The sequence below is a fragment of the Macaca thibetana genome, chromosome X (assembly GCF_024542745.1).
Source record: "Macaca thibetana thibetana isolate TM-01 chromosome X, ASM2454274v1, whole genome shotgun sequence".
In the NCBI taxonomy this organism is placed as follows: Eukaryota; Metazoa; Chordata; class Mammalia; order Primates; family Cercopithecidae; genus Macaca; species Macaca thibetana.
This window is the reverse complement of record NC_065598.1, coordinates 136,063,741-136,135,829: the sequence shown is the minus strand read 5'-3', so window position 1 is coordinate 136,135,829 and position 72,089 is coordinate 136,063,741. Positions and strand designations below refer to the sequence as shown.

At 37.1% G+C, this 72,089-nt stretch overlaps 1 pseudogene; it reads left to right on the top strand.

Annotated features, from left to right (window-relative positions):
- Positions 1–48,160: 48,160 nt before the first annotated feature.
- On the top strand, positions 48,161–52,716 carry LOC126945912 (NADH dehydrogenase [ubiquinone] 1 beta subcomplex subunit 3-like; annotated as a pseudogene).
- Positions 52,717–72,089: the final 19,373 nt, after the last annotated feature.

The following is a 72,089-nucleotide window of genomic DNA, read 5'->3' as shown; positions in this document are numbered from 1 at the left end:
TATGTGAAATAGAGAAAGCAAGCCTACCTTTATAATTGTTATGAGGATAAAATGGATGTCATTTTACTTTCTAACCTGGGGAGCTATAAAGGTTTTATTAGTAATAGCAGGTCCTCATAAAGAAGGTGGCCATTGAATAAGAAACTGAAAGATGGGCCAAGTGGGCAAGGGCTAAGGTGAGGGGAAAACATCCAGATACCATTCACACAATGCCAACTATTTGCCAGGCACCATGCCATGCACTTTCCCATGTTACTTTCTCAAAGATGATGAGTGAAGGACTAGAGGTAAGAATTTACAAAGTGTCACTGAGTGAAGAAGATTAAAAGAATGAGGCTAGGAAGATAGGTTGGAGCCAACCAGCTGTGTTCACAAATACCAAGCTCAGCTTTTAGTGAGAATTGCCGTTGATTAAGGTGAATTTTCTCTCCAAGTGATGAGAAGAGACAAGGGAAACAGTGGTATATATAGAATGCTCTTGCATTAGCACGGGGTTAAAGGAACCTGGAAATTCTTTAAAAAAAAAAAAAAAAAAAAACCTTGAATGTAAGATGAAATTAGTTTTAATTAGAAGTAAAACTTTGTGTGTGTATGTGTGTGTGTGTGTGTGTTGCACGGATTGCTTCTTAAAATTCATGTGGAAAAGTCATCATGTGTAGTTTACTTAGACCAGCAAAGAGTTGGGCCTGACTACGAACTTCACATCTATGCCAAGAGGATCCAGGCTGCACACCTAACCCAGCATTTTCCACTGCTCCTCATCTCTTTATGTCTAGTCCCCTGGTCTTGTTACATCAGTGATGAGAAAATGGTTGTTCCTAAAAGGGACAATCTCTGAATAGCATTTAGGGAAGGAAATGAGGTCTCTAAGTCTTCATAGCCAAGGTTTATTCATTTTTCAATCCTCCCACATAAAGCTGTGTTTATGGAGTGGAGAGTCGTCACCGTTGCAGGTATGCCATATTTGAAAAGCTCATCTGGAAATCCAAAGTCTTTGTACAGTCCTCAAATGAGCTTCTTGACAGGCTATGGGGATGCAGCAGAGCAAGGAGTCATATCTCAGTTGCAGACTTGGCCTAGCATGATTGAGATTCTTTCAGGTACAGTCAAATAGCAGAAGCACAGCATTCCAGTCAGCAAGATGATCAGCCGTCACATAGCTGCTTCCTCACACTACCTCCAAAAATGTACCTAATAGATGGCTGGTTGCACGATAGAGATTGGCACATCTGCCTCCATGAGCGCATATAGAAACACATGCCACTGAATGTGCAGAACCTCTAAGAGCCAGCTCCAGAGCCCAGTAGTTGTTTGTTTCATGTTAACTTGAAAGGGAGTTTCCAAGAATGAAATCCTGCATCCCATTAGTGCAAAGATGCTCCCTGGTGCTTCTCTTTATTAGCTTTGCATCCCAGACCCTCAGCCAGATGTAGAGATATTGGCACCAAGAGTAGATAAATGCTCATGTACAAAGCAATGTACTATTGGCAGCCCAGATACCTCTCTGGAACCTGCTTTGCCTTGACCTTGCCAAAGTGAAATTGATTAGTTGCTTTTACATTATGAAGCTTTGATACATGTTTGCCACAGTTTTTCAAAAAGGTGGCAGTTGGTTTTTGCTTTATTGAAAGAACTGGAAAGTCTTTGCATGGGAAGCATCAGCCTTTATATTTTGGTCACCTTGAAACTAGGAAATTGTCTCCCTAAAATTCTGTGTCCTGCCATTCAAGGCATTGGCAAGGGTAGGCATGAGGCAGAGAGGGAAAATGGGAAAAACTCCTCCAAATATTCCCTGCAACGATGAATGTAGGCCTTCCCTTTTGAAGGCTTAATATTGCCAGCTAAAATCCTAGCCCAAGGAAGCAAAAGGTCACGTTGATTTTTCAGATCATAAAACCAGCTAGAAAACCAAATTTAACAAAACATGCAGCATTTTCCATATAAGAACACAAGTAACCATAGTGTCATGCTTTTTTCCCCCATTAAAGGAAATAGGAGAGCTATTTAGATGCTTCAATGAAGTGATAAAATGGATGAGTGAAGAAAAACATAAGACACATTCCACAAATACACAATCTTCTCAAATCAATTTGTAGGTACTACATATAACCACCTTCCTCTCTGCATCACCCACTAATGATAACACGTGAAAACCAGGCCTCTCATATCACTGCACGTGCCCCTCAAAGATAAACATGAAATATCTTCCTAGAATATTACATTCGCTTGAAGGTTTGAAGTGGAAAGACATTTTATGTGGAATGAAAATGAATATATTGTAGGGTAAATTTTTTAAATCATATATTTTTTTAAGATAATGAGAAGTCTTCAAAAATGTCAGGGCTTGCAGCTGCTGCTGCGTGCCGTACCTAACTCCGTCAGGAGTATACATTCACTTTCCTCTGCCATTGGAAACTTTTACTTGGAAGAATTTTCAAATCACTGTGATGAACATAATTCCCTAGCTCCAAGAATTTTTCTGGGTTTTAAGCCATAATATTTTACAGTGTTTCAACTTATATCAGAATACTTTTGTAAAAAAGCCTTCTCTAAAATGTGATTCAAAAAACTAAAGAATTTGGAGGCTAGAAACGAAACCCACTGTAAGCGGGGAGGGCAGTTATTTAGTCATTATCCTAATTTGACAGATGATAAAACAGGCTCAGAGATAGAAAATGGCTTGCCCAAGAGCACAAAGCTAGGTAGCATAAGAACTATGACTCAAACCTAGATTATTTCAGGAAAAGTTTTGCCCCACGGCATGCTAATTCACAGGAAATGGCACATGCTAAGTGTGCCGTCTCATGGCAAGACCACAGCTAATTAGGAACCATTCAAATACCTCACTTTCATCTTCAAATGATACATCATGATACTGTTTATGAGAATACACTGACCTGACAGTCACAAAGTATGTCTCTGAGAGAAAAATTTCCTCAAGGTTTCATGTTGTTGTTGGAGAGTCAATAGCAAGGTAGGATAAGCCATGGAATACTATGCAGCCATAAAAAGGGATGAGTTCATGTCCTTTGCAGGGACATGGATGAAGCTGGAAACCATCATTCTCAGCAAACTAACACAGGAACAGAAAACCAAATACTGCATGTTCTCACTCATAAGTGGGAGTTGAACAATGAGAACACATGGACACAGGGAGGGGAACATCACACACTGGGGCCCATCGGGGAGTGGGGGGCAAGGGAAGGGAGAGCATTAGGAGAAATACCTAATGTAGATGAAGGGTTGATGGGTGCAGCAAACCACCATGGCACATGTATACCTATGTAACAAACCTGCACGTTCTGCACATGTATCCCAAAACTTAAAATATAATAAAAAAAGAAAAAAGAAAGATAGGATAGCAAAGTAAATTCCTTAGCTAAGTAGTTACAGTTTAATCTTCAATTTACTCAGCTTTTGCCTGTAGTTTCTCATTAGAGAATAATAATTAAACAGATCTCCAAAATAATCACAACTCATACCATACCTGGATAAATAATAATAATACTTGCCTTTAATTCTTAATGTAAAACAAGTTTTGTGCTAAGTGCTGACCAAGCCTGAGAAATTCAGAAAGGGCTTCCTGGAGAAGGTGACGTTAGACTTATGTCTAAAAAGAAGTAAAAGGATTTTGACATATAAAAACGGAAAAAGAACATTCTAGGCCAAAGAAATAACATATGCAAAGGAATGGAAGAATAAACAAGCATGGTGTTCTGGGAGAAATTCAGTGTTGGAAAGGTAACCTGGGCCAGATTTTAAAAGGTCCTGCTCACTTGGTAAGACTTTTGGACTTCATCCTGAAGAAAACAGAATAATGGACCAATTTTATGCAGGATAGTGTCGTGTTCAGCTTGCTGATTCAGAAAAGCATTCCACAGGTGAGATGGAAGGTGAAGTGGAAGGGTAAGAGCATTTCAGGATAGGGGAGCAACTGGAGGCAGGAAACCAGGTTGAAGGTTACCCCAAGAAAATTAATGAGTAATGATTATACGAATACTTACTGTTTATTGAAGTCTAGTTATATGCCACATGCTGTTCTACGGAAATACCAGTGAATAAAGCATACCTACCTGAATCAAATCTCCAGGAATGGGTTCCTGATAACTGAGATTTTTGAAAGCTTCCTGGGTAATTCTTGATATACAGCTGGGTTTAGGAAGAACTGGGCCAGTATAGTGCCTCCTAAATCTTATCAGTGAGCAGCAAATACTTCCTCATTTATCAAATATTTATTGAGCATCTATTATATAGCATTTAACCGAAAACAAGAAAAAAATGTAAGAAAAACAGACAATCTTCTTACATTATTGGGAAGGGTTTCCTTGAAAGAAGAGAATATCCCATGGCATAGGACTGGCTAGGGGGAGAAGCAGAGGGAGTTACTCTAGATCAGGTGGCTCATAATGGCTTTTGAGAGAAGGTAATGACTCATCTACGAAGAGAAGCAAGGAAGGAAGGAATGATCAAATGGTGGTCATATATACAGTCATGCACTGCTTGACGGTGAGGATATGCTCTGAGAAATACATCACTAGGCAGTTTTTATCATGGTGTGAATTTTTTTTTTCTTTTTTTCTTTTTTTTTTTTTTTTTTTTTTTTTTTGAGACAGAGTCTTGCTCTGTCGCCCAGGCTGGTGTGTAATGGCGCAACCTTGGCTTACTGCAACCTCCGCCTCCCGGGTTCTCCTGCCTCAGCATCCCAAGTGTCTGGGACTACAGGCATGTGCCACCACGCCCAGCTAATTTTTTGTATTTTTAGTAGAGACTGGGTTTCACCATGTTAGCCAGGATGATCTCAATCTCCTGACCTTGTGATCTGCCCACCTTGGCCTCCCAAAGTACTGGGATTACAGGTGTGAGCCACTGCGCCCGGCCACGATGTGAATGTTATAGTGTACTTACACAAACCTATAGCCTAGTACACCCCTAAGCTATATGATATAGCCTATTGCTTCTAAGCTACAAGCCTGTACAGCATGTTGCTATACTGAATACTGTAAGCAACTGTCACATGATGGTATTTGTGTATCTAAAAATCTTTAAACATAGAAGAAGTATAGTAAGAATGCAGTTTTAAAGATAAACCATGGTACACCTGTATAGGGCACTTACAATGAATAAAGCTTGCAGAACTGAAAGTTTCTCTGGGTGAGTCAGTGAGTGAGTGGTGAGTGAATGTGAAGGCCTAAGACGTTGCTGTACATTCCTGTAGACTTTACAAACACCATACACTTAGGCTACATTAAATATATTAAAAATATTTTTCTTCCTTCAATAATAAATTAACCTTAGCTTCCTGTAACATCTTACTGTTGCATTTTCTTTAACTTTTGATTATTTTGTAATAACATTTAGCTTAAAACACAAACACATTGTATAGCTGTACAAAAACAATATTCTTTTTTATAGCCTTTTACTTTAAGCTTTTCATTCTATTTTTATTTTTTCTTTTTAAATATTTTGTTAAAAAATAAGACACAAACACGCACATTAGCCTAAGCCTACAGAGGGTCAGGATTATCAGTATCACTGTCTTCCACCTCCACATCTTGTTCACTGGAACGTCTTCAGGGGAAATAACATACACGGAGCTGTCATCTCCTACGATAACAATTCCTGCTTCTGGACTACCTCCTGAAGGATCTGCCTGAGGCTGTTTTACAGTTAACTTATCTTTTCTTTCTTTCTTTCTTTCTTTTTTTTTTTTTTTTTTTTGAGACAGTAGAACAAGAGTTCTACTCTTGTTACCCAGGCTGGAGTGCAATGGCACAATCTCGGCTCACCACAACCTCCGCCTCCCCGGTTCAAGTGATTCTCCTGCCTCAACCTCCCGAGTAGCTGGGATTACAGGCATGCGCCACCATGCCCGACTAATTTTGTATTTTTAGTAGAGAGGGGTATCTCCATGTTGGTCAGGCTGGTCTCGAACTTCCAACCTCAGGTGATCCGCCCACCTCAGCCTCCAAAGTGCTGGGATTATGGGCGTGAGCCACCGCACTCAGCCCAGTTAACTTTTCTTTATAAGTGGAAGTATACTCTAAAATAACAATAAAAGTATAGTATATTAAATACATAAACCAGTAATAAATTCATTTATTATCATCACCAGGTATTATGTACTATACATAATGGCATGTGATGTACTTTTATATGACTGACAGCTCAGTAGGTTTGCTTACACCAGCATTACAACAAACATGTGACTAATGTTTTGCACTACAATATTATGACAACTACGGCATTACTAAGTGATAGGAATTTTCAGTTCTGTTTATTACCTTATGGAACCACCATTGTATTTATGGTTTGTCATTGACTAAAATGTCGTTATGCAGTGCATAACTATATCAGTTGCATAAGCATGTCTTCATGAGTTGGGAATATATTATGTTTTATATACATGCTTATTTATTTGCAAAAGGATGCTTCTTCCGAACTCAGACTTTATGTGTGACTTTACATTCAGACATTCAGGAGCACATAAACAAACACACAAATGCACAAGTGCACATACACGTGTATGCACACACACACTCATCTCACAGCATCTATTTAAGGCAGCCAAAATCAACATACTTTCTAATAAAAATTGGCCTTCAAAATACTATTCAGCCTTCAAAAAGAAGGAAATTTTGTCATTAGTGACAAAATGTATGAACCCAGAGGACACTATGCCAAGTTAAATAAACCAGACACAGAAAGACAAATACCACATGATCTCATTTATGCATGGAATCTAAAACAATTTAAATCATAAAACTGGAGAGTAGAACGGTGATTACCAGAGCCAAGGGGCTGGGATGAATGGAAAGATGTGGATCAAAGGGTACAAAGTTTCAGTTAGACACGGGAATACATTTTTTTAGATCTATTGAACAGCTGTGGTAACTGCAGTTAATAGTTGTATATTGCAAAATTGCTAAGAAAGTACATTTCAGGCCGGGCGCGGTGGCTCAAGCCTGTAATCCCAGCACTTTGGGAGGCCGAGACGGGCGGATCACGAGGTCAGGAGATCGAGACCATCCTGGCGAACACGGTGAAACCCCGTCTCTACTAAAAAAATACAAAAAAAAAAAACTAGCCGGGCGAGGTGGCAGGCGCCTGTAGTCCCAGCTACTCGGGAGGCTGAGGCAGGAGAATGGCGTAAACCCGGGAGGCGGAGCTTGCAGTGAGCTGAGATCCGGCCACTGCACTCCAGCCTGGGCGACAGAGCCAGACTCCATCTCAAAAAAAAAAAAAAAAAGAAAGTACATTTCAAATGTTCTTACTACAAAAAATACTTCGATACTACAAAAATAGTATTTAAAGATGCTACAGGATGCAAATGTATTTTATATTTATTTTCAAAGGATAGTAAATAGAAATACTCTGGTGCCCAAATGCAGTTAATTACATTGTATCTAGACATCTCAATTTATAAAGTACTTTCTCTTTTTGTGTTTGCTCCATTTGTTAATCACCAGGAAAAAGCACATGAATGTTGCCTAGGTGATAAAGTTTTTTCAAATATGATAATTAATTATTACAGACATTCAGATTAATGATTGAACTTAATACTTGCATTGAAACAAAACTGATACACTGTAAGGCTTAGTTTTATTATGATAGAATACGAACCACCACTGGAGCCTCTAACAGTATTATTAATAATAGTCATTATGGTAATAATAGCTAAAATTTATGGAGTGCCTGTTATAGTAAAAGACACCATACTAAATGCTTCATATGCATGATCATATTTTTTCTTCACTCTAATCCTATGAGGCAGATATCATTACCTATCTCCATTTTTCCAAAGGAAGAAACTAAAGTTAAATATTTTATGCAAGATCATCTATCTACCAAGTGGGATTTGACCGCATGCTGCCTAATCCATGCACTAAATGCTTACCTAGCATACAGTACTGCCTCCTCTACAGAGAAAACTGAGGTGACACCTTATGTCTCTCCAAGAACTCTGGATTTGGTAGGTTTTGAGAAATCCTGGCATCAATATTTCTGGCTCAAAGCAGAATGCAATAATTTCCGGGAATTATTCCCCTTTCTACCCCTAACTGTTCTCCTGGAACAAGAATGGAGACACACACACACACACACACACACGCACACACAGTTTAACACCTTATTTCTGACTGGATAATACAGGAAGACTTACGGAGAAAGTGCTATTTGAGCTAGATTTTCAAGAATGGAAAGGACACCTACAGAAAAATATGATGGAGAAAGTTACAGAAAGAGGGAACAAGAAATAAGTCACGGAAGTGAGAGTATAGAAAAAAAAATTCAGGAAATGTATTAACTCATTCAACAGATACCTGTACTGAGAACTATACTGAGAATGTACCACATACCAGACATTCTTCTAGGCCTAGGGGAAAGACTTGCAAACAAAATCTCCAAAGATCTGACATGATCTGACATGGAACTTGTACATTTGAATCAGAGGAAATATTCACCAAAAAAAAAAAAAAAAGGAAAACAGCAATCATAAATAATATGCAGATAATTAAAATAATTATCTGAGATAATTGAGATAGAGATGGAGAGGGTGCTACTTAGATTAGGCAAGAACAGAAAGCTCTCTGAAGACACTTACCAAATTAGGGTGAAACGTTATTTCCTCTTCTACCCAGTATTTTTGTTTAATGAGGTCAAGTCTCATGCACTCCAAAGCAGAAGTAAAAGGGTAAATGTGTGGAAGTTGGTGATAAATTCCTCATCTTACACCCAGTGAGCTCCTGTTTTAGGTAATTGGTCCTGGGCTCCATTAAGCATACAGTAGATGAGATGGATCGATGTCCTTGGGGGGTCTTCTAAACCAGGTGTGTGGGGTTTTTCTAGGGAACAGTGCTGGCAGAGCCCATACAGTACCTTTAAGGAGCTCCCTTTATTATTCTGGCCATGTGATCCAAGTGCATGAGAACGCAATCATACCACATGGTTGTACCAGTGCTGGAGACTAGGTTTTCTCTCTGAACCAGGAGTCACATTCCCTACTTAGTTCTCTCTTTGTCCTTCCTTCTAATCTTCTACTTGTTCTTGTCCTGATATCTTTGCCTCACAATTTCAACTTTACACCCTTTTTGTTTCACAGGTGATCTAAGCATTCCTTGTGATAATACTCTGCTCTCCACTGTAGTTGAATAAAATATCTGGGCTGTGACCCTTCAGACTTGAGCCATCCTCAAGTGTCCTCTTTCCCCTATATGCTGACTTCATGGGGATAGCTTTTTACCTGGCCAGTTTCAGCCTTGACACTTTAATGATAATGGTAGCAGTGTAGCTATAACATTTGTTTACTGAGCACCTACTGTGTGCCAGTCTTCTCAACAGCCCTGTGAGGGAGGTATTATTATTCCAATTTCATAGCTGAGGAAATCAGGCACAAACATTTGAAGAACCTGCTCAAAGGTCACAGAACTTATAACTGAGGGAACTTGGCTTCAGATGGAAGTGGGCCTGAAGCCAAAGCCTGCGCTCCTAACCAATATTCAACATGAAAACCACTTCTATTGGGGAAGAATACATGTGAACAACCAAGGCTAACAATCCACTGGGTGCTGGTTCTCTTAAATACTCAGCACTTTACCATAAGAATTTCTAGTTACTTTTAAGAAATGCAGTTCAAATACAAAATCAACAACAAAATCACATATGCATACACATTACACACACACAGGTATGGACTGAATGTTTTTAGTGCCCCCCACCCCCCCAAAAAATGTTGACATTCTAATGCCCAATGTGACGGTATTAGAAGATGAGGGATTTGGGAGTTGATTAGGTTATGAGAACAGAGCCTTCAGGAATTGCACTAGTGCCCTTATAAAAGAGGCCCCAGAGAGCTCTCTTGCCCTTTCTACCGTGTGAAGACACAATGAGAAGACAGCTACTTATGAACAAGTAAAATGGCCCTCACTAAACACTGAATCTGTCTGGACCTTGATCTTGGGCTTCCCCACCTCCAGAACTTTAAGAAATACATTTCTCTCGTTTAGAAGCCACCTGGATTATGGTATTGTGTTACAGCTGCTGGAATGGACTAAGACACATACATACACACACAGACACACAGACACACACAATACACCCTTTCCTCTATTGTGAATAGGTAGTCTATCATTTTGGTGCTTTAAGAAAAAAAGACTTATGCTGGAATTAGAAGGAAACATCATACTACCTTTTTTTGGAGGTAGTGTGGCCTGGCCTCTAGAGACTGTGTATTACTTATAATAGTCTTCATTAATAGCCCGTCTGGCAGATAAGTAACCAAAGGTTATGAGGTCAACTCGATCATCATTGATAAGGTTAAGAAAAAAATGAAAAACTTTCAAATACACACTTATTTTTAAAATATACATTTCCTTTTTTTATTTAAAAAATGCTTTTATAGACCTGTTACTTCTAATTACAGAGTGATACATTGCACCCACATGCTGTGTATTCAGTATCGTTTCAGTGCACTTTATAAGAATGTAAAATTATATCAGATGCTAAATGCCTGAAGCATGAGGTTCCTCGGGTTTCTATTATTAATTTTTGTGCTGAATTTCATATTTGGGTCTGGATTTCATATGAATAAATTATTCTCCAAATACATAATTTTAAAAATTAATATTCGGTCTTTAATACAGACTCAAATCTAAGCCAAATTCACCTGTGAACAAGAATGTTTAGTAGTAATGCTATTTAAAACCCCAGAAGCTTCTAATCAGCAAACATGTAAGTTATTCTACTATGGCGTTATTTAGGATCGATGCCCCCAAAGCCAATTACTGCATTCTTTGCTGATGTCTTTCTTGGTATTATAGACAATGATGATAATACCTTCTGATTTAACTTTTTTCTTTACCCTTTGTTTCATGGAACTGATGATCACAAAATACCTTTAGGCCCTGACAATCATATCCCTTAGTCATTTCACATTGAGGCTGCTACAGATTTTACAGAATGATATTCTGCCTCTCTGCCCTATTCAATTACGTTCATGATTGTAGCCTTTCTCTACCTCCTAGTCCATCCTCAATTCCATTTTTTTGTTTATATTGGATTATAATTATCTCAAGAATAGGGAACACTTTTTAAAAATAATTTTATAGCATTTAGGAAAATAATCGTTTCCCAATAAATGCTGAATCAGTAGGTAAGGGATCTATTTTCTAATTAAGCGAAGTCCATCTAATTTAGATAGGGACTAAGTGGTGAAAAATTAAGGCCATTTAGGGTCACACTGAAGAAGGTCACACTGAAGAAGGTGTTATATACCAACTCAATAGGCAATATTGGAGTCAAAGTTTTTTCTTGTTGTATTTTTAAACTCATAGATGACTTGATCAATGTGGAGTTTCAAGATTAATCTCTCAGGATTGTAAGAAGAGACAAAAGATGGAATTACATTTTTTTTTCCTGCAGGTTATGCAAATAGAACAAAAATTCCAAAGCACAGATTTAAAACCATATCAGTGTATGTTTAGATAGTTTACTGTCTCACTATTTATAAATGAGTCACTTTAACATGACACAACAATCTTAAATGCATATGCACTTAATAACAAAGCTTCAAATCGCATGAGGAAACAATTGCTAGAATTGAACAGAGACATTTTCACTCATAGACCCCCACATTCCTCTCTCACTAATCAAATAAACAGAACATAAGTAAGGTTATATAGAACATCAGAACAGTGCTATCAACCAGCTTGACACGATGAGATTTATAGAACACCCCTAAATAACAACAGAATAATATACCTCTTTTTTACTGCATTTAAAAATAATCCAATAAAATAGACTATAATATGCACTATATACCAAACTATAAAAATTTTAAAAAGAGATAGTAAAAAGCATATTCCTGGAATATAATAGAATTAAACTAGAAATCAGTAAAAAAATATCAGGAAAATATCCAAATATTTTGAAATTAAAAACATGCTCCACAATACATGGATCAAAGAAGAAATCACATGGGAAGTTGAAAAATATTTTGAACAGAAAATAATATCAACATATCAAACATATCAACATATCAAACATACAACATATCAAAATTTGTAGGATGTCTTTAAAGTAGTGCTTAGAAGTTTATAGCATACTATTAAATGTTTACATTAGAAAAGAAGAAAGTGCTCAACTCAATGATATAAGCTTCTACCTTAAGAAAATTGGGGAAAAAGAGAAATTAAACCCAAATCATATATAATAAGGGATATTATAAAGGTAAGAGTGAAAATCAATGAAATTGAGAGTGGAAAATCAATACAGGAGATCACTGAACCCAAATCTGAATATTGGATGAAAATTAAATATTTATAAAGCTTTAAATATACTTACCAAGAAAGAGGTGACACAAATTTTACATATTGGGAATGAACAACCAGATATCACTACACAGCCTACAAATATTAAATAATAAAAAAGCTTTTGACAAAATTCAAACAAAACTTATTTTCACTTTCAGATTTATTAAGGTATAATTGAAAAATAAAAATTGTATATATTCAAGGTAAGCAACATGATGTTTTGATATGCATATACAACATACATGTATACATATGTTTACTTCATACTTGCAAGAAATGTTGATATTGGTGCTATTTGTAGTGGCATAAATGAGAAACAATCCAAATGTTCATGAATAATAAAATGACTGAATAAATTGTGGCATATTCATAAACAGCAAACTACACAACAGTGAAAATTAACAAACTACTGTTACAGGCAACAGCATGCATGAATCTTCCTAACATAAATTTAATGAAAAGAAATCAAATGCTAAAAAGAACATACTGTATAACTCCATTTATGTCAAATTCAAAACCATTTAAAACTGATCAAAAAGAGAAGACAACTTCAGGATAGAAGGCGATAGTGTCTGGGATGGGGCGGCAGGGGAACTTCTCAGGGTATAGTTAGTATTTTTTTTTTAATCTGAATAGTAGTTACAGAATAATTGTAATAATTTTACTGTGGGATAAGCCATCAAGCTACACAATTACGATAAGTGTTCTTTTTTGTATGCATATCATTTTTTCAGGTAACCAATTTTACTTAAAATGAACATTAGTTTAACAATTAAAACTATTATTTCCATCATTTCTCTTCCCAAGTAGCCCAATTTAATCATAAATATTTTTAGTAATTAGCCACAAGTGTTCTAAGCATTTTTTGAATGCTTAAGGCAATAATTTACGTGGACTTTTGCAACATCAAAACACAAAATTTTCACAAATTATCCCAACTCATTTTACTCGTGTAAATTCGGCTTTTCCATTGTAAGAGAAACTTTATTTCAGCAAAGCAAGCTTGCAAGTCATCAATAGCCTGACTCTGACTCTTCCACTTGACATTTTATAATAGCAACATTAAGTACTGTGACTAATCATGAAGAAATTCTTAGAATTGGCAGCAATAGTGCTTGGGCTGGAGTGCGGTTTACAATCTTGGAATCCTTTCTCGGATGTCTTCCAACTCCCTTCTGCGATCTCTGGCACAAATTTCCTCTGATAAATGGAACCAAGAAGCTCAAACAATAGCGTGCTTTACTCTCAGATCAAAATGAAAGTCTGTTTGATTTCCCAACCATGGGCACTCAGAAAACCAGCCTCTGGCTGACCTTTGCATGCATATCTTCCTGGATGCAGAGGTGACATTCTGCCTTTGTATCGTCTCCATTTATCCTCTTAACTGGAAACAGCCATGAAGGTAATCTGTCTTACATGGACTCAGCAAGGTAGAAACATATGGGAGCTCCTGGGGGATTTCTTTTTGTACTTTTGCTGACATCTGTCCTCACCTTCCCTCTTCCCAAAGAAAAGTACAAGCCCATAAAAATAAATATACACATAGTTTTGGTCATATCAAACACAGGATATACTGTGTTTAGGATTCCAGCATGATACAGCAGAAAATGCTTGATAACTTCACTTTGATTATTAAAACCTTGTTGAATAAATATGTGACTGAATAAAAGTAGCTCCAGTCAACTATAATACGTAAAATGTCTCAAAGTCTTTCCTCAGACTTCAACATTTGAAAATGGGAAATTTAAGTGATTTGTTGGCATTACAGAAGTTGCATGGTTAACGACAATGGCAGTTTGGGGAGCATGACTGATAAGTTATAAAATGCTTTGTTTATTACTAACGTTTTTAAAATTTCTGATGTTATGTGATCTTTCCTTTAAGTGTTCATCTAATGCTTATGTATACTGGGCCTTGTCCTAGGTGCTGAGGCATGGTTCTATGCGCTGGAAATACAGCAATAAATGATACAGGCAGTAATCTCTGACAGTATGGAAATTATCTTCTGCTGCATGTACAGACAACCAAATGCAGGCAGTAAGAAATGAGTAAATAGTAAACATTAAAAGATTAGTTTGTCAGATGAGAGATAAGTACTATGAAGAGAAAATAGGGCGAGAATGTTAGGGAATGCCAAGGGGCCTATTTCAAATAACGGGGTCATGAAAATCATTACTGAAAAAGTGACTTCTGCACAAGACCTGATGGAAGCGAAGGAGAAAGCCATGGAGCTCTCTCAGTAGGAAGCTATCTGGTGGGAGATCTTTCGAGTCCAAGTGAGAAGTGAGCACAGGAGTCCTTAAGTGGAGCTCATGTGGCCCTATTTGAGGAAAATCAAGGAAGCCAGTGGGATTAGAAGAAAGATGAATTCATTTCTAGGACTGCTATAACAAACTACCCCAAACTGGGTGGCTTGAAGCAACAGAAGTTTACCCTTTCACGGGTCTGGAGTCCAGAAATCCCAAATCAATTTGTTGGCAGGGCCATGTTCCCTGCAAAGGCTTTGGGGAGAATCTGTACTTTGCCTCTTCTAGCTTTTGGTAACTGCCAGCTTTCCTTGCCTTGTCTTCTGCCTCCATCTTCACACCCCAACCTTTCCTTCATATGTCTCTCTCTGCCTCTCCCTAATCACAGGAAGTCTGTGATTATATTGGGCCCACATGAATAATCCAGAAGCGCCTCATCTCAAGATCCTTAACTTAATCAAACCCTTTGCCATATAAGGTGTCATTCACAGGTGTTAGGAGTTTCACGTGGATATCTTTAGGAGGGTCATTTTTTGTCCCACCACAAAAGGAAAGAAGTAAAAGAAGTAAAAGAGGAGAGGTCAGAGATGCAGCCAGCTGGCAGTTCATGTATGGACCACAGGCTACCACATGGCCTAGGTTATTTTTCTGAATAAAAGGGGAAGTTTGGTGACACTCTCCAACTTACTCTACATTTCATACCGCTTCAGTAAACGCATTCAATGGAATATCTGTAGAGTTGTGATAAAGGAAATTTTGATTCTTTCTTGGTTTTTTAAAGGCTCTCACTGATGCATTTTTTTTTTTTTATTTTAAGTTCTGGAATACATGTACTGAACGTGCAGGTTTGTTACATAGGTATTTATGTGCCATGGTGGTTTGCTGCACCCACCAACCCATCACCTAGGTTTTAAGCCCTGCGTGCATTAGGTATTTGTCTTAATGCTCTCCCTCCCCTTGCCCCCCACCCGCCAATAGGCCCCAAAGTGTGTCCATCCTTCACACTGCAGCCTTAGTGATGTTTTAAAAATGAGAGACAACCCTGGCTATGGCTACTGAGCATGCCCAGCTCTTAAAAGTTTTCAAGGAAAACTCAGGGACAGAGCAATTGTTATCAGGAAGGGTAAGAGAGCCTAAAAAGAGCCCAAAAATAAAATGAAAATGAGGAAAAATTGCCACTGCGGAGAGTGCCGATAATGTAGATAAAATCTGTTATGTGGGTTTTGCGCCCCCTTTACCGCCACACCTCTGCCTCCATTAATGTATCCTGAGCTAGGATTTATGCCTGATCAAAAAATATGCTTTTCAACCAGGTTAAGAAGCTTAGGTTTTGCCCCAAGGACAATGGGAAACCATGGAAGGATTTATAAATAAGAGTCAACGTGGCCTTGTTTTTGTTTCGGAAGCATCATAAAGGCTGTAGTGTAGGGGTGCGTTAGAGAGAAGAGAGAAGGAAAAGAAGGGCAAACAGTTTTGCAGTATTCCAAACAAGGGATCAGGAGAGCCTGCACTACACAGTGGCAGGTACTGCTGTGGGGCAGGATGCAGAGGATGAAAGAAATTTTTTTTTTTTTTTTTTTTTTTGAGACGGAGTCTTGCTCTGTCCCGCAGGCTGGAGAGCAGTGGCGCGATCTCGGCTCACTGCAAGCTCCGCCTCCCGGATTCACACCATTCTCCTGCCTCAGCCTCCCGAGTATCTGGGACTATAGGCGCCCGCCACCACGCCTGGCTAATTTTTTGTATTTTTTTTTTTTTTTTTTAGTAGAGATGGGGTTTCACTGTGTTAGCCAGGATGGTCTTGATCTCCTGACCTCGTGATCCACCCGCCTGGGCCTTCCAAAGTGCTGGGATTACAGGTGTGAGCCACCGCGCCCGGCCAAGAATTAATACTTATCACTATCATAGCCAACAGCGTTGTAGGAAACAATACATAATAAAATACTGTTATATTACTTCATATATATTAAAGAAAATGGGTCATGTGGGTCAACCCATGTTTTTACATGTAACATATTTGTTCCTGACAAATAAGAACATTGATACATAAGGGGGCCCATATGTATGTCTCTAGGAAGAAAATATGTCTCTAGGAAGAAAATTGTGCCATATGTACCAGCATGGACTAGGGCAGGAAAAGCTGTGTATCAGTAGGTAGATACATTTCAGGCTACCTTCACAGTCTATCTCTCCTTAAGTGACTGCTGCTCTTTTTGCTCTAACAATCAAGTCCAGATTCAAGGAAACATTTTTAATTGACTACAGTACATCATTGTTATCTCTGAACAAACCTAGAGGGGAAAAATGACCATTGAAGTGAATAATAGGCTTGAGATAAGCAGGAAAAACAGTATTCTTCCTAATTCATGGGTGAGAAGACTACAGTAACATGTATCGAGTGCCTATTATGTTCCGGGTACTATGTGAAGTGCTTTCACACATTATATCATTTAATTCTTGCAATAACTCCAAAAGATATGTTTCATCATTCTCATTTCATAAACAAGGACACTGAGGGGCAGATAAGTTAGGAGACAAATGCATCCAGTAAGTGACGGAGCTGAGACTTGAACCCTGGCTGGCATGTTGTCTTCATAACACCACTGGAATCTCCATTCAGGTAAAACAATACATCTGCTTCCCCAGCAGACATTTGGCCGCATAATTCACTAGGTGGTTTTTGATCAGACTCTTGGCTATTATTTCATCTCTGGACCTCGGGGAGTCAATATAAAAAGCCATGGAAGCTGCTGAGTAGAAGAGACAAGAAGCCAAGCTTGCTATCTCTCAGGCCAGAATAAGCCTTGGGCAGGGAGGCCTCAGTAATCACCCTGAAGGAATTTCACTTTTCTTCCTTTGAGACCTGGACACTGCATTTGTCTCAGAGCCTTGCAGTAACTTCAAACGATCACTTCTGCAAATGCAATTTTCAGCATCAAAGAGTCTTAACACACTTTAGAGACAAAGTATCAAATTAGTTCTATGTAATGTTGCTAACGTTTATCAGATGAATGAATCCTGAGGAGTCTCTCATAATGAATACTATTTATTCCATGTTGTAATGTTGCCAAGCACTTCAGTACTAGATGCCGTTTGGAATATAAGTATAAAGCTCTGTAGTTGCTTCAAGAAAAGTAGTGTATAAACAGTAGGGAACATAGACAAGATACAGACCTTGTAATAAACAGAAGTGATTTTGCAAGATCAGAAGGAATATTCTGTGTGTCAACAAGAATGAAGAAACTGATTCCACTGACAGCAGAGACTGTGCTAAGGCTGGTGGCTTTCAAATATATAGTATACATCAGACCTCCCACTGTTAATATACACATTTTTCTCACACATAATAGGATACATTGTTTTTCTGAGAGGTCCTGAGATTAAATAGTCAGTATTAAATTGAAAGTAATGTGGCCTTATCTCAAGAGTGAAGGCATCAGTATTTTTGTTGTGTTCACACATATCTGAGACAGGATGCAACTGCAAACCAGTTCAGAGAGCCCAGTCATTACTTTTCTCATGTCTTCTAATGTCACCAAAACAAAACAAAACCAAAAAATGAGTTGTACCCTTCCATTGTCTCCTTTCCCTTCTCAAGTGAAAAGAATGTAGAGATAAAAGCACAGCTTCCTTCCCATCAGTGCCCACAACTGCACTTCTCTCTTTACAAATTTCCTTCTTAGAAATTCTAGTTATAAGTGCTTGAGCACCAAGTATTCTCACTGAAGGAAAAGCTATAATTTTTGCCAGAAGTGCAACCTTCCAGCTGACTTTAATATAGTTGAGAGGCAACAGAAAAAAAACTTAATATACAAGATTACTCTATGCAAATCATCGCTGTTGGGAAATAATTACATGTGATATGTCTTCTGTTTATGGGGAAGCTTTTTATATATGAACAATTTGAAAATTGAATCTACTTCTTGCCAGATAGGCAATATGAATATTGCAAGCTGAATAGGACCAGAGGTTTTAAAGGTTCCTACTTGGGGTTGCAGTCCTAGTTTCTGAAAAAAGCAGACTTTAATAAATATCAAAAAAGACGAAGAACATTACATAATGGTAAAGCGTTCAATTCAACAAAAAGAGTTAACCATTTTAAATGTCTATGCACCCAATACAGAAGCACACAGATTCATAAACCAAGTTCTTACAGACCTTCAAAGAGACTTAGACTCACACACAATAATAGTGGGAGACTTTAACACCGCACTGTCAATATTAGACAGACCATCGAGACAGAAACTAACGAACATATTCAGGACCTGAACTCAGCGCTGGATTAAGTGGACCTGATAGATACCTACAGAACTCTCCACCCAAACACAACAGAATATATATTTTTCTCATCACCACATGGCAGTTTCTCTAAAACTGATCACATTATTGAAAGTTAAACACTCCTCAGCAAATGCAAAAGAATTGAAATCATAACAGTCTCTTGGATCACCGTGCAATCAAATTAGAACACAAGGTTAAGAAATTCATTCAAATCCACACAAGTACATGGAAATTGAGCAACCTGCTCCTGAATAACTTCTGGGTAAATAATAAAATTAAGTCAGAAATCAAGAAGTTCTTTGGAATTAATGAGAACAAAGATAAATGTACCACAATCTTTGGGACACAGCTGAAACAGTGTGAAAGAGGGAAATTTATATCATTAAATGCCCTCATCAAAAAGCTAGAAAGATCTCAAGTTAAAAATTTAATGTCACAACTAAAAGAACTAGAGAACCAAGAGCAGACAAACCCCAAGGCTAGCAGAATAAAAGAAATTACCAAGATCAGAGCTGAACTGAAGGAGATAGAGACACAAAAAGACACTTCAAAAAAATCATCAAATCCAGGAGCTGGTTTTAAAAAAAATAATAATAAAATAGACCACTAGCTAGGCTAATAAAGAAGAAAATAGAGAAGATTCAAATAAACACAATCAGAAATGTTAAGGGAGATATCGCCACTGACTCCAAAGAAATACAAACAACCATCAGAGAATACTAGAAACATTTCTATGTGCCTAAACTGGAAAATCTAGAAAAAAAACAAATAAATTCCTGGACACATACACCCACCCAAGACTGAACCAGAAAGAAATTGAATCTCTGAATACACCAATAATTTGTTCTAAAATTGAGACATTAATAAATAGCCTACCAAATGAGGAAAAAAATCCCAGGACCAGACACGTTCACAGCTGAATTCTACCAGAGGTACAAAAAAGAGCAGGCACCATTCCTACTGAAACTATTCCAAAAAATTGAAGAAGAGTAACTCCTCCCTAACTCATTTTATGGGGCCAGCAAAATCCTGATACCAAAACACCTGGCAAAGATACAGCAAAAAAAAAAAAAAAAAAAAAAAAAAAGAAAGAACACTTTAGGCCAATATCCTTAATGAACACTGAAGCAAAACAAATCCAGCAGAATATCAAAAGGCCTATCCACCACAATCAAATAGGCTTCATCCAAGGGATGCAAGTCTGGTTCAACATACACAACTTAATAAATGTGATTCGGCTGGGCGTGGTGGCTCAAGCTTGTAATCCCAGCACTTTGGGAGGCCGAGACGGGTGGATCACGAGGTCAGGAGATCGAGACCATCCTGGCTAACACGGTGAAACCCCGTCTCTACTAAAAAAATACAAAAAACTAGCCAGGTGAGGTGGCGGGCGCCTGTAGTCCCAGCTACTCAGGAGGCTGAGGCAGGAGAATGGCGTAAACCCGGGAGGCAGAGCTTGCAGTGAGCTGAGATCCGGCCACTGCACTCCAGCCTGGGCGACAGAGTGAGACTCCGTCTCAAAAAAATAAATAAATAAATAAAAAATAAATGTGATTCATCACATAAAAAGAACTAAAGACAAAAACCACATGGTTATCTCAATAGATGCAGAAGAGGCCTTCGATAAAATTCAACACCCCTTCATGTTAAAAACTCTCAATAAATTAGGTATTGAATGAACACACCTCAAAATAATGAGCCATATATGACAAACCCACAGCCAATATCATACTGAATGGGCAAAACCTGGAAGCATTCCCCTTGAAAACGCACAAGACAAGTTTGTCCTCTCTCACCACTCCTATTCAACATAGTATTGTAAGTTCTGGCCAGGGAAATCAGGAAAGAGAAAGAGATAAAGGGTGTTCACATAGGAAGAGAGGAAGTCAAACTATCTTTGTTTGCAGATGACATGATCCTATGTCTAGATAACCCCATTGTCTCAGCCCAAAAGCTTCTTAAGCTGATAGGCAATTTCAGCAAAGTCTCAGGATATAAAATCAATGTGCAAAAATTGCTGCATTCCTATACACCAACAACAGGTAAGCCAAGAGCCAAATCACAAATGAACTCCTATTCACAATTGGCACAAATGAATAAAATACCTAGGAATATAGCTAACAAGGACCTCTTCAAGGAGACCTACAAGCCACTGCTCAAAAAAATCAGAGATGACACAAATGGAAAAACATTCCTTCTTCATGAAAAGGAAGAATCAATATAATAAAAATGGCCATACTGCCCAAAGCAATTTATATATTCAATGCTATTCCCATTAAACTACCGTTGACATTCTTCACAGAATTAGAAAAAAACAACTATTTAAAAATTTTTATGAAACCAAAAAAAAAGCCTGAATAGACAAGGCGATCCTAAGCAAAAGCAGCAAAGCTGGAGGCATCAGGCTACCCAACTTCAAACTATATTACAAGGCTACAGTAACCAAAACAGCATGATATTGGAACAAGAATAGACACATAGACCAATGGCACAGAATAAAGAACCCAGAAATAAGACTGCACACGTACAAACATCTGATCTTTGACAAATCTGACAAAAACAAGGAATGGGAAAAAGACTCCCTATTCAATAAATGGTGCTGGGAGAACTGGCTAGCCATATGCAAAAAAATTGAAGCTCGACCCCTTCCTTACACCGTATTCAAAAATTAACTCAGGATGGATTAAAGACTTAAATGTAAAACCCAAAACTATTAAAACCCTAGAAGAAAACCTAGGCAATACCATTCAGGACATAGGCACAGGTAAAGATTTCATGACAAAGATACCAAAAGCAATTTCGACAAAAGCAAAAATTGACAGATGGGATCTAATTAAATTGAAGAGCTTTGGCACAGCAAAGGAAACTATCAACAGCGTAAATAGACAACCTACAGAATGGGAGAAAATGCTTGCAATCTATCTGACAAAGGTCTAATATCCATCATCTATAAGGAACTTAAGTTTACAAGAAAAAAACGAACAGCCCCATCAAAGAGTGGGCCAAGGACATGAACAAACACTTCTCAATAGAAGACATGCATGTGGCCAACAGACATATGAAAAAAAGCTCAACATCATTCATCATTAGAGAAATGCAAGTGAAAACCATAGTGAGATACCATCTCACACCAGTCAGAATGGCTACTACTAAAAAAACCAAAAAAACAACAGATTCTGGTGAGGTTGTGGATAAAACAGGAACACTTTTACACTGTTGGTGGGACTGTAAATTAGTTCAACCATTGTGGAAGACAGTGTGTTGATTCCTGAAAGACCTAGAGGCAGAAAGACCATTTAACTCAGTAATCTCATTACTGGGTATATACCCAAAGGAATATAAACTGTTCTATTATAAAGTTACATGCACGTGTATGTTCATTGCAGCACTATTCACAATAGCAAAGACATGAAATCAACCTAGGTGCCTATCAACAGTGGATTGGATTAAAAAAAATGTACTTATACATGATGAAATACTATGCAGCCATAAAAAGGAATGAGATCATGTCTTTTGCAGGGACATGGATAGAGCTGGAGGCCATTATCTTTAGCAAACTAACCCAGGAACAGAGAATCAAATACCATGTGTTCTCACTTATAAGTGGGAGCTGAATGATGAGAACACATGGACACATGAGGTGGAAAAACACACACTGATGCCTGTCAGAGGGTGGGGGTTGGGAAGAGGGAGAGCATCAAGAATAGCTGATGGATGCTGGGCATCCTAGGTGATAGGATGATCGGTGCAGTAAACCACCATGGCACACATTTGTCTGTATAACCAAACTTGTACATATTGCCCATATAACCCTGAACTTAAAATAAAATTTGGACATAATAAATAAATAAAAATAAATAAATAAATAAAGGTCCCTACTTTGAATGACAGTGAGAATTGAATTTTCTTGTTAATACCAATAAAGTTCTTATAGCGGGTACCAAGCTGGACATACTTGGTCAGCTCTATGGTGCTGAAAAGGAGGGAAAATTACTAGAGGCTCCCATTTTCTAACCTCTTCCTGAATATGGCCTTACTGTCGTGGCGTAAAAGTAGCCTTATTTTCTTCCTCTGGAAACTGGGCCCAACTCCTGACTTGCAGGACTCTTGAAGATTAGGTAAAATCACGATGCAACATGCCTAGTGCGCTATAAATAGTAGCGGCTGTTATTATTATTGTTATTATTGTCATTATTATTAAGAGAAGAGGGTAAACGTCACAGTACAACCAGAAACACTATTTGCCTCGGGGATGTTTCCATCATAGCAAAACAGAAATGATATGATGTCAGAACTACTAAAAGAAGCCAGAAGATTAAAGACCAATTCTTAACATATTCATTGAGCAACTGTGGGACTCTGACCTGCTGAAAACAGCATCCTCTGGGACTATTGCACTGTGACAACACAGGCTCACAAATGTTCCTCTATCATTTGAAAATCGTAGTATTATAAATGTAAGTTGATGAGCATATTCATATCAGCATCTCTTTTATTTTCTGCATTGCACATTAGCAGGTTTCTACCCAATTTTTCTTTCTGTAATGGGGAACTTCACCTTCTTTCATGACACTCTTGTTTTGCTACTTGACACATGAAGGCTTTTACTGAAAGCAAAGTACAATTTACAACACAGAACATTTCTAAATTACAGGTTGTATGCGACTCAGGTCACTGTTTCGGAAAGACAAATTTCAGAACCAAAGAGAAAGAACAGAAAATAATAGCAGTTGGTGACACAGATGCCAAACAAAGTGGAGGTGACATTTGGATCTCCATTTAAATTCTGTATTCTTGAATAAATGATCTTTCTCACTAAATCTTTGTAACTTGGTACTCAGCTTTTATGCTGTGAGCTGCCTAGCATTCCTCAGATCACACCTGAATAGATTAGAACCTTGACAGACCTGCCTCCTGGCAGGAAAATGTGTCATTATCCCAGGGCATATATCAAAGATGGAGGGCGCAGAATATTTTACCAAACACCCTGTCCGATATTCTCTTCTGCTTATTTGCATGGCATCCTGTGATTATCAGCAAAGACCAAGGATACATCAGGCTTAGATAAGAAACGAAAAGACTTGGTGTGTTAGTTCGTTCTCAGTCTGCTATGAGGAAATACTCCAGACTGGGTAATTTTAAAAGCAAAGAGGTTTAATTGACTCGCATTTCTGCAGGACTGGGGAGGCCTCAAGAAACTTACAATCATCGTGGAAAGGGGAAGGAAAAACATCCTTCTTCACATGGTGGCAGCAAGGAGAAGTGTAGAGTGAAGCAGGGGAAAAGCCCCTTACAAAACCATCAGATCTCATGAGAACTCACTCACTATCCCAAGAACAGTGTGGAGGTAACCACCTCCATGATTCAATTATCTCCCACTGGGTCTCTCCTACCACACGTGGGGATTATGGGGACAGCAATTCAAGATGATATTTCGGTGGGGACACAGCCAAACCATATTACTTGGTAACACAAGTTGCGTGTTTTCCTCTCTTTTCTGTTGCCCCTTGAGATCTGAAAAGAGAGGTGGCTTTGGTTGGTGAAAGGCTTCCAGGAAAGTCAAACTTCCTAGAACCTAAATCAGATTACATCAATGCCCCCACCATTTCCTGTTTACAGCTATCCATTGGCTTCCTATGGACCTAGAATAAAACCCACAGTTCTAACAGTGACTGCCACAGCCCCATTATAATCTGGCTGCTATTGACCTCTTAAAACTTATATTTCTTCCTCCTGTTTCCCACTTTGCTCTTGCTCTACTGTCCTTTTTTATATTTATTAAATAAGTTCAATCTCATTCCCACATTAAGACATTTGCAGTAACTGAGCACTCTCTCTAGAAGGCTCTTCTCTGAGATCTTCACATGGCTGGCTCCTTAGGTTCAGATCCAGCTCCAGCACCACTTTATCAGAGATTCCTTTCCTGACAAGAAATAAGCTGCCCCTGTCAGGTACAATATCATCCCCTTCCCTTATTTTACCATCTGCCCAACATTAATTGCTCTGTGATAGTTATTTGTTTGTATGTTGGTCTCCTGCTTTCAGAATGTAAGCTTTGTGAGATCAATGGCTTCGCCTGCCCTTTTTAGCACCGTATCTCCAGGACCCAGAAGAGTGCCTGGCAAGCCCAGTGGATACTCAGTAATGCTTGTCAGTTGGGAAAGAAGGTCTGAGTTTTGGAACTAGAACTTTAGCTACCGGACGAGTGGGTTCTTTGTTAGAGCTAGAATACATCACAAAGGTATCAGAATAAATATAATTGTGTGGATTGAATGTGAGAAAAGAGGAAAAAAATATGACCGGATAAACACATGAAACTAGTTACTAAAGGGACTAAAAGAACATTTCCAAAACATAAATAAATAAATAAATAAATAAATAAAATTTTAAAAACTCATGCGAGAGGTACTAGGGATTAACATGAAAAAAAATCTGAGAGAATATAAGGCTTCAAATATGTAGATGCCAACATACCACACAAAGATAATAAACAGGATGAACCCGAGTTTATACAAATAATGTGATGAAAATGGTCTCATATGTAGTATCAACTTTTAGTAGGAAGAGAATCTACAGTCGAATTCATGATAAAAGCTATTCTCTATACACTACTTTTGTGGCATTCAGGAGAGCATTCGTGAAATGGTGAAATGAGAGAAGTGGTATTAGTATGTACAGTTTCCAAGGGTGTGAAAAAATTCCTAATATCAAATGCAAAAAAGATTTTAATAATGTGTAGGTAATTCTTCTCTCCCCAAACAAATCCAGCGGCACAATCCAGGAGCAACTGGTCCTTGATCAGGGCCAGGAGCTGGCTGTGTTTACCACTTGGGGCAGGGGCATTCATAGCCCTTGGTTTCAGAGCAGGAAAGGAGAAAGGAATGAAGACACAGTTGAGCAGAGAGAGCTAAAAGTGCAGATGAATAAGTTGGTGGCACATGCCTCTTCCAAGATGGAAAAAAATTGTTTCTATTGCCTGTTCCTGGGATCTGAGGAGCCCCAGCTTTCAGTTCACCTAAATGCAGTTAAGGAGAAAGTTGGCTTGAGGAACAATTAGGGAAAGCTCTTTACCTATGCTTGATATGTTTTCTTTTAAAATAAGCTTAAAAAGGGGGAGAGAATAAAGAAAATTACTGAATAACTACAATTTGCATGAATAATAGATAATGGGAAGATGGTTAAGTATAATTGAGATGATTTTTTAAAATGTGGTAGATTTTTCTTCCACTTGTGTTTCTAACTATAAGGCTTTTTTTCTTAAGTGGCCTGAAGCATCCATTTTCCTCGAAGGAGGTAAAGATTTGTTGTAGAAGGAAAGAACCAAGAATATATCACATTGCTTTCGGTGCAGTGAGCCAGTATCTTTATAAACCAAACTCATGGTTTAAAATGGGAACTTTTAAGTTCCTTACTCCCTTTTTTAACCTTTAGGACTCAGTTAACATTTTGGCAGTGTAGAAAATATTTCCTGGATTAGCTGGAGTCTGGAAAATGTATATGACATAGGGGGAATAAGAGATAAAGAAGAGGTGTAAAGGACAAGGGCACAGCAGTCAGACATGTGTCCCAACTAGGAAGAGGAACACTGAGAATAAAGAGGGTCTCTTGTCCTCACTTCCAATGTGACACTCTAGTATGCATTCAGTTAGGGGCTAGCTGCATCAAAACACACTTGGTCATGCAGTGTGGTCAGGCAAATGGAAGCTCTGAGGTGCCTCCAAGCTTTGCTCGATTTGTATATGGCATGCACACTGAAGGGGCCTGCCATGGGAACCATTATGGTAGAACAAGTTAACCCCACCACCACGGAGGTGGGAGCAAACTACACTAGGCAATAGAGGCACAAAGAGGACATGACAGAGACCGCAAGACCTTGCACCCAGGGAAAGCTGAGTAATATTTAGCCAACTGAACATGCCAGGGAGGATTCTCAGGCTTTGAACAAGCCAAGAGAGAGCAAGGTGCAGGCTATAGGTAGCCTTCAACATGAATACCAGCAGAACAAGCAGCTGCCAGAGTTATCACCAAGGGAGACCAGAGAGATCACCACATGACAAGAGCAGAGAACTCTAATATTCTGCTCGTTATGTTAGGCACATGAAATCATAGCACGTGCACACACAGACACACACACACACACACACGCCATCTTACCCAGATATCATTTTTAAAATAAGCTGAAGCGGAGATGTGAAAGAATGAGAAATCTGAAATGATGAGATTTTTTTTTTCTTAAAAGGACTGGGCATTAGTTGAAAATAACTCTTTAAATTGTTATATTTCAATGAGGTTTAAGCAAAGAAGACTGAAACTTATTTTCCCCATCAGAAAGTGGGGAGAGAGCTTTAGAGAAAGGTCAAGCTAGATACAGAGAAAATAAAAGACTTGCATTTTCTCTGCACGTGATTTGTTCTGCGAAATATTTTCGCGATTCTACTACATGAATTGATAGCTGGAATTTAGGAAACACTGGAATAAAGTTTAGCACAGACCAGCTGGCAGATGCAGATGATGCCTTCCTGGCCCAGATTCCAAAACTTACCCAGAAATTAAATATATTTCAGATATAACCTTTCACTTTTCTGGAAAACAGTTGGAAGTGCAATTCAGCAAAGATCAGAATATCTGACAAGGTTTTGACTTGCTGTGCTAAGAAATTCACCTCCAAAACAGATCTAGGTGCAGCTAGGGGACTTGCTACTATTCTGGACCTAATTCTGAACAAAATAGAGGGCTTGGGGAAATCCACACACCATCAGTGAAAAACTCCATGTTCTCTCTGGCTCATTCAAGTCAAGAATAGAACACTAATACTAATAATTAATACATCCATGACCAGCGTTTCCCAAAGAAAGTTTTATGAAATATAAGCCCTAAGAGATGCTCCTTGCAAAAAGAGTTCTGCGATCAAATATGAAAGTGAGGCCAGGTGTGGTGGCTCACACCTGTAATCCCAGCACTTTGGGAGGCCTAGGTGGGCGGATCACCTGAGGTCAGGAGTTTGAGACCAATGTAACCAACATGGTGAAACCCTGTCTCTACTAAAAATACAAAATTAGCCGGGTGTGGTGGCACACACCTGTAATCCCAGCTACTTGGGAGACTGAGGCAGGAGAATTGCTTGAACTCGGGAGGTGGAGGTTGTGGTGAGCCGAGATCACACCACTGCACTACAGCCTGGGCAACAGAGTGAGACTCCGTCTCAACAACAACAACAACAACGAACCACACACACACACACAAAATATGAGAGTGAGACTCCTCATACTGTTTTCTCCTCTTGATGATTCAAAATACACATAATGTACTTATGTGTACTAAAGGCTCCAAGAACCTTACCTTCATTTTTTTTTTCTTACATTCATTTAACCTGATGTTTCCTAACTTATTTAGCTTCACAATATTCTTAAAGTATATAAATAGCCATTGACATACAATGGAATGAAGTGTATTAATGATACACTTTGGGAAGTGCCATATTGTTTAGATTCATTTGATTTCTGACAGAAAAAAAGACATGAGTGTAATTTGATGGTTTTAGAATCAGGAAAAAAAAGTGACTCAAGAAGTTTGATAAAGCAGTGGCATCATTAAGCGATGAATGATAAATAGATTTTACCTCTGCCCTTCTCTATCAGCCACTTCCCAAACCACCCTGAACACATCTGCAGTCTTAGTAAAAGTACTGAGATTGAAAATGCCCTAGCAGTCCTCGACTTAAGCCCATGTTATAGCAATTCTGAAGCTACTATCAAACAGGCCAATACTGTAATTATAAATAATCATAATAGCAGGGGTAGAGCAGAGGTATTAAAGAAAGCTGGTGTAGTTACAAAATTATCTCTCTGATGTTCTAAAATTAGAAGAGAGTATACTGAGCAAATGGCAGCCCTTATAAACATCAGGGCAGGCATTTTGTAACACAGTGCCTAGCATAACGGACATATCTAGTAAATATTAAATAAATGAACGGCAGTGTAACAGCAAACACATTTATTATGGTATTTGCATAATAATGACACATATTAATGACACATAAGCATAATGACACATACTTTCAAAGGTCTAGGTCCCACTGAGAGCAAATAATCTGGATGATCCCAGATGGAAACTGGGTCTTTCTTTTTCTTTCTTTAGAGGTAGCAGAGAGACATGGTGTAACAGGAGACTGACAGGGAAAGGGGAATCTTTTTTTCATTTTGTTTTTGAGATGGAATTTTTCCTCTTGTTGCCCAGGCCGGAGTGCAATGGCACCATCTTGGCTCACCGCAACCTCCGCCTCCCGGGTTCAAGCGATTCTCTTGCCTCAGCCTCCCGAGTAGCTGGGAATACAGGCATGCGCCACCACACCCGGCTAATTTTGTATTTTTAGTAGAGACGGGGTTTCTCCATGTTGGTCAGGCTGGTCTTGAACTCCCAGTCTCTGGTGATCTGCCCACCTTGGCCTCCCAAAGTGCTGGGATTACAGGTGTGAGCCACCATGCCCAGCCTGGAAGGTGAATCTTTTAGGAGTGGAGAGGAGAAAGGTGAGTTGGCAAAGTGGTTGAGACTTATACCCAAATCCCATGAAGCATCCTAGAGGCGTTGGTGTATTGAAATGAGTATACCTGCCTGGATGACACCAAAGACCATGTTAAATGCTAAGGGTCCTTCAGATCATTCTGACTTAGAGGATATATAGCACCAGTAGCACCACATACCTTTAAGAGCATTTAAGTTTAGGCAACATCCTCAGCAGTGACTATGGAATGATGACTAGAAAGACCTCTAATCTACTGCCTTGTGCTATTCAATCCTGGTACAGCCAAATGAGGAGAAAGACATGAACAAAAATAGAGATTCAATGAACTGTTCACCATATTTGACAAGTAGAGGTCTTGGAGCCACATTTGATTTGATTTCAAAAAGCAAAGAAGCACAACAATTCCTGTACATTAGGTATTGTGGGAAAAATTTACATTTGATCCTGAGCACTTATTCATAATTAATTTCGGATAAAGAATATTATTTGCTGTCTGGTATATATACTTTAAGACCTCACATTTTGTACTGGCAGCTTCAAAATCTTCACCAAATTTATATAAAACCCCACTGTTAAACTTGCCTCTCGAAGTGTTGATCTGGTTTATATAGTCACCTATGACAGTATAAATATTGCTATTGTCACCCCACTAGTTTGATAACTTTCTTTGAAAATTACACTAAATGTGACCTTGATCTTCAAGTCTTAAAATTAATTTCAAGTGAATGTAATAAATTTGAGAGATGTTTGTATCTTGCTCAGAATCTTTCAGGCAAAGGATGAGGGTAGGGAGCAGAAATTTACTTCTTTAGTGGATAGTATCTGTACCCATATTTAGGAACCACTGATACAAGTTATCTGAAGAAACTACAGTTTTCTCTTTTAAGGGAGCATAATGCCTTTGTGCAATTTGATATATATTATTGAATAATTCTGTTCTTCTTCTTAATTCCTGCAGAAATACAGAGGTGACAGAGGATATACTTCTTTTACAATCTATTGTTGAATACACTACATCTCCAGATTCTGAGATAAAAATCAGTGAACAATTCCATACAAGAGAAATGACAGGGAACAAAAGAGCTTTCAAAAAACACAGGAACAGTAGGACAGGTTGCCTCTGATAACAGTTCTCTCCCACAATCCCTCCCTCATTTGTCATGGGACTAGGGACCACAAGGAGACAATTCCTTCAGAAAAATTCCTTCATTGTTTTAAAAACATATGTCTCTGGTAGGCAGCTGGGTAGCCGATTGCAGGATTAACAATGAGTAAAACAGCTCTGCATGTAATCTGACTACCCTAGGTTCAGATATAGAAATAAATTAGACAAAGATTAAAATTATATTTCAGTTATCTTTGAGTGATTTAGATTTCTCTTCTGTATTCATCTGTACTTTTCCTATGCGAGCATATTTATTTTTATAATCAGAAAAAATAAGAATAAAAGAAATATAAAAATTGTTAAAAATGTCAGTATTAGACTTCACCTTCCAGCCCTGGTGAAATGACTGATTTCAGATTTGCCACCCAGCCATACACAACAAGAAAACTGAAAAAAAAAAGATGAAATATCAAACAGCTGTTTCAGATATTAGATAATAGACAATAGAGGACTTTGACCCAGGGCATAAGATAAATAAATGTGGTGAGGTATACAATTGCCTCAACATTCTGTTCGGAGGTTGTATTAGTCCAATTTCATGCTGCTGATAAAGACATACTGGAGACTGGGCAATTTACAAAAGAAAGAGATTTAATGGACTTAACAGTTCCACATGGCTGACAAGGCCTCACAATCATGGCAGAGGGCAAGGAGTAGCAAGTCACATCTTATGAGGATGGCGGCAGGCAAAAAGAGAGCTTGTGCAGGGAAACTCCTGTTTGAAAAACCATCAGATCGTGTGAGACTCATTCACTATCACAATGACAGTGGAGGAAAGACCTGCCCCCATAATTTAATCATCTCCCACTTATTTCCTCCCATGACAGATGGGAATTCTGGGAGTTACAATTCAAGATGAGATTTGGGTGGGGACACAGCCAAACCGTATCATTCTGCCCCTGGCCCCTCCCAAATCTCATGTCCTAACATTTCAAAACCAATCATGCCTTCCCAACAGTCCCCCAAAGTCTTAAATCATTTCAGCATTAACTCAAAAGTCCACAGTCCAAAGTCTCATCTGAGGCAAGGCAAGTTATTTCTGCCTGTGAGCCTGTAAAATCAAAAGCAAGTTAGTTACTTCCTAGATACAATGGGGGTACAGGTATTGGGTAAATACAACCATTCCCAATGGGGGAAAAAATGGCCAAAACAAAGGGGCTAGAAGCCACATGCAAGTCTGAAATCCAAGAGGGCAGTCAAATCTTAAAGCTTCAAAATGATTTCCTTTGACTCCATATCTCACATTTCAGGATGCACTGATGCAAAAGGTGGGCTTCCACAGCCTTTGGCAGATCTGCCCCTGTGGCTTTGCAGGGTATATCCCCCCTCCTGACTTCTTTCACAGGCTGGTGCTGAGTCTCTGTGGCTTTTCGAGGCACATGGTGCAAGCTGTCAGTGGACCTACCATTCTGGGGTTTGGAGGACAGTGACCCTCTTCTCACAGCTCCACTAGGCAGTGCCTGAGTAGGGACTCTGTATGAGGGTTTCAACTCTACATTTTTCTTCTGCACTACCCTAGCAGAGGTTCTCTATGAGGGCCCCGCCCCTGCAGCAAACTTCTCCCTGGGCATCCAGATGTTTCCATATATCCTCTGAAATCTTGGCGGAAGTTTCCAAACCTCCATTCTTGACTTCTGTGCACCTGCAGGCTCAACACCACATGGAAGCTGTCAAGGTTTAGGACTTCCACTCTCTGAAGAAACAGCCTGAGCTGTACCTTGGCCCCTTTTAGTCATGACTGAAGCAGCTGGGACACAGGCCACCAAATCCCTAGATTGCATACAGAAGAGAGACCCTGGGCCAGGCCCACAAAATGACTTCTTCCACCAATACCTCTGGACCTGTGATGGGAGAAGTTGTGGCAAAGGTCCTGACATGCCCTGGAGACATTTTCCCCATTGTTTTGGGGATTACCACTTGCCTCCTCATTACTTATGCAAATTTCTGCAGCTGGCTCAAATTTCTCCTTAGGAAATGGGATTTTCTTTTCTATTGCATTGTCAGGTTGCAAATTTTCTGAAGTTTTATGCTCTGTTTCCCTTTTAAAACTGAATGCCTTTAACAGCATCCAAGTCACCTCTTGAATGCTTTGCTGCTTAGAAATTTCATCTGCCAGATACACTAAACTGTCTCTCCCAAGTTCAAAATTCCACAAATCACTAGGGCAGGGGCAAAACGCCACCAGTCTTTTTGCTAAAACATAACAAGAGTCACCTTTGCTCCAGTTCCCAACAAGTTCCTCATCTCCATCTGAGACCACCTCAGCCTGGATTTCATTGTCCATATCATTATCAACATTTTGGTCAAAGCCATTCAACAAGTCTCCAGGGAGCTGCAAACTTTCTCACATTTTCCTGTCTTCTGAGCCCTACAAACTGTTCCAGCCTCTGCCTGTTACCTGTTTCCAAAGTCGCTTCCATGTTTTCAGATATCTTTTCAGCAATGCCCCACTCTTTGGGTACCAATTTACTGTATTAATCCGTTTTCATACTGCTGATAAATACATACGCAAGACTGGGAAATTTACAAAAGAAAGAGATTTAATGGACTTACAGTTCCACATGGCTGGAGAGACCTGATAATCATGCTGGAAGGCAAGGAGGAGCAACTCACATCTTATGTGGATGGTGGCAGGCAAAAAGAGAGCTTGTGCAGGGAAACTCCCGTTTTTAAAACCCTCAGACTTTGTGAGACTCATTAACTATCATGAGAACAGCACAGAAAAGACCCATCCCCATAATTTAATCATCTGCCACTAAGTTCTTCCCATGACATATGGTAATTCTGGGAGTTACAATTCATGATGAGAATTGGGGGGGGACATAGCCAAATCATATCACAGGTACTTCCAGACTGTGGCACACAATGGAAGACAAGAAGCAACACCTAACAATCTTTGTCAGTTGGAAATACAGATATTAAAGTTTGAAGAAGCAGATGCATATAGAATTTATGGGAAATGGTTCAGGAGACAAGGTTGTTGAGCTACACAGAGAATGAGTTTGAGAAATCTTCACATAAGTTTTCCTGAGAAAGTTGCTGAATACTAAAATGTGCGTGTGTAAGCTGAAACGTCATGATGCTGGGCAAAGCACTTATGGAGAGCTGTAAACTGAACTATTCCTACAGCATACAACATGGAGGTCTTTCAAATACTAACCAAGTGGAGATACTTTGTTGAAAAACTGGAGCATTCAGGCAACTTCCGGAAAATCACGTTTTAGTAGAGGTGAAACTAGACTTAAAGTAAAGGATACTTTAGATCCACCCTAACAAAATTGATTTGAAAGTTATTTAACTGACAAAACTAAGTTCAACATTTTTTAAAGATACACAGTGGGATTCTGATATTTAGCCGTATAAAATGTTCAGTATTCGATCAAATAGTCTTAGCCATGCAAAGCAGTAAAAGAAGAAATACATAAGCAGGAGAGAAATCAGCCAATGGAAATGTTCAGAAATGCCAAAAATTACTGTATTAAAAAACAAAGACTTTTAAATAATTTATATATATGTTCAAATATTTGAAGGAACTCATACACACCATGAAGAGATAAATGGGAGGTTTAAACTTGAAAAAAAAAGAAGTTGTAGAGATGAAGAATACAGTATCTGAAACAAAATATTTACAAGATGAGCTTAAAAGCAGTTTAGTTACTGCAGAATAAAAGACGAAGATGCAACAATAGATGACTCTCCAAACTGCACTTGAGAAAGAAAAAGGACTTAAAAAATCAGAATCTTAGAAATCTGCAGGACAGTATAAAGCAGGTTTAGCATATGTGTCATTATATTAAATGCACTTAGAGAAGACAGAAAATATATTTGAAGAATTTGATTTATTTTTCTTAATTTCATGAAAACTATAAAACCATAGATCCACAAAGTTTAACAAACATAAAAACCTATAAACAATAACAGCAACAACAAAACACATCAAGATACATTGTAATAAAATAGTTGAAAACCAATGATAGAGAAAAATTATAAAGCAGCCAAAGGGGGGAAAATAATAGCTTGCATACAAAGGAAGGAAGGTAAAAATAAACATTCACTTCTCATCAGAAACTATGCAAGCCAGGAGATGATATGACATCTATAAATTACTGATACAAAAGTGCAACATAGAATTCAATATACAGAAAGAAAATCCTTTTAACATCAAGACAAATAAGATTTCTCAGACAGACAAAACTGAATTTATCCAGCAAATATGTAATACTAAATATGTGAAAGAAAGTTCTTCAAGTGAGAACACACAGATACCACAGAAAACCCTAGATCAACATAAAAAGATTAGAGCAACAGAAATAATAAATATGTGCAAAGATATTCAGAATTCTTTCCTCACTGAAAAAAGTTAAATTTATTTTAAAAATAATTGACTATAGCAAGTAAAAATGATATATCTTGGGATTTAACATATGTAGATTTAAAATGCATGACAAAGACAAGGGATTTGAGGAGATAACTGGAAGTACACCATTGTAAGGATCTTACATAACACCATATCTATATATGACATACATATATATATGCTATAGTGCTATATGACTTTAAGATAGATGGGCATAAGTTAATTGGGGTATGTTTCAAACTCTTCAGCAACCACTGAAAACACTGAACAAAAAGTATACCTAAAAAGTTAATATTGGATGTCAAATACAATACTTAAACAAATCCAAAGAAAAAGGCAAGAATAAAGGAATGAATGAACAAAGAATAGTTGAAACAAGTAGAAAACATATACTAAGAGGGTAGAATTAAACTTAACTCTATCAAAAATTACAATGAAAGTGAATTGTCTAAACCCAAGTAAAAGGAAAACACTATTAGATTGCATATAAAAGCAAGACCCTACCATGAGCTGTCTACAAAAATCCTACTGTGATGTCCTTAAAAACGTCCCTCTCAAATCTCTGAGTGCAGTAAACATAGTTGAACAAAGTCCCCAGCTGCCATGCTGTAAAATTCATCATGTTCATGCCACACTTTCCATGTGCTGCTCGCAGCCTGTGACTGAATGCAGCAAAAATACTAAGTTAGGCCCAGTATTGTTAGACACATAAATCCTCTGATAGGCAACATTGACTCAAGAACTGTCCATTGGCTTTGCAGAAATGGCCAATATCTGAATAAATGTAAAAGAAATTGCCATTATGTGGAAAAATATAATATTATTCTCTTAAATTGTTAAAAAATATTTATCACTGTTGAAAGCAAAAAATATTATGTAGTGGAGTTTTCAATGTATATAGATGCAGTAAATATGATGACTGTAACTTAAAGGGGGAAGGTAAATAAAAATATGTGGTTGAAAGGCCTATATTTCACTGGAGGTTGGTAAATGTTAAGTTGACTATGAATGGTTAAGTATGTATATTCTAATCCCTTGAGCAAATACTAAAAATTAACAATAATATGAAGAGATAAGCCAAGAAGTCAATAGATAAATTTATATATATATATATATACACACACACACACACACGTATACAAAAAGCCATAGTGCCTCTTCTTCTGCAAATTATCGCAACATCTCTACAGCAAGGATGCAGAACTGGATGTAGGATGAGATAAACCAATTGACAGAAGTAGCCTTCAAAAGATGGGTAATAAAAAACTATGCTGAGCTAAAGGAGTACATTCTAACCTAATGCAAAGAATATAAGAACCTTGATAAAAGGTTAGAGTCGCTGAGCGCGGTGGCTCAAGCCTGTAATCCCAGCACTTTGGGAGACTGAGGAGGGCAGATCCTGAGGTCAGGAGTTTGAGACCAGCCTGACCAACATGGCAAAACCCTGTCTCTACTAAAAATACAAAAATTAGCCGGGCATGGTGGCTCACGTCTGTAATCCCAGCTACTCAGGAGGCTGAGACAGGAGAATTGCTTGAACCTTGGAAGCAGAGGTTGCAGTGAGCCGAGATCGTGCCACTGTACTCCAGCCTGGGTGACAGAGCGAGGCTCCGTCTTTTAAAAAAAAAAAAAAAAAGTTTAGAGGATACCCTAACTAGAATAACCAGTTTAGAGAGGAACATAAATGACCTTATAGAGCTGAAAACACAGCACGACAACTTCGTGAAGCATACACAAGTATTGATAGCCAAATCGACCAAGCAGAAGAAAGGATATCAGAGGATGAAGACCACCTTGCTGAAATAAGCATACAGACAAGACTAGAGAAAAAAGAATGAAAAGGAATGAACAAAGCCTCCAGGAAATATGGGACTTTGTAAAAAGACTGAACCTGCAATTGATTGGAGTACCTGAAGGAGATGAGGAGAAGAGAAACAAGCTGGAAATCACACTTCAGGATATTATCCAGGAGAACTTCCCCAATCTAGCAAGACAGGCCAACATGCAAATTCAGAAAATACAGAGAACACCACTAAGGTACTCCATGAGAAGATCAATCCAGAGATATATAATCATCAGTTTTTTCAAGTTAAAATGAAGGAAAAAATGTTAAGGGCAGCCAGAGAGAAAGGCCAGGTCACCTATAAAGGGAAGCCCATCAGACTAACAGCAGACCTCTCAGAAGAAACTCTACAAGCCAGAAGAGATCAGGGGCCAATATTCAACATTCTTAAAGAAAAAAAAATTTCAACCCAGAATTTCATATGCAGCCAAACTAAGCTTCATAAGCAAGAGGGAAATAAAATCCTTTCCAGACAAACAAATGCTGAGGGATTTCGTTACCAGCAGGCCTGCCTTGCAAGAGCTCCTGAAAGAAGCACTAAACATGGAAAGAAAAAGCCGGTACCAGTTACTGCAAAAACACACCAAAATATAAAGACCAATGACACTATGAAGAAACTGCATTAACTAGTGTGCAAAATATCCAGATAGCATCATGATGACAGGATCAAATTCACACATAATAATAGTAACCTTAAATGTAAATGGGCTAAATGCTCTAATTAAAAGACACGGAATGGCAAGCTGGATAAAGAGTCAAGACCCATTGATGCTGTACTCAGAAGACCTATCTCACACGCAAAGACACACATAAGCTCAAAATAAAGGGATGAAGGAAAATTTACAAAGCAAATGGAAAGAAAAGAAAGCAGGATTTGCAATCCTCGTCTCTGACAAAACAGACTTTAAACCAATAAAGTTAAAAAAAAAAAAAAGACAAAGAAGAGCATTATATAATGGTAAAGGGAACAATTCAACAAGAAGAACTAACTATTCTAAGTATATTTGTACCCAATACAGGCACACCCAGGTTCATAAAAAAGTTCTTAAAGACCTACAAAGAGGTTTAGACTCCCACACAATAATAGTGGGATACTTCAACACCCCACTGTATATATTAGACAGATCAACGAGACATAAAATTAGCAAGGATATTCAGGACTTGAACTCAACTCTGGATCAAGTGGACCTAATAGAAATCCTCAGAACTCTCTATCCCAAATCAACAGAATATACATTCTTCTCAGTGCCACATGACACTTATTCTAAAATCAACCATATAATTGGAAGTAAAACATTCCTCAGCAAATGCAATAGAACTGAAATCATAGCAGTCTCTCAGACCACAGTGCAATCAAATTAGAACTCAGGATTAGAAAACTCACTCAAAACCCCAAAATTACATGGAAATTGAACAACCTGGTCCTGAATGACTACTGGATAAGCAATGAAATTAAGGCAGAAATCAAGAAGTTCTTTGAAACCAATGAGAACAAAGAGACACTGTACCAAAATCTCTGGGACACAGCTAAAGCAGTATTGAGAGGGAAATTTATAGCACTAAATGCCCTCATCAGAAATCTAGAAAGACCTCAAATTGACACCCTCACATCACAATTAAAAGAGATAGAGAGGCAAAAGCAAACTAATTCAAATGCTAGCATAAGACAAGAAATTACTAAGATCACAGCAGAATTGAAGGAAATAGAGACACAAAAAACCCTCCAAAAAAATCAGTAAATCCAGGAGCTGGTTTTTTTTTTTAAAAAAAAAAATGAACAAAATTGATGGCTAGCTAGACTAATAAAGAAGAAAAAAGATAAGAATCAAATAGACACAATAAGAGATGATAAAGGGGATACCACCTCTGATCTCACAGAAATAGAAACTACCATCAGGGAATACTATAAACACCTCTATGCCAACAAACTTGAAGCTAGAAGAAATAGATCAATTACTGGACAAATACACCCCCCCAAGACTAAACCAGGAAGAAGTTGAATCCCTGAATAGACCAATAACAAGTGCTGAAATTGAGGCATTAATATATAGCCTACCAACCAAAAAAAGCCCAGGACCAGATGGATTCACAGCCAAATTCTACCAGAAGTACAAAGAGGAGCTGGTACTATTCCTTCTGAAACAGTTGAAAAAGAGGAGCTCCTCCCTAACTCATTTTATAAAGCCAGCATTATCCTGATACCAAAACCTGGCAGAGACACACAAAAAAAATAAACTTCAGCCCAACATCCCTGAGGATCACTGATGCAAAAATCCTTGCATACTGGCAAACCAAATCCAGCTGCACATCAAAAAACTTAGCCACCATGATCAAGTCAGCGTCATCCCTGGGATACAAGGCTGGTTCAACAGGTGCAAATCAATAAATGTAATCCATCACATAAACAGAACCAAAAACAAAAACTGCACTATTATCTCCATAAACACCGAAAAGGCATTTGATGAAATTCAATATCCCTTCATATTAAAAACTCTCAATAAGCTGGCATTGATGGAACGTATCTCAAAAATAAGACGAGTTATTTATGACAAACCCACAGCCAATATCATATTGAATGGGCAAAAGCTGGAAGCATTCCCTTTGAAAACCCATAGAAGACAAGGATGCCCCCTCTCACCACTCCTATTCAACATAGTATTGGACATTCTGGCCAGGGCAAACAGGCAGGAGAAAGAAATAAAGGGTATTCAAATAGGAAGAGAGGAAGTCAAATTGTCTCTGTTTGCAGGTGACATGATTTTACATTTAGAAAACCCCATCATCTCAGCCCCAAAACTCCTTAAGTTGATAGGTAACTTTAGCAAGGTCTCAGGATGCAAAATCAATGTTCAAAAATCATTCCTTTACACTAACAATAGACAAGCAGAGAGACAAATCATGAATGAACTCCCATTCACAACTGATACAAAAACAATAAAATACCTAGGAATAAAGCTAACAAGGAATGTAAAGGACCTCTTCAAGAAGCACTACAAACCACTGCTCAAGGAAATAAGAGAGGATTCAAACAAATGGAAAAACATTTCATCCTCATGGATAGGAAGAATCAATATTGTGAAAATGGCCATACTTCCCAAAGTAGTTTATAGATTCAATGCCAATCCCATCAAACTACCATTGACATTCTTCACAGAATTATAAAAAACTACTTTACATTTCATATGGAATCAAAGAAGACCCTGTATAGCCAAGACAATCCTAAGCAAAAAGAACAAAGCTGGAGGCATCATACTACGTGACTTCAAACTGTACTACAAGGTTACAGTCACCAAAACAGCATGGTACTGGTGCCAAAACAGACATATAGACCAATGGAACAGAACAGAGCCCTCAGAAATAATGCCACACATCTACAACCATCTGATCTTCAACAGACCTGACAAAAACTAGCAATGGGGAAAGGATATCCTATTCAATAAATAGTGCCAGGAAAACTGGTTAGCCATATGCAGAAAACCAAAACTGGACCCCCTTTTTACACCTCATACAAAAATTAACTCAAGATGGATTCAAGGCTTAATGTAAAACCCAAAACCATAAAAACCCTAGAAGAAAACCTAGGCAATAGACATTCAGGACATAGGCATGGGCAACGACTTCATGAAGAAAATGCCAAAAGCAATTGCAACAAAATCCAAAACTGATGAGTGGGATCTAATTAAATGAAAGAGCTTCTGCACAACAAAAGGAACTATCATCAGAGTGAACCGGCAACCTACATAATGGGAGAAAATTTTTGCAATCTACCCATCTGACAAAGACCTAATATTCAGAATTTATAAGGAACTTAGACTAATTTACAAGAATAAAACAAACAACCCCATCAAAAAGTGGGCAAAGGATATGTACAGACACTTCTCAAAAGAACACATTTACTCAGCCTACAAACATATGAAAAACAGCTCAACATCACTGATCATTAGAGAAATGCAAATCAAAACCACAATGAGATAACATCTCACGCCAGTCAAAATGGTGATTATTAAAAAGCCAAGAAACAGTAGATGCTGGCAAGGCTGTGGAGAAATAGGAACACTTTTACACTGTTGGTGGGAATGTCATATTAGTTCAACCTTTGTGGAAGACAGTATGGTGATTCCTCAAGGATCTGGAACCAGAAATACCATTTTACCCAGCAATCCCATTTCTGGATATATACCCAAAGGAATATAAATCGTTCTACTATAAAGACACATGCACACATATGTTTATTGCAGCACTATTTACAATAGCAGAGTCATAGAACCAACCCAAATGCCCATCAGTGATAGACTGCATAAAGAAAATATGGTACATGCACATAATGGAATACTACGCAACCAGAAAAAGGAATGAGATCATGTCCTTTTCAGGAACATGGATGAAGCTGGAAGCCATCATTCTCAGCAAACTAACACAGGAACAGAAAACCAAACATCGCATGTTCTCACTCATAAGTGGGAGTTGAACAGTGAGAACACATGGACATGGAGGGGGACCAACAAACACCAGGGTCTATTGGGGATGTGGGGCGAGGGGAGGGAACTTAGAGGATGGGTCAATAGGTGCAGCAAACCACAATGGCATATGTATATATATGTGTGTGTGTGTGTGTGTGTGTGTGTGTGTGTATAACAAACCTACACATTCTGCACATGTATCCTGGAACTTAAGTAAAATTTTAAAAAGTCATTTTAATAGGTATGTAGTGTTATCTTATTGTGAGAGAACTAAACATTGCAACAAAGTATATTTTAAATAACTGAAATTCTGTTATTTTCAAAATATTGTTAAAAGACAACTGTACTGACAAGAATATGTTCCTTAATCCTATAACACTTTTTGAGTTGGATACACCATGATATGGTTTCAGCTTTTCTTTAAGCTCACACTCTATTTGACTTATTTTCATTCCATTCTTACTCTCTCAAGACCAGCGTCACTTCATAAATTCTTGTTGCAAGAGTTGCTTGTGGAAAAAAATGTATGTAACTTATTGAGAGTTTGTGTTCCTTTTACTCCAACGTCAACTTCCCAGTACTAGAACACACTGTTAGCAGGATCTAAACCTACCAAGCCTACACCTTGATGATAATCAGTAGAAAAGACCTGTTTTTCAGAATACCCATGCCAACCCCAAAAGCCAGAAACACATTTCAAAAAATGTGTCTCAGGGTGCACATTTGCCTTCATCCACATAAAAAATATATGTTTTTAAAAAGTTTCTTTGTAATAACAGTTTTCATTATGACAAAATTAGGTGGGTAACAGATAATATGTCTTAGTATGTGAAGAACATTAAAAAGGACAGGAGATGTATAAATACTCTTGGAAATTTTCCTTCATTCAGAAAAGGAAATTATATTTAGACTACTCAAATAAACTGATTTTAAAACTGATGATTTTTTCCTAAGCAAAAATCAATAATGTATGGCTCATATGCTAATGAATCAATTTTTCATTGCAGATCCTAAGTATAGTCCTGCAAATTCTCCTGGCTAAATCTCATCACAAGATAGTTGACTGATTGCATATTGCAGCAGCATAATGCTAGAGGAACTAATCTTGACTGATATTGTAGCTTTCTTAAAGGACACTTTAAAAACAACTGGTCTCGAGATTATAAGTTCTTTCTAAAATTCAATTCAGGTTATTGTTCAGGGTAAAAGAATTAAGAAAGGTCACTGGATGCATTGATTGTGGTGGTCCCAATTTAGTCACATAGACAGGCTCATTCTTTGTCTAATTGTGTCATCCCAAATGAATAGCTAGATTTAATCAATTCTGATAACAAAAAAAAGGAGTTATTCTCAGTAAATGGATTTTGCAAAGCAATCAAATCAGGTTTTATGTCTATCAATCCTAACCCAGAAATATTCAACAAAAAGCTTTATAAAATGCAAATTTCTAAAAATTATGGAAATGTTCTACTTCGTTATAATATTTACTTTTTTCATCTTATATTCTCTTTTTAATTTAAGGAAATCAAGGATTGCACAAAAGGTCAATTATATTACAGTATTTCTACTGAATAAAAACCAATCTAAGTGTTATAATGGCAGGAAAATTATTTTTATAAATATTATGATTTTACCATGTTTTTAATTACAGTATAAAATTCTTTTCAAAAGTAATTATATGATAGAGAACTAAGAGTAACATATAATTCAAGAAGCTTCTCTTCATAAAAGAATATTAGGGGATTATTTTTGAGTGAATTTGCAGTTTAATATATTTGATTTTCTTTCCAAGTCTCGCTGTGTGCATCTTTTGTACTGCAGCTGCAAAGTCTGTAGATTGATCTCATCAAATCTCACATGCAAATTACAGTTCTACCTCCACACACATTGGGTTTAATAATGATAAAAATAGATGACAAATATGAAAGGAAACTAGTGCAAAAGTCTTAGTATAGCCACAAGCTTAGCATGTTTCAGGAAAAATAATATGATGTAGCCCAAGGACAGTAGACAAGGGGTGGAAGATGAGATAAAAGTGGTGGCCAGAGGCCAGATCCTACAGCATATTCAAGGCCATGGTAAGGAGTCTAGATTTTATTCTAAGGGTAATGAAAACACAAAGTAGTGTTTTGTGCAGGAGAATGACATGATCTGACTAACTTCTAAAAGGATCATCCTGTCTGCTTTGTAGCAAATTGGCCAAAAAAGGGCAAGGGAATAAGCAGGTAGATCAATTAAGAAGCTATTGCAAGAGTTCAGGAAAGAGATGATTGTGATCAAAACTAGGTTTGTAGTATAGAACAGAAACTCAGAAACTAGGTTTGTGATCGAAACTAGGTTTGTAGTATAGAGTAAGAGGTTGAATTCAGGAAATATTTCGGAGGTAGAACCTCCTGGATTTACTGATAGATTGGATGTGGGCATTGGGGGAGTTAGAAGAGATGAGGACACAACTAGGTATTTGAACTGAGAAGATGGGTGGATGATACTGTAAAGAAAAAGTCTGTGGAGGACCAGGTTGCCTGTGAGGTAGGCGTGGATTAAGAGTCCTGTTTACAAATTTTAGGATTGAGATGCTGATAGGTTTGGCTCTGTGTCTCCACCCAAATCTCATTTTGAATTGTACTCCCATAATTCCCACATGTTGTGGGAGGGACCCACTGGGAGATAATTTGAGTCATGGGGGCAGTTTCCCCCATACTGTTCTCGTGTTAGTGAATAAGTCTCATGAAATCTGATAATTTTATCAGGGGTGTCTGCTTTTGCATCCCCCTCATTTTCCCTTGCTGCCGCCATGTAAAAAGTGCCTTTCGCCTCCTGTGATCATTCTGAGACCTCCCAGCCATGTGGAACTGTAAGTCCAATTAAACCTCTTTTTCTTCCCAGTCTCTGGTATGTCTTTATCAGCAGCATAAAAACGGACTAATACAGATGCCTACTGAACATTCAAGTAGAGATATTGATTAGGCAGTTTCATATATGTCTAAAGCTGAAGAGAGAGATCTGCACTTGGGGCATGTGTAGAGCTATGGAATAGATTGAGATTGGTTAGGTAAGAATGTAGGTTGGTAGAGGATTAGGGGCAGATTGCAGATACTCTAGTATTTAGAGATCATGCAGAGAAGAAGCAAGCAGACAATGAAAGAAGCCTGAAACAGTGTGCCCCGTAATATAGGAAATAAACAGAAGAAAGTGGCATCTTGGAAGCCAAAATAAATTAAAAATGTTTTAAGAAGAATGGAGTGGGCCTTCTAAAGGGGAGTTGAAAGATTTTAGATAAAAAGGCATCTTTGAAAAGTATTGCTTTTTTGTAAAAGGCAACTGAGAAATTGGGCTGTAGCTGGAGGGTGATATAGAGTAAAATACATTTTTATTTTTGCTTCTAATAATAGAAAAGATACTTAGTTTTTTAAAAAATTGTCCTTTTTCTATTTTCATTTCTGATGGAAATGACGTAGTAGAAAGGGGGGAATGTTTGATATACAAGAGAGAAGGAAACGTTTATTGCAGGAGTGATTTCTTCAACAGGGTGAGAGGATATGAAATCCAAAACGCAGTTGAGGGGTTAGTCTTAGATAGTTATCAAGTGCTACTTTCACAATAGCAGGAAGAATTTAAAAGAGTTTTGATACAGATGCAGGGAGGTTGAGAGTTAATTTAAAGGAGTTTTGATACGGATGCAGGGAGGTTGAGAGTTTGGGATTTGGAAAGATGTCAAAATTTCTGATTTAGCTATGCAAGTGAAAACAATTCAGGGGCATAAAAGATTATTGTAATCAGTTCTACAGATTCAAACATCTAGCTTAGACCTTGACTCAGACTCCCTAGTTATAAGTCATTGCTGCATATACTCTTGCACAAGTTATTATAACATTCAAAATATGTTCATGAAGCATGTGTTAGAGAAATTAAGTCAGTAAGTACTTGTTTTCATTTCACAATCTAATTTGCTGAAAGCAATTCCAAATTCGCTGGAAATTATTTTTATTGCAGTGGCTGTAGAATGGTTTGCTTTAGAGAAAAAGGTCCCATAATCTTTGATAAAATTGAAGGTAGAATCAATGATATTTGATTCTGATTAATTTAGAGCTTAGTGGACTGTAAAACTCCTGGGCCATTTTGCTAAGCAACCTGGAAGCTCTTTATCCCCTTTCATCACATCCTAGGAAACCTGCCAACTGCATGTTTTGGAAACAGAAAGTTTATTCAGAGTTTTCCAGCTCACAATACAGTCAATTATTTTCAGTGTGCAGACACTATATGCTGACACAGTAGAAAGTTATTTTGGGAAGCAGGGTCTCCAATCTGTATTTTCAGGCATTGATTAGAGACTCTAAGAATAGAAACATGATGCAATGTGCTAGGAAACAAGAGAGCTAATTTATTCCAATCGGCCAATCACTAGCTCAAGTCCTACTATCCTCTCTGCCCACACACAAAAAATAATTCTCTGTGTTGCAAGGTAAGATGACATTTTCAGAATCCAGCACATCAGAGCTCTTAGACATTATCTAGTTTAGCACCTTCTATGTATAAATAGGTAAACCTGAGACCTCCATGAGGCTAGGGACTTACCAAAGTTTACCCAGCATATGCATGGTATAATCCAGACTTCCTGACTCCTTATGCATCACTCCCTTCACCATGCTTTTCAGCTCCTCTTTCTTGTCTCTTTACTATGGCAAAAAATATTCTCTGAGCAGGCAAAGTGGTCAGATTGACTCCTGGTATGACATGTACTACAAGCGTCTAGAGCAGCTGCCCCAGAAACCATAACAAAACCCACTTTAAGGATAAAGAGCAAGAACCAGAAAATCATAAGGCAGAAGAAGCAGGAAAGTAATATAAGGAGAGAAATAAAGGGATAAAATGTCCTAAACTAAGGGTAGGAAAAAAATCTAGCATGGGGAAAAATTAAGAAGAAAACATCTGGCATGAAGAAAATGGAAGAGGGATCTACAAATTGTTTGAGATGGAGGGGCAGAGAGGAAGATGAATTGTGTGGTGCTCTCTATCGGACTGATGAGGACAACCCAACCTAGCTGCCCTGACTCTTCCAAAGGCCACTCTATTTCGTGCTTTTGATTTATCTTACCACTGACAGAGATAAACTTTCTACCTACCTACTCTTTTTCCTGTGCCCTACTTTTGCTGTAATCTTTTTGTTTGGGAATTCATGGCCTTAAAACTAAAGATTTCTTTACAAGTATAAAGAAATCAGAGTTTATAAAGCACTTACATATATATTATTTCCTTTCGGTTTCACAATAAATTTACGAGGTAGATACTATCTATGACTCTCCAGAAGGGTATATGGGTAGACAGAGAGAAGCTAGAGATTAGGAAGGGTCATTAAACTAAGTGTCCTATGGAAACACGCCAAATCAAGGAGGACTTTTCAAATGGGGCTAGGAGAAACTCAAGGCCACAAGCAAGAACAAACTAAATTATATATCCAAGTGCCATGATGACAGTAGGAAAATAAGGAGATGCAGACCAAGGAAATTGATGTACTGTGTCAAAGAATAAGGGTGAAAAGTGGATGAATCTAATTGATTCAGAAATGTTGGTGTCTGCAAACCTTAACAATGCTGTAGAATGCCCCTTTAATGTAAACTCAGACTGCCACAATGTGGGGTAACATTTCAAGAGAGCCATGCTAGGGGATGACATCAGCAAGATGGCAGAACAGAAAATCTTTGTCTCCATTGCTGCCACAGAAAGTTCATCTAGCAACTACTCACAGACCAGAACATCTTTTGAAAACGCCTCTACATGAAAACAATCCTAAGACACAGGTGTGGTTGAAAAACTGAATGAAATCCAAATTGGAGGGTAAAAAGAATGCCCTTATTCCAACCATGTCACCCCTCCCACTCCCTCAAGTTGACACACCACAAAGAGGATTTCCCTGGTCCCAAGATTGCTACAGAAGGGAAAGAGAACAAGAGACACTTCCAAGGATCACTCTGTTCTCACCGGATGGGGAATACGAGGGGAAACATTATGGCTACACCATTGCATGTTAGATAGAAACAAAGAAAGGAGGCAGAGGTCATAGTGAACAGCATGCAGATATTGGTGGTACCCCTGTGCTTCTGTCAGCTGTGGTGCCAGATCAGAGATACTAGCCAACGTCATAGCACATATGCAAAGATGAGCTGGTTGCATCAAAAACACAGTGGAAAGTTCAATCTAGCTTGAATTTCTAGAGAGCTAGTCTCCACGCCCAGCTTCAGATCCCACCTCAGTGACCCTGCCCAAGCAAGGAGAATCCCACCTTTGCACATTTCAGAGAAGCAAAATGATTAGATGGCTTGACCCAGGAAGTCAGGCAGTGGCTTTACTTAGCCAAAAGCTCACTCAGTGTCCCTGCTCAGACAGGGAGACTCTCACTTCTGTGCATTTCATAGAAGTATAGGGAATATAACTGCTTGACCAGGAACATCTAACAACTGTTTAACTCAACCAAAAGCCCACCCTACTCCTCCACCCTGAAGGGAGGCAATCTGAAACTGTGCATTTCTAAGGAATATAGCTTCCTGTGCTGCCTATCCTGAGCAGCAACTCTACCTAACCTCAAAGCCCAGCCAGCATCCCTGCCCAACGGCAGAACCCAAGTAGTAAAATTACCCAACTAAGATATATGTGTTGTGACCAGCCTCAACAGAAATCATCACTATACCCAGCCAGCAGCTCTGTCTGACAGTAGAGCCCAGCCAGTGGTCTCACCAGATAGCACAGCCCAACAAGCAGCCCCACTCACAATCAGAACAGCGGCAGCAGCTTAGCCAACTATAGAACTTACAAGAAACTCTGCCTGTCCAAGGTTGTCACCATCTGGTCATAACAGAAGCACAGGCTAGACTAAATAATGAAGGACTATACCTTCAAAGAACACCTATAAAGTCCAGAAACATTGTCCCCTCAAATGTGCAGACAACAATGTAAGGACACAAAGAGTACTAAAAAAAATGGAGAAACATGACTCCTCCAAAAGAAAATCATAAAGTTTCAATAGAAAGCTTCAACAGCAGACTCTCTCAAGCAGTAGAAAGGACCACTGAACTAGAAGAGAGAACAGTTGAAAGTATCCAGTCAAAGGAACAAAAAGGCAAAAGAATAAAATATAATAAGGAAAGCCTACAGGAATTATGGAATATCATCAAGAGACCAAACATCACATAAGAAGAGCTGCAGAAGGAGAAGACAAAAAGCAGAAGGAAGGAAATAAAGATCAGAGCAGAATTAAATGAAACAAAGTCTAGAAAAACAATATGAAAGATCAACAAAAGAAAAAGTTATTTTTTGAAAAGATAAACAAAAATGATAAACTTTTATCTTGATTACCTAAAAAAAATGAGATGTCTTAAATAAAATCAGAAATGAAAGAGATGTTACAACTGATACTACAGAAATACAAAAGAATTTAACAGATTACTGTGAACAGCTATATGCCAACAAATTTGAGAACATAGAAGAAATAGATAAATTTATAGACATATACAACCTACCAAGGCTGAATTATAAAAAAATAGAAAATTTGAATAGGCCAATAACAAGTAAGGGGATTGCATCATAATAAAAGCTTTTCCATCAAAGTAAAGCTCAAGACCTGATGGCTTCACTGCTGAGTTATATCAAACATCTAAAAAAGAAATAATACCAATCCTTCTCAAACCTCTTCTAAAACTTTGAAGAAGAGGAAATATTTACAAACTCTTTTCGTCAAGGTCAGCATTACCCTGATACCAAAGCCAAACAAGGACATTATAAGAAAAAAAATTATAGGTCAATAACCTTGATGAATATAAATGCAAAAATTCTCAACAAAATACTATTACAGCAAACCGAATTCAACAACACACTAAAAGAGTCATCTGTCATTATCAAGCGGGATTTAACCCTGGCATGCAAAGTTGGTTCAACATTTGCAAATCAGTACATGTGATCCATCACATTAGCAGAATGAAGGACAAATTTGTATGATCATCTCTTTTGATGAAGAAAGAGCATTTGACTAAACTCAACATCTTTTCATCGTTACAAATGCTCACCAAATTTGGTGTAGAAGAAATGTACCTGAACACAGGAAGACCACATGGAAGCCCACAGCTAATGTTATGCTCAATGGTGGAAAATTGAAAGCCTTTCTTTTAAGATCTGAAACAAGACAAGAATTCTCACTCTGGCCACTTCTATTCATCATAGTATTGGAAGTCCTTTCCAGGGCAATTTGGCAAAAGAAAGAAATAAAAGGTATTTAAATAAGAAAGAAAGAAGTGAAATTGTCACTGCTTGCTGATGATATAATTTTATATATAGAAAACTTTACAGACTCCACCAAAAAAACTGTTAGAACTAATAAACAAATACAATAATCCTGCAGAATACAAAATGAACACACAGAAATGAGTGGCATTTCTGCATGTCTAACAATAAACTATCCAAAAAAGATCAAGAGACCAATTTCATATTCACGTGCTACCAAAAAAAACATATAGCAATAGATTGAACCCAGGTGGTGAAAGGCTTGTACACTGAAAACTACAACACACTGATGGAAGAAATTGAGTAAGATATGAATAAATGGAAAGATATCCCATGTTTATTGAATGGAAGAAGAAATATTGTTAAAATGTTTATACTACCCCATCTACAGATGCAGTATAATCCGTGTGAAAATTGCAATGTGATAAACAGAATTGAAAAAAATATATGATCTTCTAAATAGATACAGAGACATTATTTGATAAAATCCAGCATCTCTCATGATTAAAAACCATCAACAAAATTGGCATAGAAGAGACATACTTTTCCGGGCATGGTGGCTCACGTCTGTAATCCCAGAACTTTGGGAGGCTGAGGCGGGTGGATCACCTGAAGTCTGTGGTCAGGAGTTCGAAAACAGCCTGGTCAACATGGTGAAACCCTGTCTCTACTAAAAATCCGAAAAAAAAAAAAAAAAAAAAAAAAAGCTGGGTGTGGTGGCGCACACCTGTGGTCAAGCTACTCAGGAGGCTGAGGCACCAGAATCACTTGAACCTGGGAGGTGGAGGTCGCAGTGAGCCAAGATCACACCACTGCACTCCAGCCTGGGTGACAGAGTGAGACTCCGTCTCAAAAAAAAAAAAAAAAAAAAAAATACTTCAAAGTAATAAAAATCATCTATGACAAACCCACAGCCAACATCACACTGAATGGGGAAATGTTGAAAGCATTCCCCTGAGAACTGGAGCAACACAAGAATGCCCACATTCACCACTTCAATTCAATATAGTACTAGAAGTCTTAGCCAGAGCAATCAGAAAAGAGATAAAAATAAAGGAAATCTAAATTGGAAAAGCGGAAGTCAAACTGTCACTGTTTGCCAATGATATGGATGTATATCTAGAAAATCCTGAGTTGAGTGTCCTGAGAGGTCAGATTGTTGTCAGACGTGGCCCATTGACATGGACATGAACATGAACAGAGTAAAATGGGACTTCCAGATTATAAACAATGGAAAATAGAAGGGACACCATTAGAAACTGTCCAGAAGAAGCTGGCTGCATAAGGGCTAAGGTATCCATGGGGCTGCAGTGAAGTTGTAAATACACAGGTGGCTTTGCAAACAGTATTTCCTTTGTTGGTGCCTTATTAAAGGCTTTCAAATGAGGATTTGCTGCATTTGTGGTAGCTGTAGGGGCTGAATATTACCTGGAGTCCCAGAATAAAAATAAGAAGCATCACTGAAGATAATAGCTGGAAGTATCTTACTTGGTTTTTAACTCTCCAAAATAAGAGTTATTTACTGCAGCCTACTTATCTGAGTTTGTCCCTTAAAACATGTTGGTAAGATTTCATAAAGTAAAAAAAAGTTAAAAAAAAAAGAAAAAAAAGTCCTAAAGATTCATCCAAAAAACTCCTTATCTGATAAACAAATACAGTAAAGTCTCAGAATACAAAATCAATGTACACAGATTAGTAGCACTGTTATACACCAACAACAACGTTGAGAATCAAATCAAGAACTGAATCCCTTTTACAACAGCTGCAAAATAAATAAATAAAATATTTAGAAATATAGTTAACTAAGGAAGTGAAAATCTTACAAGAAAAACTAAAAAAACACTGCTGAAAGAAATCATAGATGACACAAAATGGAAACACATCCCATGCTCATGGATGGTTAGAATCAATGTTGTGAAAATGACCATACTGCCCAAAGCAATCTACAGATTCAATGTAATTCCCATCAAACTACCATCAACATTCTTTACAGAACTAGAAAAAAATTCTAAAATTCATAGGGAACCAATAAGGAGCCTGCATAGCCAAAGCAAGACTAAGCAAAAAGAACAAACCTGGAGGCATCACATTACCTGACTTAAACTATACTACAAATCTATAGTTACCAAAGCAGCATGGTACTGGTATAAAAACAGGCACATAGATCAGTGAAATAGAATAGGGAACCCAAATATAAAGCCATATCTAATACTCACAGCCAACTGATCTTCAACAAAGCAAACAAAAACATAAAGGGGGGAAAGGACACTGTATTCAATAAATGGTGCTGGGAAAACTGGCAAGCCACATGTAGAAGACTGAAACTGGATCCTCATCTCTCACCTTATACAAAATTAACTCAAGATGGATTAATGATTTAAATCTAAGACCTGAATCCATAAAAATGTGAGAAGATAACATCAGAAAAACCCTTCTAGGCATTAGCTTAGGCAAAGACTTCATGACCAAGAACCCAAAAGCAAATGCAACAAAAATAAAAATAAATAAATGGGACCTAATTAAACTAAAAAGCTTGTGCATAGCAAAGTAATATTAATAAATCAGCAGAGTAAATAGACAATCCACAGAGTGGGAGAAGATCTTCACAATCTTTACATCCAACAAAGGACCAATATTCAGAATATACAAGGAACTCAAACAAATTAGCAAGAAATGAACCAATAATCCCAAGAAAAATTGGGCAAAAGATGTGAATAGAACATTCTCGATAGAAGATACACAAACAGCCAACAAACATATGAAAAAATGCTCAACAACACTAATTATTAGGGAAATGCAAATTAAAACCACAGTTAGATAGTACCTTACTCCTGCAAGAATGGCCATACTTAAAAAGTCAAAAAATAATAGATATTGTAATGGATGTAGTGAAAAGGGAACACTTTTACACTGCTGGGGAGAATGTAAACTAATGCAACCACTATGGAAAGTAATATGGAGATTTCTTAAAGAACCAAAAGTAGAAATACCATTTGATCCAGCAATGCCAGCACTAGCTATCTACCCAAAGGTAAAGAAATCATCATATGGAAAAGACACATGCACATTCATGTTTATAGCAGCCCAATTCCCAAATGCAAAAATATGGAACCAACCTAAATGACCATCAACCAATGAATGGATAAAGAAAATGTGGTACATATACACAATAAAATACTACTCAGCCATAAAAGGAATGAAATAGTGGCCTTTGCACCAACTTGGATGGAGCTGAAGGCCATTATTCTAAGTGAAATAACTCAGGAATAGACAACCAAATATCATATGTTCTCACTTATAAGTGAGAGCTAAGCTATGAGAATGCAAAGGCATAAGAACAATAAATATAATGGACTTTGGGGACTTGGGGGAAGGGTGGGAGGGGATAAGGAATAAAAGACTACATATTGGATATTGTGTATACTGCTCAGGTGATGAGTGCACCAAAATGTCAGAAACCACCACTAAAGAAATTATCCATGTAACCCAAAACCACTCATACCACTAAAACTATTGAAATAAAGACAAAAGTACAATGTGATTTTTCATAGAAAAACAATCCTAAAATTTATATGGAACACAAAAATCAAATATCCAAAGCATCCATAAGCAAAAGAAAAAAGCTGAAGATATCACGTTACCTGATTTCAAACTTACTAAAAAGCTATAGTAATAAAAACAACATGGTACTGGCAAAAGGAAAAAAAAAAATAGGCACATCAACCAATGTAACAGAAATGAAGTCATGCATGTACATTCAGCTGATTTTCAATCAGGGTGCCAAGAATACACAATGCAAAAAGAACAGTCTGTTCCATAAGTGGCATTGGGAAAATGAGATATTCATATGCAGAAGAATGAAATTAGATTTTCATCTAACACCATATACAAAAATCAACTCAAAATGGATTTAGGATTTAAACACAACACCAGAAACTATAAAACTACTTGAAAAATATATAGGGGGAATAATACATGATATTTGTCTAGGCAAAGGTTTTTTTTATTTGACCCCAAAAGTAAAGGCAAGAAAAGCAAAAATAGACAATTGGGATGACATCAAACCTAAAAGAAGCAAATAACAGTGTGCAGGTAGGAAGGAAATATTTGCAAGCCATATACCAGATAAAGGGTTAATAATCAAAATATACAAGGAATTCAAACAGCTCAATAGCAAGGAAATACCCAATTTAAAAATGGGCGAGGGACCTGAATAGACATTTCTCAAAAGGAGACATACAAATGGCCAACAGATATATGAGCAAAATGCTTAATATTGCTAATCATTTAAAAATCACATTAAAACCACAATGAGCTTTCACCTCATGTCTACCGCAATGGATATTATCAAAAAGTTGAAAGACAAAAAGTATTGGTGAGAATGGGGAGGAAAGAAACCCTTGTACACTTTTGATGGGGATATAAATTTTGAAAGCTTTTATGGAAAAATTCCTGGAGATTCCTCAAAAAAGTAAAAATAGAAGTACCGTGTAATCCAGCAATCTCACTTTTAGTATTTGCCCAAAAGGTTTGAACACATTTTGTTGAGGTGATATCTACACAACCATGTTCATTTCAGCACTATTCACAGTGGTCAAATTATGGAATCAACCTAAGTGTCCGTCAACAGGCTAATGGATAGAGAGTATGTGGAATATATAGACAATTGAATATTATTTAGCCTTTAAAATAAGAAAATCTGTCATTTGTGACAACATGAATAAACCTGAAGAACATTAAGCTAAGAGAAATAAGCCAGGCACAAAAAGACAAATACTACCTGTTCTCACTTATTTGTAAAATCCAAAATAATTGAACTTATAGAAGCAGAGAGTAGAGTGGTTGTTATAGAGGCTGGAGGGTGAGAGGAAAGGGAAGATAATGGTCAAAGGGTACAAAATCTCAGACAGGAGAAATATGTTTTTGAGATCTGTTGCACAGGATGCTAAATATAGTTAATAATAGAGTATTGTACATTTTTAAATTGACAAAAGAGTAAATTTCAAATGTTCTCAATACATAAATATGTTAACTATTTGAGGTGATGGATATGTTAACTAGTTGATTTAATTATTCCACTTTCTACTCATAAAGCAAAACATCACTTTGTACCCCATAAATATATGCAATTATAAATTGTCATTTACAATAAGAAATTTAAAAGAAGACCATGCTAGACAGGATTTTTAATGTTAGTCCCATTTTAGAAATGACAAAAGGAGGTAACACACAGTAGCTAGATGGCAGATAAGAAGCCTAAAGCACATCTACATGTTTTCAGGGTTTTCAAAGGTTATCTCCTCTAAGAAGCGGTTCCCAATTCCCACAGCCTCCCAATATAATACCAAACAGCACATTTGTGCACACCTCTCTTAGCTTACTTCTGGTTTATTCGTAGGGTTTCTATTTAGATTCAGAGTGTATATGTGCAGGTTTCTTTCCTGGGCATATTAGGTGATGGTGAGGTTTGCGATGCAGAATTTTCTCTCACCCAAGTACTGAGCATAGTAACCAACAGTTTTTCAACCCTTGCCCCCTGTCCTCCCTCCCACGTCTACTAGTCCCCAGTGTTTATGGTTCCCATCATTATGTCCATGAGTACCCAATGTTTAGCTCCCACTTACAAGTGAGAGCATGAAGTATTCGGTTTTCTGTTTTTGTGTTAATTCACTTGTGATAACGTCCTCCAGCTGCATCCTTGTTGCTGCAAAGGACGATTTTATTATTTTTTATGGCTGCATAGTAATCCATGGTGTATTTGTGCCACATTTTCTTTATGCAATCCACCATTTTTGGGCACCTAAGTTGACTCAATGGCTTTGCAATGGTGAATAGTGCTGCAATGAACGTGTGAGTGCATGTGTCTTTTTGGTAGAATGATCTATTTTCTTTTGGATATATACTCAGTAATAAGATTCCTGGGTCAAATGGTAGTTCTAAGTTCTTTGGGAAATCTCCAAACTATTTTCTACACTGGCTGAATTAATTTATGTTCCCACAAACATTGTATAAGCATTCCCTTTCTCCACAGCCTCCACAGCACCTATTATTGTTTGACTTTTAAATAATAGCCATTCTGACTAGCGTAAGGTGGTATCTTATTGACGTTTTGATTTGCATTTCTCTGGTGATTAGTGGTGTGGAACATTTTTTCATACATTTATTAGGTGCTTGTATGTCTTTTTCGAGGAGTGTCGGTTCATGTCCTTTGCTTGTTTTTTAATGGGGCTCTTTGTTTCTTGTTTGTTGAGTTGTTCCTTATAGATTTTGGGTATTAGGCCTTTGTTAGATACATAGTTTGTGAATATTTTCTCCCATTCTATAGGGTGTCAACTTACTCTGTTGCTAGTTTCTTTTGCTGTGCAGAAGCCCTTTACTTTAATTAGTTTCTACTTGTCAATTTATTATTTTGTTGCAATTGCTTTTGAGGACTTAGTCATAAATTTTTTCCCAAAGCTAATGTCCAGAATGGTGTTTCCTAGATTTTCTTCTAGGGTTCTTATAGTTTGAGGTCATACATTTAAAACGTTAATCCACCTTGAGTTAATTTTTTCATATGGTGACTGGTAGGGGTTCAGTTTTATTCTTCTGAATATGGCTAGCCAAATATCCCAGCACCGTTTATTAAAAAAACTGTCCTTTCCCTATCCTTATTTTTGTTGACTTTGTCGAAGATAAAATGTCTAGTGGCAGCTTGATTTCTGGGTTCTCTCTTCTGTTCCGTTGGTCTATTTTTGTCTGTTCTTCTCTGTTTTTATACCAGTAGTATGTTGTTTTGATTATAGTAGTCTTATAATATAGTTTGAAGTCGGGTGATGAGTTGCCTCAGGCTTTGTCCTATTTGCTTAGGATTGCTTTAGCTATTTAGGCTGTTTTTCTGTCCTATATAAATTTTGAAACAGTTTTTCTAGTTCTGCAAATAATGACGTTGGTAGTTTGATAAGAATAGCATTGCATTGGTAGCTTTCTTTGGGCAGCATGGCCATTTTAACTATATTGATTCTTCTAATTCATGAGCATGGAATTTTTTTTATTTGCTTGTGTAATCTATGATTTCTTTCAGCAGTGTTTTTTTTTTTTTTTTTTTTTTTTTGAGACGGAGTCTCGCTCTGTCGCCCAGGCTGGAGTGCAGTGGCCGGATCTCAGCTCACTGCAAGCTCCGCCTCCCGGGTTTACGCCATTCTCCTGCCTCAGCCTCCCGAGTAGCTGGGACTACAGGCGCCCGCCACCTCGCCCGGCTAGTTTTTTTGTATTTTTAGTAGAGACGGGGTTTCACCATGTTAGCCAGGATGGTCTTGATCTCCTGACCTTGTGATCCGCCCGTCTCGGCCTCCCAAAGTGCTGGGATTACAGGCTTGAGCCACCGCGCCCGGCCTTCCAGCAGTGTTTGTAGTTCTTGTAGAGATCATTCTCCTCCTTGGTTAGATGTATTCCTAGATATTTTTTATGGCTATTGTAAATGGGATTGCATTTTTGATGTGGTCCTTAGCTTAAACATTATGGATGTATAGAAATGCTACTGACTTTTATACATTGATTTCATATCCTGAAACTTTACTGAAGTGGTTTATCAGTTCCAGGAGCCTTTTGCTGGAGTATTTAGGGTTTCCTAGGTATGGAATCTATATATTTCTATAGTATTTATTCACTCTCCATTGCCCCAAACTTCAGAATCAATTTCTCTTTTGTCCACTTCTTACCTTGTCAATCATTCCATGGAATCATTCATTAGTGGTAGGCATTGAGAATGCAAAAATAAATAAGATATGGGACATGCCCTATGTTATCTTCCTATCAGCTCCCTCCAGCCCTATTGACTTTTTGCTATATCTGCAACAGACAAAATGCCCAAGTTCTTTAAAGTATTTAAATTTTCTAATCCCTCTGTTTTGAATGCTGTTTCACCTCACACCCATATCTACATTGCTTACTTTTTCATGTTTGTATTGAGTAAGTATGTCTTCAGATGAAATGCTGCAATGTCACCTTACTACTGAGGCCTTCCTCTACCTTCCTCTAGAAGCAGCACACGCCCTTCCTCTTCTTTATATTACATATAAAATTATATCTACTTAGATATAGATACAAATATAGATATATCTACACACACATACTCCTTTGTATTAGTCTGTCTAAATTATAATGTGGTCATGAGGGCAGAAATTTTTGTGTCTTCTATTCACTGTCTTTCCATCCCCAAGAACAGTGTCTGAAAAGAGAACTCAATAAATATTTGTTGAACAAAGGAATAATTACATTTCCCTGTCTATCTGTTCAGCTAGACTGTGAATTTCTCAAAACAGAAAGAGCATGTCTGTCTTCACTATTATATGTACAGTGTTTTGCAGGGGACCTAAGACACACTTGGTGCTCAATTGAGATTGGTAGAGCAGAAATGGGCAGCCTTTCATATTCCTCTATATCGAGCTGCAGTGTAACCCTGAATTGTTTCTTCTGACAACCTCAAATTTACCCCTCTCCTTCAACTCCCCACTGAGCCTCATTATTCTTATGGTGTTCATTATCCTTACCTAGTAACTTTTCCAACACTAATCCAGAATGAATATAGCTTTATTCCCTGATGACTTCGTTTCCTGAGGGTCTTTTGTATCTGCCAAGTATTCTGCACCTCATGAGATATTTGTTGATTAAGTTACAAGAGAGGAGCCATAACTTCATATATGTGAACATCAGCACACTACAGTGTCTTGAAATGCTATTTGGAGCAATACAATTTTAAACTAAAAAAACATAAAAAATACCTTCTAAATATAAAGCTAGCTAAATGAATTCCCCAATCAAGATTTTGCAAGTAATTACAGAATTGGATACATTCTGTATTTGAGTTAATAGACTTCCTTTTTTAGGGCATAGCATTCTTAATATCCACATCATACTTTCTATGTGTTCTTTATGCTGCCTAACACAGTTTGAATGCTCAAAAAATAACAATCAAATTAAAGCCATGGCAACCCTAAAATTAGTAAGTCCAATAAAGTGGTGCTTGGCTCTTTCTCTTTCACAGGCAGGTGCCTGCCAAAAAACTTGCATAACAAATGCAGTCTAACCCGACTCATTGGTATTTGGTCCATTTTCTTACAAGAAAAACATTTACAATCTCTAAATAGTGGAAGGAAGGATACACAGAAAAACAATAACAAAATTATTGGAGTTTTGCTCAAAATGACAAAGTAATAAATCAGAATTACAATAAGCCACTGACCTTTAAATATTCTTGAAAACAGATTGCAGGAAACACCCTGACTTAGGAGAGGACAAGAAGGACCATCAAATGGCTCCTTTTCACTGGTGACTTTCTCTTCCCTCATTGGCCTGTCTGCCACAGCAGCTGCCAGTATAATGGAACAATAAGATTTGGATAAGGACAAGCGCCACTCTACCCATACCCTGTCTTTGCTAATGAGTAGGTATTGTTGGCTAACAACAAAAGGGCATCTTAGTTATGCCTTTGTGTTCTTGTGATTTGCTATAAACCAATTTATAATTGCACACACTCTAACATACACAGAGAAACTTACTAATGTTTCATAATCTATTTCAAAGGATGGATTTCACACTTCTCAGCTGAGACTTCTGTGGTCCTTGTGAAGTCCTGAGAAGAGAGTGCATTTTAATAAAAATATGTTCCACATCATTGTTTTAAATAATATTTTAATCCTCACAATGTCTCTCTGAGATAAATGGATAACGATATCCTCATTGAAAATGAGATTGTCACGTACACTGGGTTATACAATCATCCATTATTCAAGTAATGATTCAAAATCTAATAGATCTGACTTCAAAACCTATAATCTTTCCAGAATAGCATGGTAACTTCAAGTACTAGAAAACAGTATCTGAACTGAAGGTCCATTAAATGGTTGCAGTAATTGTCCTGATGTTCTATTTGAGTATGAGACACTTTATGTTTTCATACACATTATTCTATATAATTTCCCTGTCTGCTTAGTCACAAATGATGGGCCTAAGGAAATAAACGTGTTTACTGCCACTATCATCTCAGAATCACGAGAATCACTTTATGTGAATGGAGTGAGAAGTCCTGTTCGTGGACCTATATTTCCTGAATATTTTCCCACTCAGCCAGCTTCCCCAAACATCGGTTGCCTATTCTTTGAACAATTCACTAAATATTAGTAATAACAATATCACTGTGCATTATTACTGCTATATTAAGGATAAAGCAACCAGACACTTGGTAGAGTTAGGTAACTTATTCATGGTCACACAAGAGGCAGAGCCAAATATTAAATTTTAGTCTTCCAAGATCTGTGCTTTGCCATGACATCTTTGTTTTGCTATTGATCTTCATGTAGGTGTATACATGTGTGCATTGGCACACCTGTTTCTTCTCCTTAATTAGACTGTAAGCTATTAAAAGGTAGGGATGGTTTTTTGTATTTATTTATATGTTATATTATACCTTGTTAAATTGTACCTTGTACATGATAATCAAGAAATGGGAATATATCTTTATTGGTAGTACAAAAATGATTTAATAGAAATGCCAAATAAAAACTGATTTCTACTAATAGGTGGAAAAATGACAGAAGCTACTCAAATAATACAAATAGTTTCAACATACTCTGGTATTTAAGATAGTAATCAATACAAAACGCCACCAAAAAGATTTATTTTTGAGAAACTGGTATGATAACATCAATAATAAACTTATATAGAACTCTAAATTAACCATTTAATCTTAAGCTGTAGCTCAATATAACTAAAGCATGTTATATGTGAAAGAAATATGTAGCCAAATAAACTGATGGCAGGGCCTTGGTTTGTGCAATACCTACATAAGATATCAAAAGAATATGTGCAAAATGACCTATTTTATTTTTCTATCCTATGCAATTGCTTCTTATTACTTCAAGGCAGAAGAACTTTTCATGATCTGTCAGTAATTCATTCTAATACATTTATATCATCATTTATTTTTCAAAATTTTATGCAAATCTATGTGTAATACTATAAAATTAATCCTAAGTAGGAAATAAGGAAATCGTTTAAGTAAATGCCTGGGGAGGCAGGCTGAATGAGAAAATATTGAGATAATATAAGTCCATGAAGAGGCCACATTGAGTGATTCTCTATATTCTGTGATGATAGAGGCAGAAAACACATTTCCTTAGGTACATCATTCATTCATGAACAGAATGAAATAAAATACTAATAATTTAATTCTATCAGAAAATTTTTGCCCTTTAGGCAGGCTTAACATTACCATTTTTTTCTTAATCCTAACTAAAACATAAACCCAACTTTTATTGAGTATGGAGCACAATATCGATTGCAATTCCTAAGACAACTGCCATCATATGTTAATTTTCACTTTTATTTTAGGTACAGGGATGTATGTGCAAGTGTGTTATGCAGGTAAATGGCATGTTGCAGGGATTCGGTGTGTAGATTATTTCATCATCCAGGTAATCAGCATAGTACCCCACAGGGAGTTTTTTATATCCTTACCCTCTTCCCACCTTCCACTCCAAAGTAGGTCTCAGTATCTGTTGTTGCCTTCTTTGTGTCCATATGTACTCAATGTTTAGCTCCCACTTATTAGTGAAAACATGCAGTATTTGATCTTCTTCTCCTGTGTTTATTTGCTTAATATAAGGCCTCCAGCTCCATCCATGTTGCTGCAAAGGACATAATATCATTATTTTCTTTGGCTGCATAATACTCCATAGTGTATATGTACCACATTTTTTTATCCAGTCCACTGTTGATGGGCACATAGGTTGATTCCATGTGCTTGCTATTATGAATGGTTCTGCAAAGAACATTTATGTGCACATGCCTTTATAATAAAATGATTTATATTCCTTTGGGTATATACCCAGTAATGAGATTGCTGGGTCAAATGGTATTTCCGTCTTGAGATCTTTGAGGAATAGCCACACCGCTTTCCACAATGGGTGGACTAATTTACATTTCCACGAACAGTGTATAAGTGTTCCCTTTTCTTCTGAACCTCACCAGCACATGTTATTTATTGGCTTTTTAATAATACCCATTATGGCTGATGTGAGATGATCTCATTGTGGTTTTGATTTGCATTTCTTGTAATGATCAGTGATGTTGAGTTTTATTTCATATGCCTGTTGGCTGCATGAATGTTTTCTTTTGAAAAGTATCTGTTCATGTCCTTTGCCCACTTTTTAATGGGGTTGCTTGTGTTTTTGCTTGTAAATTGGCTTAAGTTCCTTATACATTCTGGATATTAGACTTTTGTCAGACACATAGTTTGCAAATGTTTTTCCCATACTGTTGTTGTCAGTTTACTCTGCTGATAGTTTTTAATTCTGTGCAGAAGATCTTTTAGTTTAATTAGGTTCCATTTGTCCATTTTTGGTTTTGTTTCAATTGCCTTTGGCATCTTCATTGTAAAATATTTGCCATGTCCAGAATGTTATTTCCAGGGTATTTTAGTTTTAGGTTTTGCATATAAGTCTTTAATCCATCTTGAGTTGATTTGTATATATGGTGTAAGGAATAGGTTTAGTTTCAATCTTCTGCATATGACTAGCTGGTTATCCCAGCATCATTTATTGAATGGGGTGTCCTTTCCGCACTGCTTGTTTTGGGTGACTTTATAGAAGATCAGCTGTGTGTAGGTTAGGTGTGCAGAATTATTTCTGGGTTCTCTATTGTCTGTTCTTGAGCACCTGGCTTTGTTCTTTGGCTTCTCAAGGTTATGAACCTTCCACATCAAAGGGACCAAAGTTTTTGCAGACTGCTGGTCACAACACTCAGATGGGTGGCACCTGCTAAAGCACTTTTTCAGGCTGTGGTGGTGGTATCTATGCCCATTCACATGTGCCAGCAGCAGTGGCAGCACAGTGAGGTGCACATTTATTGAATGAGTTGGGCTGCTGGTGGGCACAGGGGTACCAGTCTCCTTGCAGATGTTTGCAGTGGTGGTGGTGGTGGCGGCGTAGTACAGGTTGTCCTATTACAGACACCAGCTTTCAGTTATTGAAGGAAATCAGCATGGGAGATGAGAATATTAATTTATTATTGTCAGTCATTAGATTTGTCAGACACAATGTTAGTATCAATGTTCTGCACTCTTGATCCCATGATTATTAAAAAGCCACTGAAATCCCAGCATTTTCTCTCTCTTTCCATCCACATCCCTGTGCTCTATGCCTCTGTCACTCAAAATTAAAGCATTACTAAGTTACATAAATATGACGGTCTCTTTAACCTCTAGTCCTTTGTAGACACTGTTTCTGTGAAAAAATTCTTTCTGCCCCAATTTGTTCAAATGAACAAACAAATTGGCTTATTTTTGGTACTTAGTTCTATAAATTTTAACACATGTATAGATACATGTAAACATTACCACCATCAGGATAGAAAACAGCTCCATCACTCCCAATACTTCTTAGCACTATCACTTTAGAGTCACACCTTCCCCACCACTCTAACCCCTAGAAAAACCACTGATATAGTCTCTGTCACGTAGTCTTGCCTTTCCAAGAACATTACATAAATGGAATCAGACAATATCATATATTTTGAGACTGGCTTCTTCCACTTGGCATAATAGTTTGATATTAATGCCAACTAGCAAACTCTTGTGGAATCAGTAGTTTAATTTATTTTATTACTGAGTAGTATTTAATTGTATGAATATACCACAGTTTATTTATTGTTATCCATTGAAGGGCATTTGGATTCTTTCCACTTTGGTATATTGTGAATAAAACTACTATGAAGTTTCATATTCAAGAGTTTGTGTGAACATAAATGTGGCAGGCTGAATAACAATCCCCAAAGGTATCTATGTTTTAATCCCCAGAACCACTAAATATGTTACCTTATATGGCAAAACATACTTTGCAGATGTGATTAAGTTCAGGACCTTGAGATCGGAAGATTATCCTGAACTATCCTGGTAGGCCCTAAGTCTAATCATAAGCATCCTTATAAGTGGGAAGCAGAGTAAAAATTGCCCCAGAAAGAAGAGGAGTAGGTAGTATGACCATGGAGGCGGATAGTGGAGTGATGTTGCTAAAAACCAAGTAATGCCAGCAACCACCAAAAGCTGGAAGAACTGAAGAACAGATTCTCCAATGGAGCTTCTGGTGAAAGTACAGCTCTACCAACACTTTGATTTCAACCCAATGAAATTGATTTTACATTCCTATTATCGTCTGCAGAACTGTGAGAGAATATATTCCTGTTGTTTGAAGCCACTGAGTTTGTGATAATTTGTTATAGCAGCCAAAAGAAACGAATTTAGTACAACTTCATTATTCCAGGTTAAATTGCACTCCTGGGAGTACAATTGCCAAGATGTACAGTAAGTATGTGTTCAACTTTAAAAGAAACTGCAAAACTGCTTTCCAAATAACTGTAAAATATTGCGTCTCCATCAGCAATGTATGAGAGATCCAGTTCCTCAGCTTACTTTTAAGCGCCTGACATTATAGGCATTTTTTATTTTATCCATTTTAATCAGAATGTACTGCTATTTAATTCTGGCTTTAATTTGCATTTCAATAATGGCAAACAATTTTAAACACTTTTTTTCATGTGTTTATTTGTCATTCACATATCCTGTTTGGTGAAGTGTAAGTTCTACCCTTTTGCCCATTTTCTATTTAGATTGCCTATTTTTTTTTTATTAATTTATTATTATTATACTTTAAGTTGTAGGGTACATGTGCATAACGTGCAGGTTTGTTACATATGTATACTTGTGCCATGTTGGTGTGCTGCACCCATCAACTTGTCATTTACATCAGGTATAACTCCCAATGCAATCCCTCCCCCCTGCCCCCTCCCCATGACAGGCCCCTGTGTGTGATGTTCCCCTTCCTGAGTCCAAGTGATCTCATTGTTCAGTTCCCACCTATGAGTGAGAACATGCGGTGTTTGGTTTTCTGTTCTTGTGATAGATTGCTAAGAATGATGGTTTCCAGCTGCATCCATGTCCCTACAAAGGACACAAACTCATCCTTTTTGATGGCTGCATAGTATTCCATGGTGTATATGTGCCACATTTTCTTAATCCAATCTGTCACTGATGGACATTTGGGTTGATTCCAAGTCTTTGCTATTGTGAATAGTGCTGCAATAAACATACATGTGCATGTGTCTTTATAGCAGCATAATTTATAATCCTTTGGGTATATACTCAGTAATGGGATGGCTGGGTCATATGGTACATCTAGTTCTAGATCCTTGAGGAATCGCCATACTGTTTTCCATAATGGTTGAACTAGTTTACAATCCCACCAACAGTGTAAAAGTGTTCCTATTTCTCCACATCCTCTCCAGCACCTGTTGTTTCCTGACTTTTTAATGATCGCCATTCTAAATGGTGTGAGATGGTATCTCATTGTGGTTTTGATTTGCGTTTCTCTGATGGCCAGTGATGATGAGCATTTTTTCATGTGTCTGTTGGCTGTATGAATGTCTTCTTTTGAGAAATGTCTGTTCATATCCTTTGCCCACTTTTTGATGGGGTTGTTTGTTTTTTTCTTGTCAATTTGTTTGAGTTCTTTGTAGGTTCTGGATATTAGCCCTTTGTCAGATGAGTAGATTGCAAAAATTTTCTCCCATTCTGTAGGTTGCCTGTTCACTCTGATGGTAGTTTCTTTTGCTGTGCAGAAGCTCTTTAGTTTAATGAGATCCCATTTGTCAATTTTGGCTTTTGCTGCCATTGCTTTGGGCTTCATCCCTGGGATGCAAGGGCTGGTTCAACATTCGCAAATCAATAAACATAATCCAGCATATAAACAGAACCAAAGACAAGAACCACATGATTATCTCAATAGATGCAGAAAAGGCTTTTGACAAAATTCAACAGCCCTTCATGCTAAAAACACTCAATAAATTCGGTATTGATGGAACGTACCTCAAAATAATAAGAGCTATTTATGACAAACCCACAGCCAATATCATACTGAATGGGCAAAAACTGGAAAAATTCCCTTTGAAAACTGGCACAAGACAGGGATGCCCTCTCTCACCACTCCTATTCAACATAGTGTTGGAAGTTCTGGCTAGGGCAATTAGGCAAGAGAAAGAAATCAAGGGTATTCAGTTAGGAAAAGAAGAAGTCAAACTGTCCCTGTTTGCAGATGACATGATTGTATATTTAGAAAACCCCATTGTCTCAGCCCAAAATCTCCTTAAGCTGATAAGCAACTTCAGCAAAGTCTCAGGATACAAAATTAATGTGCAAAAATCACAAGCATTCTTATACACCAGTAACAGACAAACAGAGAGCCAAATCAGGAATGAACTTCCATTCACAATTGCTTCAAAGAGAATCAAATACCTAGGAATCCAACTTACAAGGGATGTAAAGGACCTCTTCAAGGACAACTACAAACCACTGCTCAGTGAAATAAAAGAGGATACAAACAAATGGAAGAACATACCATGCTCATGGATAGGAAGAATCAATATCGTGAAAATGGCCATACTGCCCAAGGTAATTTATAGATTCAATGCCATCCCCATCAAGCTACCAATGAGTTTCTTCACAGAATTGGAAAAAACTGCTTTAAAGTTCATATGGAACCAAAAAAGAGCCCGCATCTCCAAGACAATCCTAAGTCAAAAGAACAAAGCTGGAGGTATCACGCTACCTGACTTCAAACTATACTACAAGGCTACAGTAACCAAAACAGCATGGTACTGGTACCAAAACAGAGATATAGACCAATGGAACAGAACAGAGTCCTCCGAAATAATACCACACATCTACAGCCATCCGATCTTTGACAAACCTGAGAGAAACAAGAAATGGGGAAAGGATTCCCTATTTAATAAATGGTGCTGGGAAAATTGGCTAGCCATAAGTAGAAAGCTGAAACTGGATCCTTTCCTTACTCCTTATACGAAAATTAATTCAAGATGGATTAGAGACTTAAATGTTAGACCTAATACCATAAAAATCCTAGAGGAAAACCTAGGTAGTACCATTCAGGACATAGGCATGGGCAAAGACTTCATGTCTAAAACACTAGATTGCCTATTTTTTAACCACTGAGTTTTGAGAGTTCTTTATGTACTCTAGATACCAGTCCTTTTTTGGGTATATGGTATGCCTGTCTTTACATTCTCTTAACAGGGTTTTTCACAGATTGAAGCTTTTTTTATTTTGATGAGGGCCATATTAACACTTTTCTTTTATGGATCTTGTTTTCAATGTCATTTCTAAACTTTTCATGAAACTCTCAGAAACTAATAAAAATCTTACATTTTTCTTTTAAAGGTTTTATCATTTGTCATTTTACATTTAGATCCGTGATTCATTTATTTTAGGTTCATTTTTGAGTAAGATATGACATTTAAGTCGATGTTCATTGTATGTTTATGATTGTCCAATTGTTGCAATATATTTGTTAAAGAGTATCCTACCTCCTTCAAATTGCCTTTGCAAGTTTGTCAGCTCTCAGTCTGTAGTACTTTGTAGGCATATTGATGAACTCTGTCTTCTATTCCATTGACCTACATGCCTATCCCTCCACCAATTCCACAGTCTTAATACTGATAACTGTAGCTATATAGAAAGTTTTAAAATTAGATAGTGTGGTTCCTCCAACATTATTTTCCATATTTAAAATTGTTTTAGTTAATCTAGTTTATCTGCCTTTTCTTATACATTTTAAATTAAGCTTGTATTATACATACAATTAATCCTGTTGTGTTTTTGTAGAAATTGCATTAATCATACAGATAAATTTTGAAAAAGATTGACTGTTTTTTTTTATGATGTTGAGTCTTCCAATCCAAAGTCACATGACTTATTTAAATTTTCCTCGATATGTCCCAGCTGCATTTGGTGGTTTTCAGCATAAAGATCCTGTTTATGTCTTATTAACAAAACCAGACAAAGATATTACAAGAAAGGTCAACTACAACATCTCCCATAAACATAGTTGCAGAAATCTTCAACGAAATACTACCAAATAAAACTCAACAATGTATAAAAAGAATTGTATTACAATTGAGATTTATTTCAGTTATGCAAGGCTGATTTAAGATTCAAAAATCAATTAATGCAATCCATCACATCAACAGGCTGAACAAGAATATTATATGATCATACAAATGCAGAAAATGTACTTGACAAAATCCAACAAATATCCATGATAAAAAAAAAATCTCTCAGCAAACTAGGAATAGAGGGAAACTTCCTCAAACTTGATAAACAATATTTATAAACAACGTAGAACTAACACCATACTTCATAGTGAGAAACTGGTTGCTTTCCCCACATAACCAAGGTCAAGGCAAGATCACTAACATGGATGTTTCATCTCATTTATTTTAGGTTCATTTAGGTCTTCTATTCAACATCATACTGGAAGTCCTGGCTAATGCAAAAAGACAATAGAAAACAATAAAAGATATATGGTGATTTGGGAAGAAAAACAGAAAGCCGCTTTTATTCTCAGATGACATGATTGTTTAAGAATAAAATCCAAAAGAACCACCACCAACAATAACAACAAAAACTCCTGGAACTAATAACTGGCTATGAGGAGGTTGCAGAATAGAAAGTTACTATTCAAAAGTCAGTTACTATCTTAATACTATCAATGAACATTGGGAATTTGAAATTAAATAATGATGGTCTTTACATTAGCACAAAAAATAAAATTTTAACAAATATATGTACAAAATTCTAACAAATATATAAATCTAACAAAATATGCATAAGATCTATACATAAGAAAAATACAAATTCTTCCAACTGTTGAAGAAAAAAATCAAAGAAGTTCTAAATAAATGGAAAAATAGTCCACGTTGGCAGATAAAAAGACTCAAAATCATTAAGATGTCAGATGTACCAAACATGATGTACAGATTCAATGCAATCCTGGTCAAAATCCCCGCAATATTTTGTGGTTGTCAGCATACAAATTTTAAAGTTTATGTAGAATTCAAAAGACCTAGTATAGCCAACAAGATATTAAAAGAGAGTAAGAAACTGGGAGGACTGAATTACCAGACTCTAATACATTATGAAGCTACAGAAATTATGACAATGTGGTACTGGCAAACAAATAGACAAACAGATCAATGGAACAGAGAGCCAAGAAATGAACCCTCACAAAAATAATCAACTGATCTTTGACAAAAAAGCAAACACGATTCAATGAAAAAAGGATAGTATTTTCAAGAAATGATATAGGAAGAAGTAGAAATTCACGTTCAAAAGGAAAATGAATGTTGACATAGACCTCACACCTCTCACAAAAATTAACTCAAAGTAAATCATACCCAAATGTAGAATGCAAAAATATAAAACTGCTGGAAAATTACATAGGAGGAAGTCTAGATGACTTTGGGTTCAGATGTGACTTTTTAGATACAACTCCAAAAGTACAATTTGTGAAAGAAAAATTTGATAAATTAACTTTATTAAAATAAAAACATGCTGTTCTTCAAAAGACACTTAAAAAGAATGAAAATACAAGCCAAACACTGGAAGAAAATCTTTGCAAAAGCACATATCTGATGAAGAACTGGTTTCCAAAACATACAAAAAACTCTTAAAGTTCAACAGTAAGAAAACAAGCAACCTCATTAAGAAATGGGCAAAAGACCTGAACAGAAACCTTGCCAAAGAAGATATATAAATAGAAAATAAGCATATGGAAAGATGTTCCACATCAGATATTATTAAGGAATTAAAAATTAAAACAGCAGTGCATATTAAGTATGCCTAATAGAATGGCCAAAATCCAAAACATGGGTAGCACCAAATTCTGCTGAGGATGCAGTGCAATGTGAATTTTCATTCTTTTCTGGTGGGAAGGCAAAATGGTGCAGTCAATTTGAAAGGCAGTCTGGCAATTTCTTACAAAGCTAAATGTAGTCTTACCATACATTCCAGCAATTTTTCTTCTAGGTTTTTGCCCAAATTAGTTGAAAACAAGTAATGTTCACATGAAACCTTGCACACAGAGGTTTATAACTGCTTTATTCATATTGCCAAACATGGAAGCAGCCAAGATATCCTTCTGTATATGATAAATATTATAAAATATAAACTGTGGTACATGTACACAATGAAAAATTATTCAGCAATAAAAAATCTCATGTACCCCATAAATATATACACCTATTATTACTCATAAAAATTAAATGTAAAAAATAAAGATAAATTTAGGGCAAAATAAAAAATAAATATACTGTATCAAAACATCACACTGTTTTCTGTTAATAAGTACAAATATTATATGTCAGTTACAAGCAAAAAACTTATAAAAAAGAAATTAGCTACATAGCTACAAAAAAATGTAAGAATCTTACATGCATAATACTAAATGAAAGAAGCCAATCCGTAAAGGCTACATATTATATAATTCCAACTCTATGACATTCTGGAAAAAATGTATAACTATAGAGATTTTGTTCTATAGAACTACAAATAAGAACTATAATTCTTATAGAACTATAGCATTAGTAGTTTCCAAAGGTTTATACTTGAGGGAGGAATGAATGAATATATGGGGCACAGGGGATTTTTAGGACAGGAAAATTATTTGGCATGATGCTATAATGGTGGATATGTAATATTATGTATTTGTCAAAACCTTTAGAATGGGCAACACAAAGAATGAACTGTAATGCTAATTGTGAATGTTAATTAATAATCTTTTTGTATTCTTTCATCAATTGAAACAAATGTACAATGATAATGAAAGAGGAAAATGGGGGCATAAGGGGGAAATATATCAATTGTTATACATTTTGCTTACTCATTTTTCTGTAAACGTAAAACTTCACTAGAAAAAGTCAATAACATTTTTAAAAGCTCTTATTTATATATTATTAGATTTATCAATAAATATGTAATGTTGTAGCTGAGTGATTATAAATTGAATTTTGTTTTAAATCGTAGTTTCCAATTATTTATCACCAGTATATAGAATTATGACTGATTTTTGTGTGTTGATCTTATATTGCAAAACCTTAATTCATTTACTTTTTCCGCAACGTTTATATATATATATAAACATATATATATATAAACATATATATATATATATATATATGTTTTTCTATATAGACAGTTTGTGAGTAGAGACATTTATTTGTTCCTTTCCAATCCATGTGCACATACACACAGGCACACTCTCACACACACATACACAATCAGTTCCAGCGGACCTTGAAGGAATGTTTCTATTTCATTAAGTAACAAAGATGAGAATGTTTGAAAGTTATCTCCATAATGAATTTTTGTTATTGTGAATTCCTTTCATAGAGTATATTTTTAAATGACAATTATTGGCTACATGTAGAAAACAAAGTCATCTTTGGTGTATGCCTGCAACAAACCAAATACTTAAAACACATCCATAAAAGCACTTTGGAACTATTAGATAAAAATAATTACTTTTTCACATATTCTATAGATTTTCAGTGAGAGACTACTGAAGCAATGAAAGCACAGCACCTGGTTAATGCATCTGAGGAAGAATTTTACTCAATAATTTTGAAATGCAATTAAAACATCATAATTGAGATTTTTTCTTTTAATAGACAAGTAAAAATTAAATAAATGTATGTTAGCCATGATGTTTTTGATGTATGTATACATTGTGGAATGGCAAAATCAATCTATTTAGCATATGTAGCTGATATATTTGTTAAAAAACATATTTGTACTTGTTTCCATCATTCACACCAAGGGAAGAATCAGTAACTCATCACCTAACAATTCTCAAGATACTAACTGCACTACAAATTCTGCATCTGATTTGAGTTCCTGATAGACTTCAACTGAGAGAATGATCATGAAGAAAAAAGAACCAAATAATCAGTATTTTTATGAGTAAACATACACTACCCAGTAACCTCTGATAGATTATTGACATGGTTTGGCTGTGTTCCCACCCAAACATCTTGAATTGTAGCTCCCATAATCCCCACATGTCATGGGAGGGACCTGGTCAGAGGTAATTGAATCATGGGGCAATTGTTCCATGCTGTTTTTGTGATAGTGAATAAGCTTCATGAGAGTTGATGGTTTTATAAAAGCCAGTTCCCCGCATACACACTCTTGCTTGCCACCATGTAAGACGTGCCTTTGCTCCTCCTTTGCCTTCTGCCATGATTGTGAGGCCTCCCAGCCATGTGGAACTGTGAGTCCACTAAATCTCTTCTTCTTTAATGGTGCCTGCACAACAAAGTAGCCATCCCACCCAAATATCTCAAAGGGATGCAAGCTGATGGTGTTAAAAGCTATTTTTCTTCAGTGGTTTGATTCAGTCTGAGTTCAGTTTTGGAATCTCTTTTTCCTGAGTTGCTACAGGTATACCCTTCCATTAGTCAAAGAAGTTTCATTTGTAAATCTGACACCATGTATTTATATGAGACTGAATGCTAAACTTGGTTGAATTACATCACTATAATTATCAGGTATAAAGATTCAGGCAATTGCAGCCTTAAATTCATTTACCTTGGCCTATTACTTATGCTCTTTTTCTTATATGCTCTTAACATCATCTTTTAAGAAAATGAAAGTGGCTATATTTATCACTCAGGATATGCTAGGTTATGCTGTAGGAATAGACAATCTTAACATCTCAGTGGCTTAATAAAGCAAAGTTTCATATCTCATTCATGGAAT